General features: G+C 37.4%; 1 protein-coding gene, 2 non-coding genes and 2 pseudogenes across 4 annotated transcripts; 3 read left to right on the top strand and 2 right to left on the bottom strand.

The window, feature by feature from the left end:
* Nucleotides 1–10,572: 10,572 nt before the first annotated feature.
* Nucleotides 10,573–10,659, top strand: LOC148200977 (small nucleolar RNA R44/J54/Z268 family). The gene has a single exon (XR_015786423.1). It is a non-coding gene; the product is annotated as a small nucleolar RNA R44/J54/Z268 family (small nucleolar RNA).
* A 66-nt stretch (nucleotides 10,660–10,725) lies between these two features.
* Nucleotides 10,726–10,810, top strand: LOC148200976 (small nucleolar RNA R44/J54/Z268 family). Its single transcript, XR_015786426.1, has one exon. It is a non-coding gene; the product is annotated as a small nucleolar RNA R44/J54/Z268 family (small nucleolar RNA).
* A 7,889-nt stretch (nucleotides 10,811–18,699) lies between these two features.
* Nucleotides 18,700–23,674, bottom strand: LOC148200975 (uncharacterized; annotated as a pseudogene). The gene is made up of 4 exons (XR_015785938.1): nucleotides 23,285–23,674; nucleotides 21,202–21,619; nucleotides 19,452–21,038; nucleotides 18,700–19,274 (listed from the first exon to the last, which is right to left on the bottom strand). The product of XR_015785938.1 is annotated as an uncharacterized LOC148200975 (transcript).
* Nucleotides 23,675–29,195: 5,521 nt separating this feature from the next.
* Nucleotides 29,196–29,591, top strand: LOC148200974 (serine/threonine-protein kinase SAPK7 pseudogene; annotated as a pseudogene).
* Nucleotides 29,592–40,995: 11,404 nt separating this feature from the next.
* Nucleotides 40,996–47,869, bottom strand: LOC148200973 (uncharacterized). Its single transcript, XM_088113102.1, has 4 exons — nucleotides 44,363–47,869; nucleotides 42,694–44,115; nucleotides 42,215–42,591; nucleotides 40,996–41,410 (listed from the first exon to the last, which is right to left on the bottom strand). The coding sequence occupies exons 1-4, from the start codon at nucleotides 47,867–47,869 to the stop codon at nucleotides 40,996–40,998; spliced, it is 5,721 nt and encodes a 1,906-aa protein (XP_087969228.1).
* Between the last annotated feature and the right edge of the window lie 8,108 nt (nucleotides 47,870–55,977).

Below are 55,977 nucleotides of genomic sequence, written 5' to 3'. Positions count from 1 at the left end.
AGTTCTTCAATTTTTCATCACCCCAAGGCTTAAGATGAATCAAATTCTCTTCACGCACCAATTTAGTAGTCACTTCCTTTTGTCTGCTGGTGACAATGACAGCACCACCAGTTTCTTTGGGCAAGGCTTGGGAAAAGAGTTCTTTGCTCGTATCACCACCATCTTGATCAACACAGAACAAATTATTAAACCAATCGTTGCAATGCCACACAGCATCCAACACAATCAAGTACTTCTTCTGATCCAAGAGTTTATCATGAAGATTTTTCACCAGCCACTTATCTTCAGGTTCCTCCGCCAATAGATCAGGATCATCATCCAAAAGTGCCAACATCTCCTTAACAATCCTAATATCCATTTCTTCTTTTGATTGCAAGTCGTACAAACACACCCATATGGGCTTCTTGTACTTGTCTTTGACTCGTGGATCACTCAGAACCATTTTGGCAAGAGTGGTCTTTCCCGTGCCACACATTCCATGAACACCAATGGCCTTGAACCCATTATTGGATTCAAGCCATGTCACAATCTTTTCCATTTCTCCATCGAATACTGAAAGGTCTGGTGCATCATTTCCTGTGGGGTACCTGCATGAAGAGAACAAGGGGAAGGTTGAGTATTCATTAATATTATTTTTGGAGTGCCTCCCTTCATGGAGATTCTTCTTGATACTTTTCAACACGTTCTCGTTGGCACGTTCCACTGGATCAAAACGTGAGAACATGGAGAAGGTTTTCTTGTTTGCACGACACTCGGCAATTGCATGATCCAGTTGGTACAAAATACTTAGGGACTCAACAGGTGGAGGTGACCAGAATCCTTTGTACTCTGAGAATTCTGCTTCTATTTCTTTCAATAGGAAAGAGATAGTAGGTGATAGGTTAAAAGGCTCACTATCTTTGAAAAATTCCAAGAAGTTTTCTTTAAGGATTTCAGCAGTGTCTGAGGCCATGATTGAAGGAGGGAGCTAGGATGGTAATGATGATTGAGAGTAAGAAAATGATGAATGTTTTTTTCACTTTTGTTTTCCAACTTGTGGTGTTGAAATGAAGAAGGCAATAGTATTGTTTGTTTGTCTCATATCTATCACCAAAACTATAAGCTTGGAATTATATTCTTTTCTTGGAACGATGTAACAGATATTTCATCTTTTCTCTTCGAGGGAAATGAATGATTCCATTTCCACGGTTGAAAACCAAAAACCAAACTGAAACATGCAACAGAGAGATTCTGACTACAGGATTTATTAGTTTTAGGAGCATTTTCATAAATATATTTAATAAAAATGTTACTATAGCAATATTGTAATATTGTTAAACACATATATTACTTTAGATAAATTAATTTACCGTGTAATATTATTTTAGCAAACTGTTAGTAACTATATAAGAAATTAATTAAATATATATTACTTTAGAGATTAATATTATAGTAATTGAATTAAAAATTATTTTATAAACTAAAAATTACTCATATCTAAAATGATTTTTATTATTAATAAAAGTTTATAATATATTAGAAATTTATTTTTAATAATTAGTGATCATTAAAAAGTATTTTTTTATTTAAAAATAATTTTTTAATCCCTCATTGTGATATAAATGGAAATTAATTTTTAGTCATTTTAATCTATTTTAGTGACTAATTTTTAGTCAATTCAAATAATAATAAAATTAAAAACTAAATTTTTAGTTTTAAATTATCGTATTATTAAAGACTTAAATCTTTTTCTTTATAGTCTAGATTTAGATATTGATTTTGTATAACAAAATTTTATTATTGGGAGCCATCGCAATGGAAACCGTGCAAAAGAAGGAAACGGGGATTTCATGGTGGTTGAAGTTGCAATAAAATGTTTTTAGAAATTTTAAAATATTTATTTTAAGGTTTAATAGGCAATTTTGTCCCTAGTTTCGTTCACAAAAAATCCTCGTTTTAAAAGTATTTGAAATGGATCCTCACTTTTAAAATTGAGTTAAATTAGTCCCTTCCGTTATATAGAAACAAACGACGTTAAGAGTTTGATAATTTGGCAAAAGACATGTTATTTTATAGATATATTTATGCTAACGTGTTAGTGAATGAGTGCATAGATGAAATTTAGAGGAGCACTTGATATTTTCTAGGCGAGGCCCAAGCCTTCTAGGGTTTCATTTTTTTCTTTTTCAGAAACGAAGGTCTCTTCTCCACCGCAACTCTACCTCCGCATGACCAACGCCGCTGTGCCTTCCTCTGGACGACCAAAACTGTCATCGGCAGCACCGATCGTTGCTAGAGACACTGCCAGCCACTACAGCGTTCCTCCCTCCATGCGCACTTGATGACGTCGTTGCCGCTACCATTAGGTTCCGATTCTGAGTAAACGCCGTCTGCAACAACGCTGCGGTCTTGCGGAGTAAATCGCGTGTTTCTCCTCTTCGAATCGCAAACACAAATCGCAACTCGTCCTGAGTCCTAATTCCTCCGCTTCACTTCAGCCTCTGATAGCATCACCGTCGAAGTGAAAGGCATAAAGGTAAGGGATTTCGCCCCCTTTGTCCCTCATTTTCTGCGCCATCCACCACAGCTTGAACCGGAAGCACGCCATGAACCTCACATCCCTCAAGTTTCCTAACGAAACTACGTGTCTGTTATCTTCCTTCTCCATATCCACTCCCAGAAACATTCCTTCTATCGTGGATGTCTCCACCACGTTCTCCTGTATTCCTGTCAGAATCGTTTGCTCCTTCTCCACCAGCTTCCCCTCCAAAACGCAACAACAGATTTTATCGTCATCTCTGAAGCTCCCTCTACGCTCATCTACAACTAAATCAAACCAATTTTTCATCTGTCCAATGGAACTGAAATGAAATTTTGAATTTAGGGGTTTTATTAATCAATACCTTGAATGACACCACTGGAAACACTTAATTAAAAAAATGTTTGCGAATTTGAAAACATGGAGATGGAAAACATTGCCGTTAGCAACATAAAAAAACGACTGGATAAATAAAACGGAACAAAAAAGACAATATTAAGATGATGGTGAGGGGTCTTTACTCTTTCATTCACTAACACACGTCAGCATAAATATATTTATGAAATAACATGTTAGCATTGTTTTCTGCCAAATCATCAAACCCTTAACACCGTTTGTTTATATTTAACGGAATGGACTAATTTGACTCAAAACTTTAAAAGTGGGGATCTATTTCAAACACTTTTAAAATGATGGACTAAATTGAGATTTGGCAACGAAACTGGGGACAAAATTGGCTATTAAACCTTATTTTAAATATGAGAGTCACTTGATGTATTCTTTTATGAGTGATAAGAAATATATTAATAGAAAATATTTGAGTCAATCCTTTTACATAAATATAAAAAAAATATTGTTCAATCACAAAATAGTACTCCAAGATATAAATTACTAAGAGTAGGCCTACTCGTCTTAAAAATTCTAAGTTACCTTACTTCTACTTTATATACCTTATATAATATAGGGTCCCGATATTTTGACAACCAATTTTTAACACACTTTTGACAACGCCACGTGTCAGCATTTGATTGACCAGTTTCAATTATTTTTTTAATAAAAATCTGACGTCGAAATGGGTTGAGGGTTAACTTTTTCTCATGCTTCCAAAAATACCCTTATTTCTTTATCTCTTAGATTGTGTTTCTGCGTTTTGGTTCACCATTCTCTTTCTATTTTCTCACTCTCCTCTTTCTCGGCGTTAAGCAAAACCCTTGGCATTCTCCAACTTTGCCTCCTGTTCGTCGTTCTCTCGTTGCTTCTCATTTCCTTTGGCTCCTCATTTGCGTGGGACGAACCCAAAGTTCGTTATCCTCATTTTAGTCCTCCATTTCGTTCGCTCTCATATTCCTCATTGTGCACAATGGTATTCTCCGTTGACCATGGTGGTTCGAGCAAGGTAAATGGGTTTATCCATTTTCTTCATTGCGTTTTGGGTTTGGCATTGGGTTTAATTTTTTTTTTCGTTTTTGGGATTTGGCCTTTTCTTATTTTGGTCTCTTTGATGCAGTTGTGCGTTCATCATTCTTTTTCAACAAAGTGTGTTTGTGCTTTGAAGAGAAGAATAAAAGGAGAAATGTACAAAGTACGCCTCGTGCAAAATCCGACATGAACACGACCTTTGTAAGCTCGGGAGGCATGTACTACAACCAACCCAGTGTGTAGAGGTTTGTGAGGGTCAGATCGCGAAAGTGTTACAAGAACAAGGCGCTTAGAACCCCATACATAAGAAATATAGCGAAACACGAGTGATTTTTGTATTGAATTGTTATAGAAAGGAATACAAAATTGTACACAGATGAACAAATAAGTTTATTGTACCCAATTTTTTTAGTGAAATAAAAGATGAAACTTTACTTCAGTTGGTTATTATTAATGTTAATTGAAGTTTTAATGTCTTTGTTATTGTCATTGTCAGATGTGTTATTGTTTGGAATGTGAATAAACAACGTGGCCAATGCAATTGACTACCATCCATGAATAATGATATCACCAATTTTCATTGCACCTATGGCATGTGTTGCCTATTTTGCCTCTTGTAATCGATTACAATGAGCTTGTAAACGATTACACGAACAAAATTGTGGTTTTGTACAAAAACCTATGTTGCAGGAGCCAATTGTGGCCACACAGGTAGCTAGAGACATTTTACGTTATTTTTTCATAATTCTTCAGTGGATGAGAGTTGTTTTTAGTGTTTAAGTGTGACTAGAGGGAGAAAACTGAGGTTTGGGCTGTCCATGGTGAAGAAAAGACCCAATGTTGGTGTCAAGGCCAAGTTGGTTCAAGTCCTGAAACAAGTGTAGGCCATTTTGTGCCTTGTAATCAATTGCAAGGGCCTTATAAACGATTACATGAACAAAAATCCAGTTTTGTACAAAAACTTGTGCTACAAGAGCCAACTGTCGGCACATAAGTAACCAAAGACAATTTGAGTGAGATAACATGCTGTCAACTTTGACCTTTGCTGATTATTTTAATCATAATGTTTCTCAAAGACCTCCAAAAGATGTGATTTTTTTATTAGAAAATAGACTCAAAACTCTTTCCAATGACTACTAATTTGTGATTTTTGGACATTTGAGTAGGTGCAATTAATTCGTTAAAGTTAACATTTTACACATTCCTGCCACCTCTGACCTTTGCTGATTGTTTTGCTTATAACTTTCTTCACAAAACTTCAAATTCATTGATTCTTGTTTTGTTCGAATCTAGACTCAAAAAGCTTTCAAATGACTATCAACCCATAATTTTTTAGACCACTGTAATAGATGCAGTTAATTTCCCAAAAACAACGTTTTTCTAAGCTCCTTAAAGTTAACACTTTATATATTTCTGCCAACTTTGACCTTTGCTGGTTGTTTTTCTTATAACTTTCTCCACCGAACTCCAAATGAGTTGATTCTTGTTTTTTTGAAATCTAGAATCAAAGAACTTTCAAATTATGCCTTGGTAATCAAGTGTAGGCCTTTTTGGCCATTTTAATCGATTACAAGACCCTGTAAACGATTACACGAACAAAAATCTGGTTTTGTACAAAAACTTGTGCTGTAGGAGCCAACTGTGGGCAAATAAGTAGCCAAAAATATTTTACATTATTTTTTCATATTTCTTGAATGGATGAGAGTTCTTTTTAATGTTTAAGTGTGAGTAGAGCCTGAAAACTGGGTTTTGGGCAGTCTTTGGTGGAGGAAAGACCCAATGTTGGTGTCATGACCAAGTTAACATGTTGTGAACTTTGACCTTTGCTGGCTATTTTAATGATAAATTTTCTCACCGACCTCCAAATGATGTTATTATTTTTTAATTAGAAACTAGACTCAAAAAGATTTCCAATGACTACTAATTTGTAATTTTTGGGCATCTGAGTAGGTACAATTTATTCCTTAAAGTTAACTCTTTATATATTTCTGCCAACTTTGACCTTTGCTGGTTGTTTTGCTCATAACTTTCTCCACTGAACTCCAAATGAGTTGATTCTTGTTTTGTTGGAATCTAGACTAAAAAACCTTTCAAATTATGCTTTGGTAATCAAGTGTAAGCCTTTTTGGCTATTGTAATCGATTACAAGGACCCTGTAAACGATTACACGAACAAATATCTGGTTTTGTACAAAAACTTGTGTTGCAGGAGCCAGCTGTGGGCACATAAGTAGCCAAAGACATTTTACGTAATTGAATTTGATCTTGTTTTAGGCACCTGTGTGATGTGATTCTCTTTATAGGCACCAACACTCAATTGAATTGGATCTTTTTTTAGGCACCAACACTCAATTGAATTGGATCTTTTTTTTAGGCACCAACACTCAAGCCTATCAAGGTCGCTTACAGAATCGATTTTTGTACCAATCACCCATAACCAAATAAAAGTTTCAATATATATGGTCGAACAACACTAGTAGAGAACGTATGGTACTAGATCAAAATTGAAATTTTATTCATATAATATATTATCAGTACATATTACCCAACATTTATAATCATGATCTTTTGTATATAAAAGACATGTACAAGTTCCTCGAGTAAAAATTTCTTTCGATCGAGAGGAAGACCCGTGAGAGTGAAAGCAATGCTCCAGACAAAGTGAAAATGGTAGAGAGAGACGAAGAAGAGGGTTGCCATTGGGTTGTCGTTGGACCTGTAGTTATAACATCAACAAAATAACAAGGGTCGAGAAGATGGTTAGGGTTCGCGAAAGAAGAAAAAGTCAATGTTGGAGAAGATGGTTAAGCTTCGCGCGAAAGAAGAAAACGTCAATGCTGGAGAAGATGGTTAGGGTTCGCGTAGTTCTACTTACCAAAAAACACCACGACAACGATAAGACACAATACAAATGGTTGACAGCAACGTAGAACAGGGCTTCAATGCTGTAGAAGACAGATGTCCAAGACAGCGAGAAGGTGAGTCTTTAGGGTTTAGCGAGAAGGTTAGTCTTTGAACACCAGAAAGATAAGAGAATTGAGAGAGATGAGGGAACGCGACAGGTCAGGCGAAAGCGAAACTGCGAAATGCAAATGAAAGAAGAAGCGAAAGCGCGAAATGAAATTTCATATTTTTTTCTTCCCATAATACCCTTGCTTGATCAATTGCATATTAATTTATTTTTTTAAACATCAGCCAATGGACAACCGCCACGTGGTGTTGTCAAATCGTTGGCAAAAAACGTTGTTAAAGAACCGTTTTCGTATAATATATTTCAAAGGTTTGGTTTTTTTCATACCAGTTATACTATATTAGGTATAGAAAGTGGTACAATGGTAATTTTTTTAAATATGACAAGTTTTTCTATACTGATCAAACTTTAAACTAGTATAGAAAGTGATACGATAGCAAAATTATATTAAATTACAAAGTTTTTCTATACTGGTTGGATCTAGAATCAATATAAAAAATGGTATGGTGAATAATTGTAATAAATTACAAAATTTTTCTATACCGATTAGACCTAGAATAGCCAATATAGAGAGTGATGGAGTATATTGGTTGGTCATTATAACCGCTATAGAACGTTTAATCTTCTTCTCCAAGTTTTTGCACTTCACCTCATTGCCTCTATAGTGATTTCAATCCCCTACCTTCTCCCTTTTTCACTAAGTTTGACTTCACATTCTCATGAGCATTTCCCTCTCCTTCTTCCATTTCTTATCATTCTCATTTACTCTCCTTCATTCCTCGTGTTCGTTGTCGCTATAAGAACATATCAACATCGTAGCTCCTCCTTTGTTGGTCTCCTCCATTTTTTGCTATCCTCTCATATGTGTACTCATCCTCACATTTGCACATCGCCTTCTGCACTCACTATCGTATTAGCGAAGTTGATAGTGAATATAAGATAACTTATTTGGCCTCAAAAGAGGGTATGTGAACCTACTACCCTTACATGAGAAAATCAAGGAAGGTAAATAATGTAAAACATGGATTTTGACGTGTAGACAACCAAATGAATGAATTAATTATTTGTGTTATGCATGTTTGGTTGCTTCTTAGCTCCACTTAAAATTAGAGGGTTTAGTTTATAAGCACAACAATGGATAAAAGTTGGATAAATTTTTTACACATAATAAATGAGTATGAGAATAGAGTAAATCAATTTCTTGAATTTGCAATGATGAATATTTTGGATAATAATAAAAGGTTATATTGTCCTGTGTTAATTACTTGAATGAGCGAAAACTACCAACTAAAGTTATTCGAGAGCATGTGCTTTGTGATGGATTCCTAAAGAACTCCACAAAGTGGACATGACATGGTGAATTAATAGACATGCCAAGTGTAGATATGAGTATCAAGTAGAAGCATAAGAAGTTGATTTAGAGATATCTGATCGGTTAGTGGACATGATATGTGATGTTGGACATGACTCATTCCAACGTTGTCATGTGTATGAAAACTTGTGCAGTGACGCAGAATAACCTTTGTATCCAAAATGCACTAAGTATACTCAATTGTAAATGTTACTTAAATTATTCACTATGAAGGCAAGAAATGGGTGAACTGATAAAAGCTTCACAAAATTACTTGAGTTGTTAAGTGACATGTTTCCTAAAGGCAACACATTGCTAACATGCAATTATGATGCAAAGAAGATATTGGATATTATGTCCCACAAGCATAGAGTATCAAAATTAAAGTTTTAAAGGTAAAATTGTTAAATTTATAATAGGTTTTAATTTGTTTCCTTTCTTTTCTTCTTTTAGATTCAAAATAGTAACTTTAATTAAGTGTTTTTTTCATTATGTTCATGGGCCAAAGGTAGTTTTAGGCCTATTTAGAAGTTATAAAGACTAGATTGGAGAGGTTGAGGAAGGGAAGGACTCTAGCAGCCTTGAGTGTGGGTTTGAGAAAGAGTTCTTAAGTTGTGTCAAAGTCAATGTCTAGGAGCGGGATGTGTTTGGAAGTGGATTACAACAAGCACTAGTAAAAAAGAGCTTTTTTAACGCGTTATATACACTTCGGTTTTATTGAAACTGAAGCATATAAAAACGCGGTGATATTTTCGTAAATATTAAGTGATTATATGCTTCGGTTATAAATGAATCAATGCCTATAAATATTACTATCTCTGCTAGAACTCCAATCGAAGCATAAAAGTCGCGTCACTTCATCTTTTTACAACGAGATACTACCTCGATTTTGCTCAAAACCGAGGCATAATAACATACCCGAAGCATATAATATGAAATTTAAATGGTTTATACATCAGATAACCCGAGGCATATAATATGGACTTTAAATGGTTTAGGAACCGGTGAAATAGATAACCAAGTCAGTATCTTGATATTTTCTTATTCTTCTTCTCGCGCAAGCGTCTTCCTCTCCCATCTTCCACTTTCGTTTTCCTTTTCTTCTTTCTCTCTCTTCTCTACGCTTCAACCTTAACGCCCGCCGCAGCCACAACACAAGAATCACCATCAGGATGCTCGCTCGTGGAATCGACCGAGATCCCTTCGCCATCCTCCTTGTTCGCTGAAACCCTACTGGACTCCGTCACCGATGTCTTCACCACTTATCATGAGAACCCCGGGCCGCCACTGGGAGCCCCCGCTGCCTTCCCAAGCGGTGGCCTCGCTCTTTGCGCTGCTTGTTCCAAGCCCTGCCACGCCGCCACTAGGAGCCACCAACACCTCGTCGTGTTCGACGGCTGCGAGCGCGGCTTCCACCTCGCCTGCGAGTGCGTCGCCTCTGGAGCGAAGAGCAAGCGGTGACCTTTGGGAGTGAAGCAGCTTCTTGATAACAGCTCCTAGGGTTCTAATCCAGATCCCCATCCCCAATTTTAGTGTTGCATGGTGAACAATCTCAGATCTACATTGCTTCAGCTGTTATCCCCTTTCTCTCCTTTTTTTGTTTTGATTTTTCTTTTTATTTTGAGCGGTCCAGTTAGGATTACAGTTTGGTGGTTTGCGTTTTGGCAGATTAAGTCGCCGTCGTATCCCCCACCACCATCGAACAACTATGGGAAAACCAACCCCTTCTAAGTGGGATGAGGCACAAAAGTGGTTTTTGGGATTGTCAAAAGGAGGAGAGAAAAGTCACTCCAAAAACAGACCAAGAAACTCAAACGCAGATGATTTGAGACTGATAGTTCCTATGCCACAGAAGGAGCATGATTACTCAAGTAGTGAGAAGGAAGAAGAAGAGGATCAACAAGCCCCTGCAAGAGGATTGAATATCAAGCTAGAGGATTGAGTCCACTGGAAAGTCGAGCAATGGCTTGGGATGAGGCAGGTAATTACTTAACTATTGAGCTTGTTCTTTGATCAACTGAATGTATTGAAGGAAAGCTTGTTCTTGGGATGAGATTCATTTCTATGATATAAACTTCGATCTGAGGCATTAGCTTTATCTTCTTCGATGATTCGTAAAGTAAAGTGTTTTAAAACTTCTATTGTTTTGTTTTGTTTTTTTATTGTTTTTTTAATATTTCTTAGCATGATTGAATTGCAATTGTGATGTTATTGCTCTAAGTTACTGCGTGCGATTGCATGGCTTGTGATCTAGCTTCTGCTGTCTAGTGTGAATATTAAAAGATCACAATAGAGACTCTAAATGTTTTAGTCATACGCAGATGACGAAAAAATAGACAGGGACATCAGCACTCCAAAGGAGAATGTTGACTTCGTCTAATGGGAATCTCTCTGATGCGTTTGTGTTTATTTTGTAACTTTTTTTATAGGAAGTATTTGCACGGTTGTTTCAAGTTCCATTATACGATTTGCAAGTGACGATAACTTAGACAGGGACATCAGCACTTATGCTAAGGACGGTGGTTTGTCTTTGGGAATCTCTCTGATGCATAACCAATTCATGATATAGACTGAGATTATTAACAAGTTAACTTTTGACGGTCCAATGTGTCTAAGAGCAATATTTATCACTTTTATTAACTGATGAGGAATTTTATACAATTATTTAATTTGATATAACCCCATCTTGGAGTAGCCTGCTCTAAATGTTGTGTTGGTAAGTGCATGTATAATATTGATATTTGGCCAATGATGTATTGATTTGCTCGTAGTATTGAGATAACTATTCAATCAAAGATAATCGCACATTTCTTATACTACTGGATTTTGACAGTAGCCATGACTTTTTTTTTTCCTTTTTACGGATACATCACGGTTTCATTAAAGATGACATACATACATATATATATATATATATATATATATATATATATATATATATATATATATATATATATATATATTCAACACTTGTTACTTTTTTATCTTTCTTCTTTATCAAATGTATCATCTATAATATATAATTTTTTTCTCTTATGTAGCATGTTGAATATTTATGGTAGATTTTTCTTTTTTATATACCTAACAGATTTGGAAATCTCTAGGTGGGTCCAACGGAAAGGTAGAAAGAGTAACTTGCGGGTCTTACTAGATTTGATATGAAAATTTCATTATACTTAGCATATGAAATATCAAATACAAACCCAGTCTCTCTGTACATGGATCAAAATCAATGGTGGAGATGTTGAGGGTTTATTCCAATGTGAGGGTTTATCTTATTCCAATGTTGACTGTTAACAAAGTTTGTTTGTTAAACCTTTATTTAGGTTCAAGCGTGAAAAGGTGAAGTTTCAAGCCTGAGAAAATCACCAGATTAGAAAAGCTGAAATGGAGATGAAGAAAATGGAGGTACAATCCTTACTGGGTTTATGGTTGTTCTTATAATCTAGCATATTATTAGTTAGATATTCTGAAATTGGCACTTCCAAAAGTAGATCTTCCCACAACTCATAAGCGTTGAAGATGATATATAGCTCATCTTTGATGCCCTGTTAACAACTCCAAAGCACATCTCAGTAAAGTTGAAAGGTTTGTGAAATAGATTGACAAAGAGAATTATTCCTCAAAAGAAACATGGCATGGCAGGGACCTTGATCTTCCGTAATTTCTTCCTGGATTCATTCCACATGCAGGGAATAGAAAATGTATATATTATGAAACTCCCTCGAGTTGTCATTGATCCACTGAAATAGCCTTTCTAAAACCATTTTAGAAACATTTTTAGGAGAAGCAAATGTAATTGTTTTTTTATGCATACTAATTTATTGGAGCCTTTTCAATGCTGCATGATTTTCTAAGGCAGGAAAAAACACACACACTTTTATATATATATATATAGTATTATCCTCCTAGTACATTGTTAGGTAAATATTTGTCAGTTGTGTGAATAGTGCTTAGATTTTCATGATAATATCATTCATACCTTGTACTTGATGCATCTTTGGAATGAATGCATCTGCCCTTCCACGAAACAATTTCCGTTCTTGTTCTTGTTCCCACCATATCGCCTTTTCTGCATCACTTCCATCAATCCCACTATTGTTAATATCCTCAAGTAAAAACACCCAAACTTCCCAAGCTTTGTATTTTGTATTTGTTACTTTACAAATTTGTTCTCTTTCTCACACTTGGTAAATTTATGCTCAGGAGGAGACGTCAACAAAGCAAATTAAGTTGGGCTTTATCAGTGGAGTTCTTTCAAGGGAAAAATCAGTTCCTTTCGAAAGAATTTTATTTCGTGCTACTGGGGGAAACATGTTTCTCAAACAGGGCTGTGATTGATATTTTGCTCTTGATCTTTCGTCGGAGGAGGTTTAAATTGTGAAATCTAAGTCTTAATCCTCTTGCAATTAGATATGTAATATAGTAGTCATCTAAGTTCCTTCTTTTATTTAAAAATATATGAACCAACAGGGACGAACATGCTTTGACATAATTGTATATATAATTACTTTTTTTTATTATGGAAATGTACTCTTGTATTGCTACCACTTCTATCTTCTTAGTTTTTTTGGTCATAGCCTCCCTTTTTTACGGGTTCATTAAAATGTATTTGTCGTCTTTTATTCTCGAGAGAGTGTTAAAAGTAAAATTCTGAAATATGTGATGCTTTTGAATAAAATATTACTTTTAATATTTTTGCAGTTTCTATTGCCTCGGTTCAACTCCAAACCGAGATAAGATTCTCCTTTACTACCTCGGTTCATCAGCAACCGAGGTCAAAAGTTTGGCGAAAAAAAGAGTAGAAAAATGAACACTCTTTACTGCTTCAATTTCATTTGAACCGAGGCAAAAACATACACTTTTTTACCTCAGTTCAGAACCGAGACAACTTTTTGCCTCGTCTGTATATACCTCGGTTACAGAATCGGTGTGGATAGGCAAAAATAATTGTTGTCGTTTTCCTTTACTGTACCAGTGAAGGGGTTTTGCTTAGATTAGAGGTAAGAGGAGTTAACATTTTTCTTAGGCTTAATAGCCTATTTTGTCCCCAGTTTTGTTGGGTTGTGTCATTAGATCCCTTGTTTTAAAAATATTGTCCACTTGGTCCTTAGTAAATTTTGCGTCAACGGCGTTCCTTTCGTTAAAAAAAAAAAACAAGTTAATGGATTGATGATATGACAGAAGATAATGGTAACGTGTCATTTTTAAGTTGTATGCATGGTGACATGTTAAGTAATTAGAAGTCACTAAATGTTTAGCAATTCTTAATTAATTCCAAAATCTTAATCTGATACATAGGATTGAATCTAGATTAACTTTCAAATGGATGACTCACGCTTTTAGGAATTCATATTTTCTTTTGTCAGCTTTTGGTTTTTGAAAATCCTTGGCTTGTTTTTATTTTCTCTCGATCAAACCCATTTTGGGTTGGTTCTTCTTCGTGCAATAAGCATGGCAAGGAGGAGGCCTTCGTTTTCTCTGTTTCGATTTGAGTTCGTTTTCGGCATAAGAGGGAGACACCTTTCTTGTCCCTCATCTCCGTTGTTGTTTCGATCTTGCAAAGTATCCTTCTTCTTCTTCTTCTCATTCTGGTTCGTTTCGTAGGGAGAGAGGCTAGGTCCGGTGGCTCAGACACGACTCATCTCCAAGATGTGTGGGTTTGTTCGCTGGCATCTTTACAGCGGAAAGGGTCTTAGTTAGTGGAAGTTTTCGTGGTAGTGCATGGCGTTGGCTTGGGGTTTTGTTTGGGGGATCTTGGGGTTCCTTTTTGGATTTTCGTTTTCTCCTTCTCTGATTCAACTTTGTAGAGGACTTTTTTTCTTTCCCTATGCTCTGTTCCTGGCTAGAGTTTATGAAATATGGAATTTGGGGATTTTGGAATCTAGTTCTTACGATTGGGGTTTTCCTTGGGTATTTGAGTATGCGATTGTGTTTCTTGAATCTTTTGTGCAGGTTGCGCGATTTGGGGGCGAAAGGGTTGATTTGGGAATCTTTGGTTCTTCCCTGTTATAGCGAATTGGTGGGGATTTTGTTCTTCTCTACGGTTTAGGGTTCGATTGGGGTCTTGGTTATTCTTGGAATTCTTGATTCGTTTGATGCAGAGGGCTTTTGCACGGAGAGACTTAGTGGATGTTGTGAGTTTGGGTTTCTCTTGGTCGTGGAAGAGGGTTCGGGTTAGAATGGCAGTGTCCATTCCTTGGCGGTGACGAGGAGTCATGGTAGTCCGGCGATGTAACCAGTGATCTTGGTTGGGTAGTTGAACCTAATTGGGGGAAGCCCAGAGGTAAATTTAGGGTTGGACACTGAAACTGCAATGGCAGAAAACAAAATAATAATAAGAAATTTAATTGCGCTGTAGGCCCAGAGTCTATACTAGCCACCTCAACCTCTATTTACTAAACACGTCACCACACATACAACTTAAAAATGACATGTTACCACTATCTTCTGCCATATCATCAATCCATTAACTCTGTTTGTTTCTTTTTAACGGAAGGGACAACGTTGACACAAAATTTACTAAGTAAGAATCAAGTAGACACTTTTTTAAAACAAGAGACCTAATTGACAAAATCCAAAACTAGGGATAAAATAGGTTATCAAGCCTTTTTTTTATATGTATGATTTTTGTTTTATGTAGTCTCATGTTTATTCCATTCTGGTCATGTGCCACGGAGTCTTAGAGTGCTGCATGTATTACTGAGTTGGCTTATGACCCAATATCATGTGTTACATCTGTTTTAACATGTTGGATAAATTATGAATTGTGATTATGAAGTAATAATGTTATTATGGGGTTAGGATTTTGTATATGAGGTAATATACATATACATATATATGCATATACATGTACATGTGTACACGTGTACATGTATATATTGGTATGGACATTTTCCCTTCTAAAACGGGGCTATTATGAGTTCGTGGATGACACCAAGTATGATACGTGTTACTTTTTATGTGTTTTAGGGTATATCGATCATGCATCGAGTTATTATTATCATAATTTCCATGTGTCGGGTTGTTTTATGCATTGTTTTCATAGCCATGAAAACAATGCATCGAAAAGTAAAAGAAATGAAACCAAAATTCCATGGGCTTTCTCTCTCCAAAATAAAGTCATGCACCGAAAAGGTAAAGGGAAGAAAAAAATAAAAAGGAAGCCAAACTTTTCCTCTTATTCACTTGAAGAAAACAAAGCTTTTTCATGTTTTTATTTTTCTCTCTCCAAAGACAAGTCATGATAGCCTCCACACACACATTAACCCCTAGGCCAAGGTTCCATTCACTCATAATATATTGCAAACAACACTACTTAAGCCTTTTTTTCAAGCATTTTCGAAAATTAAAATAAAAACCAATATTAATTAATTTTTATTCACTTCTTAACACTTTCTTCACACAAATACACACTATAATTAATTATTTAATCACACAAAATATAATAATAAAATAAAAAGATTTTTTTATTTTCTATGGGTTTTACATATCACGAATTGTATACATGAGGTTATGTCCTTAATGGTTTATGTTGAGCTTGTTAGGGATTGTTACATAGAGTTTTTAATGTGAAGCCAAGGTGTGTGTGTGTGATATCACGTTGCGCAGGGTTGAAATGTAATATATATCATGTTTTAGGGGTTATTGTGTTGTGTTTAATGGGACGCTAGTTTGTTTTTATGTTAGGTTGAGTGCTCCTATCACTAGTGCAAAGAAGGATATTATCTTAGTTGTTTTGGGTTTATGACAGCAGTTTTACAACCGAGGTATATTTAGACGAGGTAAAAATTTAAGACTTACATTTTTGCCTCGGTTCAAAAAATTCGAAGGAGTAAAGCGATTAAAATAAATAAAAAATTGGGTCTATTACCTCGGTTCTAGTTTGAGTCGAGGTTGTAGACCCTTAAAATTAATTAATTAAAGGGTCTATTGCCTCAATTGGATCCAAAACCGAGGCAATAAACCATTTTTTGCCTCAATTTTTACCAAAATCGTAGTCTAACGTATATTTTTTTAAAAAAAAATATCGTTTCTGTATCACATAAACCATATGACAAAATCCCAAAAATTCAAACAAACACAGAAAACATTGTTTTCTATTTATCGGGAACTTTTTTTGTTTTCTTTTCAAACTTTGAAAAAATATTTAAAATATTTACATTTCGAATTTTGAGTTAAAAATTTTTGTGAGGACTTTCATGATTTTTTGGTTCTTCATACAAATTTTCATTTCATTTTAGTTCGTTTGAACATACTCTCAGTTTTACCTATACTTATGTTTTGATGTGTATGATGTATGAAGAACAATCGACCAAACGAAAACATGAAAAACCTAAAATGAAACTAACCTTGAAGGTGAGTTTGGGGCTGAAATGAACATCCCAAAAGCGTTTATTCGAAGAGCTGAAGAGCACCTCTACACAAAATCAATTAGTCAAAACAAAAGAAAATCATACCTAAGCACTTAATCAACGTAAACTGAAAGAAAAAATGCAAGAAAAGTTGACGATGATGGCTGCGAAAATGGAAGAACAGAGAGCAGCGACGCAACACCAAGTACAAAAAGCTTCTGCCTAAAAATGCCTCTGTGCGCGAAATTTAACCCAAAATACGTGTTATTACCTTGATTATTTTTTTAACCAAGGCAATAAGGGTCTATGACCTTGGTTCTATAAAGAACCGTTGCCTAAACCCTCTAAAATAATTCAGTTATTTTATGCCTCGGTTCTCTAAACAACCAAGGTAATAGACGTTTGTGATAATTACAAAAATGTCACTATGTCAGTTTTAAGCATCGGTTTTTTTTAACCGAGGCATATACATTTGCGATAATTACAAAAATGTCACCACACATTTTTTTCTTCGGTTACTACTAAACTGATGTCAAATGTGCGAGTTAAAATCCTTTGTTTTAGTAGTGTATGAAGTAAAATGGTGTTTTTTACATGTTCCAAGTCATTTAGTGTGCTTAATTTGATTGATATAATGTTTTTCATGCATTGTCGGGGTTGTCTAGGTGAATTTGGGTATGTTCTGGTATTGTCGAGTTATGTGTTTTGTTGTGGTGTTGCTCAAACTTATGGTTTGATGTTTGAGGTGTTGTGATTTACGTCCATGATGATTATGTGGAATGCCATGCTGTTGTGTTGATTGCAATATGACAATATGATTGGGGAGCCTATGTCTTCTTACGTACTATTGGTGAATGGCTCGAGAAAAGTCCTACTGTAGTGAGTGGGTCCTGTTTTAGTGAACAGGAAAGTCCTATTTTAGTGAACAGGAAAAACCTTGTTTTGGCGAACAAGTTGTGTGTGCTAGAGTATGAAAGATGACATAGGTTTATAATGATTAATGGTGTTAGCATGGGTTGCTTGAGTTGAAGTGTGGATTGGAAAGAATAGTTTGGATAGTTTTATTTAATCTTGTTTAGAATGGTACGAGCATAAAATTTACTTGATAAATTATGTTATTGTGATATGGAGTTGTTATAATGTTTATTCTGTTGTGTGATGATTGTATAACTCTTATTGTTATACGAGAGCAAATGATTCTTCATATGTCAAAATATAATGTTTTTTTCCGCAGTTTTACTTGGAAGGAGACTTTGATTTATTTTTATTCAATAAATATGATTTTATTTCTTTTATTGATATAACTACTTTGAAAAGGTTTAGTTAATTAATTCACATTTTCCACATGTTAGAAGGTTTACACTTTATTAATGGTATCTTAAATTGGGATGTTACATGAAACTCACTCACTCTAGCTATCATGTAATTAATTTCAAATCACTAATTAAATTTCTTGTTTAATAGGTATCATTGACAAATGATTATTATTTGTCCAATAAATAATATTGTCATTTAGTTATTGGTATCATTGACATTGTTTTATTTTGAATGTAACATTTTGAGTTTATTGTAATTGAAAACAAAACTTTTCAGCAAATAGTAAATTGGTTATGTCATTAACCAATCTAATGCATGACATATTAGATCGGTATAACCAATATAATATTTAGTTTTTTGTTAAAATAGATACAAATATTAGATCGGATATGGTATTAACCGATCTAATATAATCCTTTAAAAATATTATTTTGTCCTTTTCGATTAAAAATATAATATCAGATAAATGTATTAAATCAATTCTACAATTATCTAAGATGTAAGAGACTACATCCACATATATTAAATTGATTTCATAATTGATTTAATATGCGTTCTTAATATATATATTTTTTTGCGTCTAACATATAAAATTATACTTGTAAAAAACAATATTTATGAGAAAAAAATGTACAACAGAATAACTCAATATATTATGAAACCGGAACACTTTTATATTACAAATTTTACTTTAGAAATTGTAGTTCTACAATATCATTCCTTCTATTATTTATACCAAATATGACTACGTAATTCAAAGAAAAAAAACATATGATACGCCAACACAGAAAATAAACAAGCGCTCTACATCTTCTAGTCTTAACAAGAAAAAAGAAGCAACAAGTTATACTCAAGTTATTTTTAGCTACTTTTGCCCTCATTTGTTTTCTCCTCATATTCTTCACTTACGACCAATTTTGCCCTTGCATGGCCTTCCTTGATTTGAAACTGCTTGGCTAGGCCTAAATGAGTCATCAATAGCCAAACAATGGAAAGAAATTCTCCACCTTTACTAAGTTGTTGGACATGAGCGATTGGTATGCAATTTGCTGCTGCATATGATAATAATTCCACCCATACTTGTGCCATCAGTCTCCATTTGTTCGTCCCATCTAAACGTCTTATAACACTCGCCAATTTACACCCATCAAATAACAAAGATTTGCTCCTATCTCCCTTCACAGCAGAGGGTTGATATTCCACAGACACACTATGTAGTGCCTCGCATGCCTCTTTCATTTTACTTTCTGCATTTTTCATTTTACTTTCTGCATTTTTCATTTTACTTTCTGCATCTGCATCCTCTTGTTTTTGTTTGAAAATAATTTGACGACAGCGAGTGCCACTTAACCCCTAGGCAGAAAAAGTTATAAATATAATGAATGATTTAACATGATTGATATTTTAAAACATAATTAGTGCTTATAAAATTCTGAACTATATATGTGTGTGTGTTTATTATGAAATCTAGGAAGAGTGATAGCCTAGTTTTTAGTTTTAACAATGGTGTTAAATTTAGAGCATTTGAAGTAATTGGGGTGTGTATGTATAATTTGAGAGGGGATTATATATTACCCTTTTGATGAACTGAATGAATTCTCCACGCTTGTCCCACTTGTCCCTTGCCTGATAGAGAAGCCAATTCGATGTGTTCTTTTTTTTGTTTCTTTTATCTTCTCCCTCTCTCATTTTCTTTTCTCCAGCAGCAATACTTATTAACTTTTCTACAGCAGCAATATTTTTCCTCTTGTTAAAGAAGTTAGTGGCCTCTTCACACGTGTCTAGGAATCTTTTCTGCCCAATTCCCCTAACAGCAGACATCATGGTAGGTTGCATGATCAAGAGGTACAACATGTAATCCGACAAAAGCTTACTAAAATGCCGCAGTTCAATATCACTATATTCACAATCACCATGATTTTCTTGCTTGAGATCATGAGCATTATTTTCTTTCTTTTTCTTCTCATCCGTTTTGTTTTGCCCCTCTTTATCACCATCTTCACCATCATCATGATTTCCTTTCTCCAGATCAGGAGCATCAATTTTTTTCTTTATCTGCTCAACCGTTTCGTTTGGCTGACCTTCTACATAGAACAAGAGGTCAGTGGCAATGTGCCACAGAATTATGCACTCATCAAAAGTGACATCGTTGCGTTCCACATAAGGCATCAACTTGTTCAGATCATCTCGTGATAGATCACCTTCCTGGATAACCCACTCACCTCTAGAGGAACATATTCTTTGAATACTTTCAACATCTTCTGCATCCCCAGATTTTCTTTTCAACTCGTTAAATATAAAAATCCAAAGTTTCTGAAGCAATGGCCTCTTCTTCTCATATATCCATTTTTCCACAAACTCTTCGACTCCAATTTTTCTAATCACCCAATCCAACCATTTAATCTTCTTGTCTAAGCAACGTGATATCAAGTTGAATGCCGAGATGGTTTCAGACCATCTACGAAACAGTACGAATCTTTTCAAAACTTCGTATTCCTCATTTTTTAACCATTCTGGCTTGTTATCCTTGTGTTTTGACCATTTGGGTTTCTTAAGCTTCAGCACCCAACTGAGAGTGGTGGCTAGTTTGGTTGCCACCGTGCCAACTGTAGTGCCACTATCAGAATCACTGATTTTCTGACCGCGAGAGTACAATATTGCAAATGAGTAGTCAGAGAAAATGAACATGAAAATGGACACGACTTCCAAGGATACAGCACCATACAACAATATGTAGGTGACTGTAACATCAAAGGGTTCGCAACCCCTCTTTTCGTCAAAAATGAAACAACCAAAGCTGCTACGACTGAAGCAATGGACAGAAATCGAAAGAAAAGCCCTACCCAACTCTCTATGATGGTTGTCTTGGTGTAGAAAGCTTGGTAGATGAAGTTGAGTTCAACCTCTATCACTCTCAAAGCATCCACTGCTGTTCTTTTTAGGAAATAAGTGCGACTCTCATTGCGTTCCTGGAAGCTGAAGATCATGTCAACAACCAGCCCTTTGAATTTGTTGAAGTAGTAATAAGCACCCGTCATTACTTCCAAATCCTTTAGCTTTTCGTCAACATCCCTCTGAGTTGAAGAATCTCCCACTTCACGAGGGAGACCTAAATCAAAGTTTGAAAGTGGTTATTTTCAAAATAAATTTGGAAAAACGAAAAGCAACTCAGTCCAAATTTCGTGGAGTGAAAACATAATTAAGCTAAATAATATTATAACAATGAATACTATTCTGTTGATGTTGCTGAGCTTAAGCTTTAGATGGCTTACTCTTGGGAGTGTCTGGTTGTGAGTCGGCACTAATGGGTGTTTCTTTTTCTTGAGATTGTTTGGAAGGGTTATTGCCATCAGTTTGCTCATCAATTTCCTTTATAGAAGGTATCTTGGAATGTTGATCATGTGACTCATCAATGTCCAAAAATGGTTCTGAGATTTCTGGCATGGTTACTATTTGTGCTGGAAGTCCTGCTTCCTGTCTTGATTTCAGCTCATCCATGAGCTTTGCATAATTGGGACCTGGATCAGCATTTTGAATCATAGATTGTCGGAAATTGTCAGCACTTGCATGTTGAAGAGAAATAGTTCTTTCTGCAAATTTGATGACCCCCGCCATGAAAACTAGGACTGTAGGGATCAATAACGTGTTTTCTGGAAGTGTCAACAGGAACACGTAACCCGTTAGACAAACCTGTGAATATAAAAGGTCAGATATTAATATATACATGCTAACAATTTTTTAATAACTTTTTCACAGTGTGTTATTATTTTATTAGTATGTATTAAAGGATCCCGAGCTATCACATGCAAATAGGTTGTATTAAAAAAATTAAAAAAATATTTTTCTTATGAGTAATGATACCATCATATATTTTTACATTCATTTGATACAAAACACAAGAGTAAAATGGTTATAAAAATATAAACTTTTATATTTTAAAATAAAAAAAAATAATATGTGAATGTAAAAAATTTAGATCTGTCATAAAATCTGAGTTTTTTCTTTATATATATATATCGAATAAATTAACGTCTCTTTCCATGTTCTCATCTCAGTAGGACGGATTTCAAAACCTTTTTAATTTTAAAATTTTATCATATTCCAATAATAACGGAATAAGATTGAGAAATATGATATGGTAATGTATTGTGATTATTTAAAGGAATAATATATTAATATTGTAATAACAATATCTTTTTTTAAGCAAATTATTATACTAACTAAAAGTTAGAGAAATTCATATAACTTTTTAGTTAAAATCTGTGGAAAACCAAAGACAAAATTTTTTGTAATACTATGTACTGCAGGAGAAAATTATAATTAGGCCGAATATTATCGATAAAAATAAAATTTAAACCAATATGTAAAATGTCAAAATGAACTTGAATTATGTAATGATGTGAAATTTAAATTCATCTTTGAAGCACATTAAATACAAGCTTTTAAAGTCTAACTATCAAAACTAGCTTACTGTCACATGATAATATATAAAAAATTAATACGAGTTTTAAGAGATCAACTTTAAACTTAACAATAACAGAGAGTAAAAAAGGTAAAAATAAAAATATTATTTTTTGTCATACTAGATATACTTCCAACACACTACTCTTTTAATGACAAATTAAAGGAAGAGAGAGGCCACACTTTATTCTTCTAAAACCAGACCAAACCTTTTTTACTATTGTTTTCACATCTTCATATTTGGACTCATCTTTCTAAGTTAATTGCCAAAGCATCTCGTATTATGTTGTGTTTTTTTACTGAGTATCGATGATGCTTTTTTTAAGTAGTGTATATTTTACTTAATAGATATGTAAGAAAATGTAATAGCATGGATTCATGTTGACTTAATTTCCACTCCTTCCTTGTGCATTTTCTGTACCTGGACTTGTTTATTACAGTACCTCCAGTCCTCTCCAATAGAGTAAGTTTATAAAAGATGATGAAATTTGCACAATGTACGAAATTGGGATTGTCAAACATAATTGAATATATAAATTTGATTGAAACATTAGAAGAGTAAAAGAAAAATATAATTATACAAGGTGATGTAGAATATAATTTTCTTTTAAATTAAACCAACAATGTCAAAGTGCTTGGATTGGAATATCTAAAGCAGTATATTATATTTAAGTATTATGATTGGAAAATATATGTTTGTCAGATACTACACAGATTAATTTTTTATCTCAGAAAAATACATATATTATAGATATATACAAGAGACACTTAGGGTAATGACATGGGTATATTATTATATTATTGAATATTGCCTGGACAATAGTATGATAAGATTTTTTGATAGAATACATAGATTAATTATATTGTTAAGAAATACAAGTAAATTAGGTTTACCTGCACCGTGAAAGAAAGCATGTGCCTGAGCCAAAGTTCATTGTCCTCGAGAGAAAAAGCAGTAATGGTGTCAGGGCCACCCAAGTGCAGCAGCAGAAAGGGTGTCCAGAAGGCTCGCAAGTAGTCATCGATGGTGGAAACTGCCGTGTCTTTATCACCATATTTGTTGGAGATGAGGCCAACACAGAATTCCGCAGTGACATCTGCAACAAGGTACGTGCACCAAAGCACCGAAACCAACAATGTATTTCTCGAGCGTTTTCTGAAAGGAGCTATGAAGATGAGAACTATTTGCATGGTCAGACTCACAAGGACAACACCCTGAATGTTCCATTTGCCCCAAATGTTCCTCGCAAAGTTTGGGATAGGATTTACCATTTCCCTTTACTTCTTTCTTCTTCTCTCTCCGACCAGATCTCTTTCTTTTCCTATCGTCTTTCATCGTTTTAAATACAAAAGCATGCATGCATGGATCATATGCCTTTATTTTTTCTTCCCTCTCCTTAATACATAATTAAGAAATTCAAATAGCACTTGTTATTCTTAAAGAACGATTCATCAGAGGTAGACAAAAGAGCTATAGTTTCTCTTTAATTTGCTTTTTCTGACAGATTATTCTTTGCACCTTTTCTCTTTTGTTACAGTTCAGGTTTGGAGTGGTTGTGATGTAGATCTTCATCATCGATAAGGAAACAAAGGTTGAAGGTTTCAGACTCTTCCTTTTCAATCTCTATCTTTACGTAGTTGGCAATTAACTGGCGTATGAAAAAACTACATGTTCTCTTCTCTGGTTTCTTTCTTTTGCTTTGCTTTAGTCTTTATAGTCCTTTTGTTGGGAAAATGCTTCTCTTTTGCTTTCGCTCGAGACAAGTTACATATCCTGAAAGAGAAAGCACAATAGAGGAACATAACTTTGCGTCTCAATTAGAAACCATGTTATCTTTCAACACACGCCCTTGAATTACATTTATTTTTATTTTTGGAAAGCGTAATTGTTTGCTATGAAATGGAATATTAGCTATCTTATATGCTACAAATTTAACTTCAGAAACAAATAATATCTTTTCTCATGATATCTTGAATTATGGTAAATTTCGACAAAATTTTATTTTTTATATAAAGCTATGAAGTGCAAAATCGTTGAAATAGTAAACTTCCACAAAAAAGAGTCATTATTTGTTAGAATAAACTATAGATTTTGATAAATTAATATTTTTAAATTCAGTTTTAATTTGGATATTCAACTTTTAAATTGATTTAACGGATTCTTTTAATTTCACATTGGCCGACAAAAATTTTCACCAATCCCAAGATTCTTGAAGCGATTGTGCAGATTTGCAGACACCTTTCTGAACTTTCTGTTTTTGCTCTTAGCCTCTTTTAGTTTAAATTTAGATTGACGAGTCTCCCTTCCTATCAATTAATTGAGTGCGTACATGAAACTATTATGATATGAAATTTTATGTCAAAAGAAAACGATCGATATGAAAAATATAAAATATGTGGAATTGCACTACTCAGGTAAAATATATAAGGATAAAATATACAAGGATAATTTGACACCAATTTTTCACAATATTTTAATAGGGACATGTGTCATTTTTTTACTAGTCCATATGGAAAATGTTTTAAAAAAATTAAAAATGAGGTGAAAATTGAAGGATTGGAGGGTTTTGTTTTTGCGAGATTCATTTGGACGAGTTTGAAAAAAAGAGAAGGTAATTTTCGCTAGAGAATTCTAGAGAACCCTCCTCTCTTCCACTGTTGGGTTTATCGAGGAGGAGGTTCACCGGGAAGATACAAACACCAATGACATCTGAGTTCAACTATATAAGGGATTGACACCACTATTTACCCAAAACCTTAAGGCAATGGTTAATGGGTCTTTCATTTTTATATTAGTGTTCTACTTTCTCATTTCTATCTAATGTGGGACTTAGACTCACTTAGATTCTCAACAATCTCCCCCTCAAGGGTGAGTCCCTTCCACATAGGTACACTCTCCCTCCAACGGAAGCATTCCCAACCAACCACAACAACCATGAGTAGCACTTTCCAACCACCGTTCATCTTAACGGAACTTACTTACCTGAATACCCTTTGTCAGGAAGACTTTCGGTATATGGATCATTATACTCGTTTGAGCCGGTCACCAAGACAAACCATCAACTCTGATACCACTGTTGCGTCTATCGAGGAGGAGGTTCACTGGGGAGATACAAACATCAGTGACATCTGAGCTCAACCATAAAAGGGATTGACACCACTCTTTACCAAATATATTAAGGCAATGGGTTAATGGGTTTTTCATCTTTATATAGTGTTCTACTTTCTCATTTCTATCCAGTGTGAGACGTAGACTCACTTAGATTCCCAACACCACAGTCCACAAGCGTCCCTTTCCTCACAAGATTCCCCGTCGTTGTTGGAATTTGAAGTTCGTCGGAGTGTCCTCGTTCCGCGGTTTGGATCCAACGAACTCTAAAACCGTCATTGGATGTGGTTTTTTAATCTTGCCTCTGTTCCTTTCAATAATGCATTGTTTGTGTTCGGTGGGTTTAAGTTCTTTAAAAAAATTGTGGGCATTTAGGGGTTGTTGTGCTATTTGGGTGTTTATCGTGGTATCATTAAGTGTGGTTTGAAGTTTTATTGAACAGTTTTTCGTTGATGTTGTTTTTGGGTGGAATGTTTGAATTTTTTTGGTTTGTGGTTGTTGTTGGGTTATTTTGACTTACATTTTGTATTATGTTTGGCTTGACCGTGATAGATTGTATTAAAGAAGAAGCTCATAACAATGTAAGTAAATATCATGTATTGAAAATGTATTAGTTTCTTTGAAAATTGTTGGTTAATGGTTGTTTATTTTGAAAAAGTTTGTAGTTTCAATTACGATCGTGGTGCGAGACCAAAGTCATAGTTGAGATTAATGGTATACTAAGAGAAAATGATCGGACACGTATCAACGAGACTCCATTCAAAGTGATGTCTTCATATGAACAGGTCGATTGACTTATGCATTCACTATAAAAAAGAAGGGCATTACCGAAGGCCAGAAGCCCTCGAAAACAGTCCAAAACCGTCGGTAGAAGACATTTGTAGACGGCTTATCGACAGCCAAAAAGCCCTCGGTAATTTCCTTGTCGCTAACATTTACCGAGGGCTTCTGCCCTTTGGTAATTACCGAAGGGCAGAAGCCTTCGGTAATTACCGAAGGGCGAAAGCCCTCGGTAATCAGCGGACGTGGGTATTTATCGAAGGGTAAAAGCCTTCGGTAATCAGCGAACATGGGTGTTTACCGTAGGGCAAAAGCCTTCGGTAAGTTCGAGGGAGATGTCAAATACATTTGTATTTATTATGAAACCAACAACAAACCTGCATAGCAATTTCCACACACAAACAGACCTGCATAACAATTTTCAAGCATATACAGACCTGCATAATGTGCATCTCAAAGATGCAATCATTGATCAATAATATCCATAGAACATCCATTAATTAGTTGAACATGTATTTATAGTTAAAACATAAAACAATGTGGAATAATGATGTTTTAACATCCAAAGTCATGCAGTTGATCTAACATCGAAATGATCTAAACTCCAAATGTTCTAATATCGAAATGTTTGTATAACCAATGTGCTAACAAAATGAAACTAATAATGTACATAATTATCATCAGAATGATCTTCATCATCCTGCTCCTCTATTGATGGCTAGACTGGTGTGGGTTGGACTGATGAAGGTTGGACTGATGAGGGATGGACTGATGTCGGCTACTTCGAGGCAGCGGGTGACAAGGAGGGTCGTGGCTGGGTCGGAGGGATATTGAATTCATCCTGTGAAGTTTGAGGCAACACTCTCATGACCAGGGCTTTAAAGTTTGTAAACTATGCTCTCAAGTCAGTGATTTCCTGGTCACGTTGCTCTAGTGCCTGCGTGAGGCGGAGAACGACCTCGTCAGGAGCAGTGGTGGAAGAAGAAGGTTGGTGCTTCAAAGTACCTCCTCTCGACGTTGTATAGTTTGAAGCAAGTTGTCCTGCACCGTACACTCGTCCCTTTTTCTTCCCACCAACGATGTCGATCCAGCACTGTGTCCTACGGATGTCATCTTCTGCATTACTACCATCATCCGGTGTAGGAGCTGACTCATGTTCAGATCTAACCTGTGAAAGTCTCGTAGAACAGTGTCTTTGGTAGTGTCATTTTTTTACTAGCTAGGTTTTACTGTTCTAAACTTTTTAGAACAGTGTCTTTGTAGTTTCTTAGGCTACTTTAGTATTATTTGTTTTTTTGTCAAACATTAAGACTTACTTTAAATGTGTTTGGATGTTGGACAAAAAGGGAGAGAGTGAGATCAAGTTTGGAGCATAAAGATGAACCTAAGGCTTATATTATAGGTCTGGTATGTAGTTTTTGACCATACAAATCATAATTTAAATCAAATACAAGTCCATAGTTCAAAATATTCCAATAAGGTTATCTACAATACTAAAATCAGCACATACCCAACAAGGTTTACAATAAATGCACATTCAGGCAGTATTAGCAGGACTTTGAAAAATACAATTAAATATCATTGACTACGTACTTTTTTCAGATGCTTAACTTCTCCTAATTTGCAACACCTCAAAATTTGACACCAACTTCTAATAATTTAACACTGGGTCTTCCTCCAAAAACCTGCATTTGCAACATATAACAATCTTTAAATACCAACATATAATAATCTTACATATTATAATCAAACAGTAGCTTGAAATGAATAATGCACGAGAAAAAGTTCATCATTTGGTGGTTTGACACCCAAAAACGTATGGAAGTGTTTTAAACACTCAACTTAAGGTTCAAACAACTTTATTTGATTATTTTAATTGTGTTTAAACTCTCAAAGGAGTTATAAACAACTTGCAATTCGAAATCAGCACTCCACTTTCATTTTAACTCAAAAAGTGATGGTTTAAAGACTAAATCTGGATATAAGCTAAAATATCTCCAAATGAATAGTGTTATCAACTTTAGAACACCAATTTAAGCTTGTTCAAGCTTTTCAATAGCATAAAAACAAACAAAATTCAAAAATCACCCTTGTTATAGCCAATTTATGAAGCAAATTACATCATTATACCCCCAAAATCAGATTTACAGAGAAGCAAAGGTTGGACAGCAATTTAATTGACTGAAGAAAGTGTAACTCTACTAAACTAAGCTAGAATTAGAAGGTTAATTCCATTATAACATCAAAATAAGGTAGAGCATGGTGCAACTAATATACCACCACAAGAAAGATAAACCTACATTATACACTTCTTGTTCACAATTATGTTATTCTGTTGATTTGTAACCCTTGTGAATCATAATGTTGATGAGAAATAATCAAGCTGGTGAAATAAACCTTGTTGACTGAAAGCTATACCTATTGGGAAGTTCTACACCGAACCCCTATTCTTTAATAATGATCTCCTACCCTCTTGTTTAGTTGATTGGTAAAGATCAAAATTTTCCATTTTCCCTCTTTTTAAGCTAGAACTTGAATTGGGTATTCTTTTCTCTCCTCTGCACTGTTTTCCATACGTCACGCTTAGGTTTGTCAGAGATCCGGGATAATGCAAAATTTAGACTTGTACAATTTGAACAGAAATCTTATCACATTTTATGAAGAAGTAATGGTATTTTCTTTTCAAAATTTTGGTGGCATGTACTGACTCCGGAGAATGAATTTGCTGGCTAATGGTTGTAAAAGTTTAACATACACTCAGTCCTTATTAATTAAATTACTTGTGTGGCTTTAAATCTATATAGAGCTCCCTATTTCTGATTCACCTATGTTATCTTCACTTCATTCACCAGTTTTTATATGCTTTTAACAGAAGACAACATTTTAAACACAAACTTTGTGCTTTTGAAAGTACACATGACTGAATTTGATATCAAGAGTCAATATGTAGTTTACATCAAGCTAACTGCCACACATGATTCTCTCTATTGTCCGCAGAGAATCTCCCTAAAGGAAATTAAGAACCACCCATGGTTTTTGAAGAATCTTCCAAGAGAGCTAACTGAATCAGCTCAAGCTGTCTATTACCAGAGAGGCAACCTAAGTTTTTCTGTTCAAAGTATGGAGGAGATAATGAAAATTGTGGGAGAAGCGAGGGACCCTCCTTCAGTTTCTAGGCCTGTCAAAGGTTTTGGCTGGGACGGTGAAGAAGAGGAAGGGGAAGAACATGTGGAGGAAGAGGAGGATGAGGAAGATGAATATGACAAGAGGGTGAAGGAAGTTCATGCCAGTGGAGAATTTCAGATTAGTTAACCATATAATTCTTGTGTTCTTGGTTAAAGTTTCATTTTTTATGCTAGAAGTCACCTATTTTTATGTGTACTATAATTTATATTAACTACTATAAACCAGCAAGGAAGTCTAAGTCGCTGCACTGTCCATGTAATGTATTACTATTACCTGTATCACCATGGAAGTCGTGTATGAAAACAGTAGTTGTCTGATAACTTTTAAATTATTCATCCATTTATAATCCAGGTAGTTAACTTTAAAATTAAATAAACATGTGAGCACGGTTAATTGATGCTAAACAGTAGTATTTATTAAATTCACTTATTCAACCCTATTTATGTGCCAAATTAAACAACTACATCAACCTATTTTTGGTTACAAAGAGTCAAATGAATTTTGGACACTGAAATGGACTTAGAATCAGCAAATAAGACTTGAGAAAGATACTATAATCACACTTAAAGACGTTCAATCTTTTTGGGAGTTTTCTCAAGGTGCAATCAAGCTTTTGCTTTAGCAAATCATTGCTTATATGGTATGCACCTAGTACTTACTCAAGTTAATGTTTATCGCACAAATTTAATAGTGAAACTAACTAGTTTAAATGTAAACAGCTGACTATGATTTGATTAGACCAGCAAAAGTTATTCCACAAGATTCAAACATACACATTTATATTGTTCCAACTAAACTTGAATGAGAGATTAGGTAGCCAACATATATTCTATTTTTGTGTCAAAGCAAGTTCACTCGAATTTGTAGGAGAAAGAAATAGCAGTGTAAGACAAATCACAACACATGTGGAAAACACACCACAACAAAAATTGAAATTGAACGAAGCCTAAGACTATAAACCTCTAAAGCTAATCTGAAATGTCCTCCCCCATGCCTAATAGTGTATCAACCTTTTCAAGCCTTTGTTAAATTTGAACGAAGCATTCTTTCATTTTGTGTAGTTGTGTTTACATACCTATAGGTTCTGGTCTAGTGACAAGAAAAGTACGCTCTACATATCACTAATGTAGGATATTGATTGAAAGAGAAAAAAACAGAAAAAAAAAGAGGGAATAAGAGCAAAACACATGATAAAAAGAGGGAGATGAGAGAAACCAAGAGATTAAAGAACAGTGCCCTACACTTATATTCTCATCATTGTTGTTTTCCTAAAATAAAATAATAATAAATCATCCATCAACATCTCCAAAGAGAAATATAGCTATGATAGTTGATACAATGTGATAGGAAAAAAAGGTGGAGAGAAATGATTAGTGTTCAAGTCTTGTTCAATATAGAAATGTTTTTATCTGCGAAGCACAAATACCACGGACAATGCAACACTTCAATAAGGCTTGTTCCAATTCAATGCTTCTCTCCTATATTCTTAAGTCGTTCCTTATAATGTACATGTAGCTTGTGAGTTATTTTTGTGTATACAAATTCTTGTTATTCTGTAACAAGACTTGCACACTTCACATTGCATCAGTTTATGGAGGGTGCGTGTGAGTCAATACTTTCAAATCCTAATATCTTTTCAGATGTTCAACATTTGTTATGTACATGTTTTCTCTTTTTCTCACTAACCCTATTTCTCAAATGGGTGTCTATCTTTGTCTCCTACAGATAGATATTGTTTTTAATTTTTGAAGGACCTGACCACACTTTCCTTCCCCTCTCAATCACTCAAGAAAATAAAGTATGCAACCAAGTCAAGTAAAAGCAAATTGAATTAACACTGTTGTGAAACTCTTCCTCATGCGTTACCTCTTTAAATAAGGTTCTCTAAGACTTAAAATAATTCAAATAGCTATCTAATGACTACTACATCAAAACACACATTGCACTATTACAAGTGTAACACCCAAATATTTTAAAGGGTATTACTGATAGTAGAGACTAAATTAATTTGATATCTCATATAAACAATCAAACTTTATTTCAATTACTCCAAAGTACAATACCAAACTTACGAACTTTAAACAATATAGTCTTCACCACTGAAATTTCAACTTATAAGTTTTACACAACATAATCTTCCCAATACAAATTTATTCTTTTTACAAAAATCCCTGAAAGTTTTTCCCCGCATCTCTCTCATCTCTAAGCTTTTTCAACCGCATCTGCAACATTATCTAATCACATATAACATGAGTTATATGATCATAGTACAAACAAATAAGGGTAAGCCAACCATATCATAAAATCATTAAACTTGTAATAAAAATATTATAATCATGTATTTCTGCAATTGATAAAATATCATTATTCCGATGTCCTTAATTCATCATTATCAAAATCATCTTTCTCATTTCCATAAATCTTACAAGTGTACCATGCTTACTCATGAAGCCTTATGGTCAGACCGCTCTCTGCCTGCTTCCTTAAGCCTCACTTATATACCATGTCTTACTTTCTGAAGCCTTATGGTCAGACCCCTCTCTGCCTGCTTCTATAAAACTTACGAATCATATGTTTATGTCAAAGCCTTATGGTCAGACCACTTTCTGCCTGCTTTCATAAACTTCAGGTGTTACTTTGCTCATACCAAACTCTCATGGTATAACTCGAACATACTACTCCCGGTAGTAAACATCATTTCATAAGTAATGATTTCTCATATCCACTCCAACATTTCATAAAACCAACAATTCATACCCTCTTATCCACCTAACTCAATCATGTTCATTCTTTAATCATGAATTCATAATAACTCGTTTTGGTATCAATAAATTAAACATATTGCCAGATATCATGCTTCATATTATAAACTCATTTTGTCCACAACGAGTATAACTCAACATATTTTCACCAAACAAAGATCATGGATCAACCAAAATATATCAACATATCTTAAGAACTACATATTAAAGTCTGGGCTCAATGTAATGATAAATAAAATATATATGAAATTTTTACCATGATGATATTATGCATCTACAATCAACTTGTTTTATTTTATTTTCATCCTAGTAGAGATTTTTCTTTACCCCAATTGGTCACCGGAGAGGACCCAGATGTCTGAACGCATCAAACTCACCTTCGACGCCAGCACATATGACTAGTCACAACTGACTGGACCAGGCCAGGGCTGCTCTATGATCAGGGATGTGCCAACTCAGGTTTTTAAGGTTCCTCTATCCTACCAACAAAGAAAGGCCCTCAATAATTAACAATTGATTTATTTAATTTATCTACCATGTTCTCTTATGCTCTAAATTTGAAATGCCAAATTTTAATGTGTTCACTTCCTCTCATAGCAACCTCAAACAATATCTATACATCTATTTAATACCCATATATAAACTATTTCAGAACCCTTACTTCAGACCTTCCAACAAGATCAATTTCAGCCAACAAACTCATTCAAAACAGATTAAATTCATCACATCACAACATGTACAATTTCACAGTTTCAGTTATCATAAAAGTCATAAAATAGTTTCACAAGAGCACACCAGTTCAACATTCATATGCAAATATTTTATAAAATAAATTCATACAAAAATAATTAGCTCCCATTACCATCAAAATAATATTAATATAAAAATTTAGGGGAATCAAGAAGTTGAATCTGGCAGAGCCGGTTAGACAACTTCTCATCCTTCCAGAAAGATGCAATAACAAAAAAAATAGATAAAACAATAAAATTTCTGGGGAAACAAGAAGTTGAATTTGGTAGAACCGGTTAGACAACTTCTAATCCATCCAAAAATACAATATAATTAAATAACAAGAACAATAACAAGTCTGGGGAAACAAGAAGTTGAATCTGGCAGAGCCGGTTAGACAACTTCTAATCCTTCCAAAAATGCAATAAAATAAATAAGTAAAGCAATAAATAGTTTGGGGAAACAAGAAGTTGAATCTGGCAGAGCCGGTTAGACAACTTCTAATCCTTCCAAAATACAATAAAAATAAATAAGGAAAGCAATAAAATGTTTGGGGAAACAAGAAATTGAATCTGGCAGAGCCGGTTAGACAATTTCTAATCCTTCCAAAATACAATAAAAGTAAACAAGGAAAGCAATAAAATGTTAGGGGAAACAAGAAATTGAATCTGGCAGAGCCGGTTAGACAATTTCTGATCCTTCCAAAATAAAAAAATAAACAAGAAAAGCAATAAAATGTTTGGGGAAACAAGAAATTGAATCTGGCAGAGCCGGTTAGACAATTTCTAATCCTTCCAAAATACAAAAAAATAAACAACTAATAACATACAAATGGCATAACATAATCAACATCACATTTTACAACTATCACACTTGGATATTGTCGCAACCGGAATCGCGACGGGACGACGATCCAAAAAAGGAAACGGGTTTTGAAAAGAGATTTGGAGTCGCCACCATAGTTTATTCTGGAAAACTACAGAAAAACCATAAAATGATAAAACACGGTCAACGAAAACCAGATTATGGGTTCGGGAGTCGGTTACGCGTAGGGAAGGTATTAACACCCTACAGCGCCTGCCCGAAGGCAGTACCCTTAACTAAATACGCGAATGTGATGTGGTTTCCAAAATGTTTAACTATCCCCTAAAATAAAATTCTAAAGAAACAAAATATATTTTTTAGTTTTTTGGGCCCGACAAGGATTGACCTTGCTCCTACGTATTCTCATTCAGAATGAGAAATCAGGGTTACGTAGTTCTTTTGGAGATTGGAAAGCTTGTTTGAGAAATTGTTTAGAAAATTTGTTTGGAAAATGATTACGGATAAATTTGGATTTTTGGGAAAGTGAACCTGACAAGGTCTAGCCTTGCTCCTACGTATCTCCACTTTTGATGGAGAATCAAGGATCACGTAGTTCTGGCTGAGAGATATTGTTTGTTTGCTTGAAAGTGATGTTTTTAGTTTTTGAAGATTTTATATTTTTTGATATATTTTTATAAAATAAACGGAAAAGGTATTTAGCACAAGGACGATGCGTGCGATCACACGTGTGCTCAACCTTTAAAATATTTTGTAATTTTATTTAAGAAAGAAGAAAAGGTTTTAGCACAAGGACGACGCGAGCGGTCACACGTGTGCTTAAACCTTCAAACGTATTTTTTGTAATTTTTATAAGAAAGAAGAAAAGGTTTTTTAGCACAAGGACGACGCGAGCGGTCACACGTGTGCTTAAACCTTTAAACGTATTTTTTATAATTTTTATAAGAAAGAAGAAAATGTTTTTTAGCACAAGGACGACGCGAGCGGTCACACGTGTGCTTAAACCTTCAAACGTATTTTTTATAATTTTTATAAGAAAGAAGAAAAGGTTTTTAGCACAAGGACGACGCGAGCGGTCACACGTGTGCTTAACCTTTAAAACGTATTTTTTGTAATTTTATAAGGAAGAAGAAAAGGTTTTTAGCACAAGGACGACGCGAGCGGTCACACGTGTGCTTAAACCTTTAAAATATGTTTGTAAATTTTGTATATATATATATAAATATTTTATTTTTTTTTATGTATTATTAAATATGCATTTTAAAATAAATAGATATTTAGAATAAATAAATAAAATAAAATAAAAAAAAAAACAATAACAACAATAAAAATAATAAAATAAAAAAAATAAATAGAATAAGCTAAATAAGGGAACAAAATAGAATAAACAAAGAAAAGCAAATAAATAAATAAGTAATAAAAATAAAACAAAAAGTGGGAGTGCCTAAATGAGAAACTGGGGTGTCTAAACTACTTTTTTATTTTTTTGTAAATGAACTGGGCCAAAACCCAAGCTAAAAGGGGGTGTGGAAGTGAGAAACAGGGGTGTCTATACTAAAATGGTTTCTAACAACGGACTGGGCCTAAACCCAAGTCGAAAGGGGTGTGAGATACGAATAACAGGGGTGCAGAACCAAACTGTTTGATTTTTATTTTGGGCTCGGCCCAGCACTGCGGATGTACGGGGGTGCGCGGGTGAAGAATAGGGGTTGCGCAAAGAGGGCAGGGTCATTCTCAGATCATTTTTTGTTTGCAGAAACGAACAGGCTTAAGCCCAAACAGGATGGGAAGTGTGAATGGAGTTGCGTGTGTGGCAATAGAAGGAAAGGGGCAGCCCATACCAGCCCAAGGCCTCTCAACTCCAATCAGAAGGGTTCCTCCAACTTCTTCTCATTTTCGTAAGCAGAGACTCATATCTTCTCCTCACAGAGACACCCACCTTTGCTACCCACGGCCGTGCCACTGCTTCTCCGATCCGGCCACCGCGTCGCTGCTTCTCCGATCCGGCCACCGCGTCGCTGCTTCTCCGCCGTCAGCCTTGGAGGCCGCCACGACGCTACCCTCTTACCTTCCCTGCGCGCATACAGCTACTTCTGCCAAACCGGTTGCCGCGAAGAGGCTCCCCGCCTGGTCCGTGATGTCGCCGGTGACCCTCAAACGCCACCAAGCTCGCCGTTGGCCGCGGCGTCAGATCTCCCGTCTTGCACCCTTTCCGCGCGATAGAGGAGAACCCGCTCCGATCCGAGAACGACACCGACCGCCGCCACTGCTTGCTCGAACCAGCTGCCGTGCCGCCGCTTCTCTCCCGTCTCTCTGCAACAACGGCAACCCAGGGAGGGTTTCACTTCCGCCGCGCCTGCACACGGGCCACTGCCTCCTTCTCTGAGTCGAGATTTTCTTCTTCTTATTATATTTTTTTTTGTTGATTGATCAGAACTTAGAAGTTGATTTGTTCATTCTCTGCTTTCCACTTGGCTGGTTTTGTTTACTTGGATGTTTTCTGGGTGCAAGCAAAAGGATACGGAAATCTTTGTGTGTTTGATTAGATTATGAGGAAATGATGAGTAAAGTTGAGAAATGGATTCATGGGGAAGGCGGATAGGATATGCGAATTGGGAGTGGAAAGAAAAAATGATTGGAAGGGTGTTGGTAGTAACCATGAGTGTCAAAACATGACAATGGATGAATATGGATGGTGAAAGGGGTATCCGACAAGTGAATGAGGCATTGATTTTGAGCGTTGATAGGTGTAGTGGATGATGGGTTATGTTTGTTGAGGCGGTCACGGGTGAGCGCAATGTGGAGAGTCCAAACGGTTGATGGTGGCTGGCGAGGGAAGGGGACGAAGGTTAGAGTCTCTATTGTTACACAGAGATTAGGAAAATGAATAGAGTGAGGAGGTAAGTTGGCGAATGATAGGCTCGTGTGATGTGAGGAAATGTACGCCTATCTTTAATTGTTAGCTAAATGGATGAAATTTGCAGGCAATGAAACTGCATTTTGGGTGCAGTTTTGATTAACAGAGGAAGGCAAGCAAACAAGCAAACGCACAAACATATACATTGATCTCACATCAATCGTTCAACACTCAGCACGCATAAGGAAAGTATATCTACGGGCATGACCAAAGAGCTTAGGTATATGAAGACTTACCTTCGCAGCTTCAAGATGCCTTTCCTCTTGGATTTTAATTCCTTTTCTCTCCTCAGTTGAACTTCTCCTTTTCTAATAACCAAAATGATCTTGCCGGCGCCGGGAAGTGAAGTGGACTGGGTAGCTATACGTCAGTCGTCTCCTTTTTCTTTCTCTGGTTTCGGTTCTCTCTCGTTTCCGTTTTTTCTCCTTTCAGTGGTGGTGATGAGTGTCCCCCCTTAGTGTGATTGTCTCCCCCTTTTCAAAACCAAACCCCTTACTTTCTGCTGTACCCCTGAGATCCCCTCTGAGGCCAGATTTCCTTTCTCCCTTTTTTCTTTTTTTTCATGTTTTCGTGCTTCCATTTTGCAGGTGGCCAAAGTTCGTTCAAAATTTTTTTCTTCTTCCATCTATGTTTACACTGTCTGCTTATGAATTTTTAGCAAGAAAAACAAATGACTTTTCACGCTGCCACCCAATAGACACATTCTAAGCATTCACTGTGGTGCTTCAGGAAAGTAACAGAGTTGACCTGAGATTTTACCCCCTTTTTTATTTTTTTTTTTTATTTACCCCTCTTTTATATATATATAAAAAGGTAATCGTTTTCTTAAAAAAAAAATAAAAATTATATATATATATATAAAAATAAAACAAATAAAAAGGAACGACAAAATAATAAAATAAAATAAAAGTAAACTTAAAAGGAACAATAACGAAAAGGAGTAAAAATAGAATAAAATGAAATAAAGGTAAATCCAAGAAATAAGATAAAATAAACAACATAAAAATAAAACCAAATAAAATGAGATAAAAATAAAAACAAAATAAAATACAAACAGGGGAGGAAATAAATAAAACGAAAAAAAGTAAAAAAAACAAAGGATAAGGGAAAAGAGAAACGAAACAAAATCATCATTTTTCCGTATCAAATTTATCTTTGCACATTTATTTTATTTTATTATCTCTTCTCGACTCTAGATATTTTTTAACTATCCGGACGAAATTGGGTATTAACAGCTGCCCCTCTTTACTTAGATTTTACTGGATAATATGACAAACAAAGTTTTTTATATTATTAGAGTAAAAGATAAGTAAAGAAAGAAACACTAATTTCGTCCGGATTTCAAAATGAACGAGGAACAACAGAGAAGTTTAAACAAAAAAGAACAGGGCAAAGAGAATTGAGGTGTGCAAACCTCATGGAGAGTGTCATAAATTTATGGGTGAATAAGTGAGGTGTAACAACCTCGTGGAGGGTGTAACAACCCTATGAACAAGCGAATGAGGTGTAACAACCTCGTGGAGGGTGTAACAACCCTATGGATGAGTGGATGAGGTGTAACAACCTCGTGGAGGGTGTAACAACCCTATGGATGAATGAATGAGGTGTAACAACCTCGTGGAGGGTGTAACAACCCTATGGACAAGTGAATGAGGTGTAACAACCTCGTGGAGGGTGTAACAACCCTATGGATGAGTGGATGAGGTGTAGCAACCTCGTGGAGGGTGTAACAACCCTATGAACAAGTGAATGAATGAGGTGTAACAACCTCGTGGAGGGTGTAACAACCCTATGGACAAGTGAATGAGGTGTAACAACCTCGTGGAGGGTGTAACAACCCTATGGATGAGTGGATGAGGTGTAACAACCTCGTGGAGAGTGTAACAACCCTATGGATGAATGAATGAGGTGTAACAACCTCGTGGAGGGTGTAACAACCCTATGGATGAGTGAATGAGGTGTAACAACCTCGTGGAGGGTGTAACAACCCTATGGATGAGTGGATGAGAGTGATCATAGGTTCGACGATTGTCCTACAGAGGAGCGCCGTCGTAGAAGGAAAACTTGTATTCAAATTTTTGAAACATTAGTAGATACTGAGCCGAACATTGAAGAGACTTAGAAGCAAAGGTTGTGTTAAACTTTTCACAACTTCTCTTTCCCCTTAAGGATTATTCACACATTTTTCCTTGCTTCTCATGAAATGCATGATGTAATGTCACGAGGGTGCATGAATGCATAAACACATGAGACCTTTATTTCGTTCTCTTCTCTTGCTCTCCTCCTTCCTTTTTTCTTTCCGTTTTTTCATTATTTGTTATTATTTTTTTGAAAATTCCATGTTTGGAACCCATTGTCAATATTGTCATCAAATTCGATGTACATTCAAAATGCATTTATTGAAAATAATGTCGAGAAGTGGTGAGCCCTTTGATGAAAAGGAAAAGAGTGTAACATATTAGTTCAGATTCCCTTTATCGCTTTTTGCAATCCAAACTAGCCTGAACCCGAGAAAGTGTGAGAAATGGTTATGAAAAGTGTATGGCTGAGTGATGGTTTGTGAATGATGGTTTGGGGGAAACATTAACTTTCGTGCTCTCCTCATCGGCGGGGGTGTCGTTAATATTTCAACGATCAAGGCTTACAAGCCTGCCCCAACTTTGCTGTGCACAATAAGTGTGATTTGGAGAGGTGGACAGGTCTGGGTAGGAAGGAATGCCCTAGTTTGACGATTCTTTCTCGACGGGAAGACTTCACATTATACTTTTTCATTTTTCCTCTATGCTGCTTTTCTCTTCTTCTAGTGATTGTGTCATTCACCACATCATTTCGTTCCAGAGTTAAGTTCATGAGAAAAATCAGGACAAACATCCTTCAGTCGGCGTGGACTTTAATTGGCTTGTACCGTGGCTAAAGGTCAAAGGGTTTTGAAAGAAACGGATAATGAAGGCCCAAATAAGTGTTTGACGGTCGAATTGTCTTAACAAGAATCATCTGCAATGTGTCGAGTCAACTGTCCCTAGGAGTTTGGAACTTCGGACGTCCTTTTATTTTTCATCATTTTTGTTTTGTTTTTTGTTTTTGTTGTTTGTTTTTTTTTTTCTTCTTCTTTTTTCTTTGGCTTTCTTTTTTTTTTTTCATTCGTCTCGTTGCCTCTACTGTGACCCTTTTTAAAACTTTTCTTTTTTCATTTCTCTTTTCCACAAATCTTCTCCTTGACTTGGATGCCCCTGACGTTCCTTTGGATTGACATCGATATGCTAATGATTCTTGTTGAGGGTGATGAAGAAAAACAGTTATAACTTACGGCTCAAAGAGGGTGCAACTGGATAAATTTCTTTTATCACTTGAGTGAAGAAAAATGGCCACACGTCATTCTGAAGCTTGCTCGCCCTACTTCCCCCAACCTTAAACCTGAAGTGAAACTCTGCAGCGATTGACAAATCAACTTAATTTTCTTTTTCTTTTTTTTTTTCTTTTTTTTTTTATTTTTCTCCCCGATTGACGGATCATTGGGTACGCGTATCCTGATGAAAACTGCCCCAGTATTATTCATGACAATCCTCTATTTTAAAGGGAACGAGAAAGCTAGGGGTTCAAGTAGTATGAATGCAGATGCTTCAGTAGGAAAAGAACACTAGTTACTATGAATCAAGAAAAGACTCAACACTAGCATTTTTCAAAACTTGGTTTGCTTTTGCTTTTCGAAAGTACTATGCCCTCGGCAGACTTTATTGACAACGAATTCAACATGTGTCTTTTTTTTATTTATTATTTTTTTTTACGACATCCCTCAGGAACGAGTTCGTGCTCGATGGATATACCTGTGATGCTTTAATTATTATCACTTTCTTTTTCCTTACTTTACTTTAAAACCCAGTGCGACATGAATCGTGTCGAAAGAAAAATCGGAAAAGTTGAATAATGGATAAAACCGTACGGTATTTATTGAATGAAGTAACACAGAATACAACATAATTCAAAAACAGTGTTAATATCCCTCAGTGGCATCCCCTATCGCGGAATCATCATGCGTAAAACTTTTTTACCGCATCAGAATTAACCGGTAAAGGTAACTCCTCTCCATCCATCCTTGTGAGGATTAGTGCCCCTCCAGAGAATGCCTTTTTTACTACAAATGGTCCTTCATAGTTTGGGGTCCACTTGCCTCTGTGATCCTTTTGTATAGGCAAAATCTTCTTTATCACCAGTTCGCCTTCGTGGAACTCCCTTGGGCGCACCTTTTTGTCGAAAGCCTTTTTCATTCTTCTTTGGTACAATTGTCCGTGGCACACCGCTGTTAGTCTCTTTTCTTCAATGAGATTGAGCTGGTCAAACCGAGTTTGAACCCACTCAGCTTCCTCCAATTGGGTTCCATTAAAACTCGTAGAGATGGGATTTCCACCTCAAATGGAAGTACCGCTTCCATGCCATACACGAGCGAGAAAGGTGTTGCCCCAGTTGACGTTCGTACTGATGTACGATATCCATGCAAAGCAAAAGGAAGCATTTCGTGCCAATCTTTATAGGTGACTACCATCTTTTGCACAATTTTCTTGATATTCTTATTAGCAGCCTCTACTGCCCCATTCATCTTTGGACGGTAAGGGGAAGAATTGAGATGATGAATTTTGAACTCCTCACATAATTCCGCCATCATCTGGTTGTTTAGGTTGGTGGCATTATCAGTGATAATCTGGTTAGGTAACCCGTATCTGCAGATCAACTCCTTTTTTATGAATTTGGTCACCACTTTTCTAGTCACGTTGGCATAAGAAGCAGCCTCAACCCACTTGGTGAAGTAATCGATCGCGACTAGTATGAAACGGTGTCCATTTGACGCTTTTGGCTCTATAGCTCCGATAACATCTATTCCCCACATTGAAAATGGCCACGGTGCAGACAACACGTTCAAGGTCGCGGGCGGCACATTGATATTGTCTGCATACATTTGACATTTCTCGCACTTCCTCACGTGTGTACAACAATCATTTTCCATGGTCAACCAGAAGTAACCAGCTCTCAAGATCTTCCTGGCCATTGAATGCCCATTCATATGTGTGCCAAAGGTACCTTCGTGCACTTCTTTCAGTATCATCTCGGCTTCCTTTGCATCCATGCATCTGAGGAGAACCATGTCATGATTTCTCTTGTATAAAATATCCCCATTTAAAATAAAGCTGCCAGCCAACCTCCTTAACGACCTTTTATCGTTTTCAGATGCCTTCTCAGGATATTCCCGGGTCTTAAGATAGTGCTTGATATCAAAATACCAAGGTTTACCATCTACCTCCTCCTCGATGAAATGGCAATATGCTGGCTCTGCATGGCACTTCATTTCAATCATTGGTAATTCTGCATCTTGGTCAACTTCAAACATCGAAGACAAAGTAGCCAAAGCGTCTGCTAATTGATTATCTTCCCGCGGTATGTGGTTAAATGTGATGGCGTCAAAATACTCCATTAATCCCCTGATGTAAGCTTGGTAAGGAATTAATTTCGAATCCCTAGTTTCCCACTCTCCCTTTAACTGGTGGATGACTAAGGCTGAATCTCCATATACATCCAGAATTTTCACTTTGGACTCTATTGCCGCCCGAATACCCATAGCGCAGGCCTCATATTCTGCAATGTTATTTGTGCAATTAAAGCATAATCTTGCCGTCAGAGGTAGGTACTGACGCTCTGGAGAGATGAGAACTGCCCCTATGCCATGCCCCATCACATTCGAGGCTCCATCGAATAATAATGTCCACGTTTCTTCGTCTCGGTTTTTTCTACCTTCTTCGAATAGAGCCATGATATCTTCATCGGGAAATTCGGGCTGCATTGGCTGATAATCGCTGATGGGTTGATGAGCCAGGTATTCTGCTAACGCACTCCCCTTGACGGATTTCTGAGTAACATACACGATGTCATATTCTGACAATAGCATTTGCCACCGAGCTATCCTTCCAGTAAGAGCAGGCTTTTCAAAAATGAACTTGATAGGGTCCACCTTGGATATCAACCAGGTTGAGTGACTCAACATGTATTGCCTTAAGCGATGAGCAGCCCACGCCAATGCACAACAAGTTCGTTCTAACGACGAATACCTTTGTTCGCAGTCTGTGAACTTCTTGCTCAAGTAGTATATGGCGTGCTCTTTCTTCCCAGCTTCGTCGTGTTGACCCAACACACAACCCATCGACTTATCCAACACCGTCAAATACAAAATAAGTGGTCTTCCTGGCTCAGGTGGACGTAATATGGGAGGGTCTTGCAGGTATCGTTTGATTTTTTCAAAAGCGGCTTGACAGTCCTCGTTCCAAACCACAGCTTGATCCTTTCGTAACAACTTGAACATTGGTTCACACGTAGCGGTTAATTGGGAGATGAATCTAGCAATGTAGTTCAGTCTACCCAAAAAACCTCGAACCTCCTTTTCTGTTCTAGGCGCAGGCATTTCTATTATCGCTCGCGCCTTATCAGGATCCACTTCTATCCCCTTTTGGCTAACCACAAAACCCAACAATTTCCCAGATTTCACTCCAAACGTGCATTTTGCGGGGTTTAACCTGAGTTTATACTTTCTCAATCTCTCAAATAATTTTTTCAAGTTGAGAACGTGCTCTTCTTCCGATTCAGACTTTGCAATCATGTCATCCACGTAAACTTCGATTTCCTTGTGCATCATGTCATGAAAGAGTGCCACCATCGCCCTTTGATATGTTGCCCCGGCATTCTTGAGCCCAAAGGACATCACCTTATAACAAAAAGTTCCCCACAGCGTGATAAAGGTTGTCTTTTCCATATCTTCTGGCGCCATTTTGATCTGATTATATCCTGAGAAACCATCCATGAATGAAAATAGCGAAAACTTGGCTGTGTTATCGACTAGAGTGTCGATGTGCGGTAGTGGGAAATTGTCTTTTGGACTTGCACGATTCAAATCACGGTAGTCAACGCACATTCGAACTTTACCATCTTTCTTGGGTACTGGTACGATATTCGCCACCCATTGCGGGTATTTCGCCACAGCCAAAAATCCTGCATCAAATTGTTTCTGCACCTCTTCCTTGATTTTCAAAGACATCTCAGGCTTCATTCTCCTTAGTTTCTGTTTGACCGGGAGGCATTCCGGCTTAAGAGGGAGTTTATGCTGCACGATATCGGTATCCAAACCGGGCATATCATTGTACGACCAAGCAAACACGTCCTTAAATTCCTTCAATAGGACACGCAACCTTTCTCTTATTTCCTCTTTCATGGTTGTGCCGATCTTGACTTCTTTTATCTCGTCTTTCTCACCCAAGTTGAGTATTTCGACATCTTCCTGATAGGGTTTTATTTCTTTAGACTCTTGTTCCACTAACCTCATCAGTTCTGGAGAGGGTTCCGAACCATCTTCATAATCATCTTCCGTATCATCGACAGGGTGCTCCAGATTAGGGATATCGACATTGTTATTTTCAAAATATTCATTGTCATATCTGCATTATTTAAGTTTTTGAAAAAAGAATAAATAAACAAAAAACGATGGAGGAGGCTAAATGAGGATAAACACGATTCAAATATCACACTGAAAGCAGAATAAAAGCGTCAACCCGTAAGTCATGAATCCTAAAGCCCCGGGTAAAGCGATAGGATCAATTAATATATTACATTTCGTTCGAATTAAACATCACAGGTAAATCCACAGTCTTCCAATTGCTGAGCCGCGCATCTGGTGAGCAAGCCCACACGAAGTTCGAGCTTTCAGATCCATCTTCCTCTTCCAAGACCGCTATAAGGCTAGTGTTCACCCATCCAGCGCTGCGAAAGCTCTCCTTGATATCACAAATGTGAATCTTCCTCGTCCTCGGTTCCCGTCGTTCTATCCGAGCCAGACTACGCTCCCTCCTTTCCTCGATCAGCCTCTTCTTATCCCCCTTGCTGGGCTTGTACCCTAGGCCATACCTATTTTTGTTCTCGACCACCTCTAATGGGAATGTCTGCCCCTGTCCGTGCTTGCCTAAACCGCTCCCGTACTTATAGCCTTCTTTCAGCATGACCTTGGCCGCCATGATAGAGGCACATGACAGATATGGGTTTACTGGAAATGGTTCCACATAGGTATTTCCCACGATCTCCAATGATTGGAAAGCTGTCTCGAGAGCTTCCTCGGCTGCTTCTATATAACGGGCAGAGGATGGCCCACTCACAAGGAGATCCTCCTCTCCAGAAATTATCACTAGCTTATCTCCCATGACATATTTCAGTTTCTGGTGCAGTGTGGAAGGTACAACTCCCGCAGAATGGATCCACGGGCGACCCAATAAACAACTATAGGCTGGGAGGATATCCATGACCTGGAAGGTTATTTGAAACACACATGGGCCAATCTGGACCGGCAATTCTATTTCGCCCATGACTTCCCTCTTGCTGCCGTCAAACGCCCTCACAATCATTGAGCTTGGCCTCATATGCATTCCGTCACAGGGTAGCTTCTCCAATGTTGACTTTGGCATGACGTTCAAAGAGGAGCCATTGTCCACCAAGACACGCGCTATGACGTGATCCAGACATTTCACAGAGACATGAAGAGCCTTGTTATGCCCCCTGCCTTCAATAGGTATCTCCTCATCGGTAAAGGTGAGGTAATTGTTAGCAACGATATTGCCAACAATGCCCTCAAACTTGTTCAGAGAAATACCTTGCTCCACATGGGCCTCACTAAGTATCTTCATTAACAACTTCCTGTGAGATGCAGAATGCATGAGCAGTTCTAGCAAGGAGATCCGGGCAGGCATGCGGTTTAGCTGTTCCACCACCTTGTACTCGCTCTGTTGTATGAACTTTAAAAACTCGCAAGCCTCTTCTTCGGATATCTCTCTCTTCTCTCCTTCGTCAGGGGTCTCTTTTTCTTGTACACCCTTCCCTTTCAAGAACTCCTTAGCTTTTGCGGTCATTGTTGCTTCCTTATTGTTGGCTCCCTCTCTTGTCAGCTCTGGTGGTGTAAAGATTCGACCACTTCTCGTCATCCCCCCGATGCCTGATATGTTTTCAATGGCCGGGTCAGCACCCTTTCCTTCTCCTAACGCAAATGCCCCATATCTCCAAGGGACAGCTTTCTCATTTTTGTAAGGAAAGGGGGATGGGACACAGATAACCACCGACGGTTTTTCTTCAATCATCGGTGCAGGAGTGGTTCTACTGAAACGTATCACCAGCGGTTCCGGTAGAGTTACATCAGATTCCCCACCAGTTTGTGCAAACACTTCTTCCTCTTTATCCTCGCGGCATACTTGCATCAAACTTCTGTCAAGCAGGTCTTGCAGAATATCTTCTAATTCAACACACTCTTCAATAGAGTGCTCAGCATCTGGATGAAGTGCACACGATGTACCCATATCATAATCACCTTTCACTAGGCCCACTTTTAACAACGCCTCGAAAATAAACCTCCTAGAACTCCGGATTTCACTCACATCCCTTATCAACTCCTGTTTTCCGGCCTCGATGGCGTTCGTCGAGGTACTCCCATGCCCGGACAATGGGTTATCCTCGATGCTAGGCTTATCTTCTTGAAACTTTAGCCAACCAGAGTCGATTAGAGCCTGTATCTTATACTTGAAAGCCACACACCGCTCGGTTGAGTGACCAATGCCTCCTCCATGGTAACTACACTTGGCATCTGCATCATAACCCCTTGGGTATGGAGGTTGTACAGGCTTCATCGGGCAAATGGCAACCAAACCCTTTTTTACAAGTTGAGGCAACAACTCCGTGTAAGTCATAGGGATGGGGGTGAAATTAACAAATTGATTCTTTCTCGGGTTGGTGTTTTGACCCGCATTGATATTTGGACCCGCGTTTGCCCCGGCCCTCCACGCTTCAGTTGGGACTCGCGGTGGTTGATAATACCCTTGTTGTTGTTGTGGCCTAGTTTGATGATCGAACGAGGCGTTAGCTGCATAGGGGGGTTGGCCTAAGTATGGTCGATAACCATGAGTGGGAGCCTGACCTCTCCACGCAGGCATTATCGAGGCTGCATGCACCTCCCCTTCCTTCTTCTTTCCCGGATTGAAACCGGGTTTTTTGTAGTTTGTAGCTGCGGGCGGGCCATACACAATTTTCCCGTTTTTCAGCCCAATTTCTATCCTTTCGCCAATTATGATGACATCCGCGAAATTGACGGACACGTTTCCCACCATATGTTCATAAAACGGCGGCTGAAGAGTATTTACAAACATTGCCACCATCTCTCTGTCAAACAAAGGTGGCTCAACTTGCGCGGCCAATTCTCTCCACCGTTGGGCATATTCCTTGAAAGTTTCATTGTCTCTCTTCCCCATATTTTGCAACTGCAGACGGTCCGGTGCAACATGCGTGTTGTATACGTATTGTTTCACAAAAGCGTCAGCTAGATCCGCCCAACAACGAATTCTAGAGGGCTCTAAATGGGTATACCAGTTTAACGCCACTCCAGCCAAACTGTCTTGGAAAATGTGGATGAGTAGCGGGTCATCATAGGCGTACGCAGCCATCTTTCTACAATACATGGTCAGATGGCTTTTAGGGCATGTACTACCCTTGTACTTCTCAAACTCCGGCGCCTTGAACTTATGCGGTATTTTCACACCAGGGGCCAAGCTTAGTCTTGCAACATCTCCAAAGCCGTAGCTTTCCACCCCCTCAATGGCCCTCAATCTTTCCTCAAGAATCTCCAGCCTGCCTTTAGCTCCTTCAAGGTCACTGATTCTCCCATGCACTGCGGTTTGCGATGCGGCCCTAGCTGAAGATTCATGATTAGCGACCACGTACGGCATTGCAGTTACTCGTGTCCCTTCAACTGTGTTTGTTTCGTTCCCTTGTGCACTCACCATGGGAGCTGACACGGAGATGGGTCCCTGAGTGCCGATTGGCGGTACATTGACAGTTGTGGGAAAGGAGAAAGATGCATGCTCTGTTTCTAAGTATTCTCCTACGGGAGGAGTGTAACCTGGGGGTAACCCATATGGCGGGAAAGGTATCGATTGGCTGGCGGTGTTCAACAACGGCGGATAAAAATGGGCATTTCCTCCGATCTGTGCGGACGAAGACTCTGCAGTAGTCTTCAAGGATTCAAGGGCAGCCAAGATCTGGCCAACCTGGTCTTTCAACTGGCTAACTTCGGCTTTGATGGATTCTTGCGACTCCTCCCAGCTTTCCATTATCCTTGAATTGGCTCGAGTCCTGTAGGGATGTCGCGGAAAATTGGCCGTTGTTTTCCTCACTTGTACTGTTTTATTATTTGATTAACTTTAAATTAGATGAGAACGAAATAAAGAAAACATGATGCATGTTGGTAACAGGTGGAAATCACAAGATCGCGATGACATTACTGATGGAAATCAATACAAGTTGATACCAGACAAACCTTCCATATCTTTCATCAAAATACTCAGTTCAATACATCGCATAAAGAAAACGAGACACAAGGATCTCAAAATACATCACGCTCGAGCTCGAGCGATAAAGGATTTCATCTCGCCTACCAACCATTTACAATGATTAACAAAAAGTTTTATCTCTTCCGGCGGGCTATAAAAATGAATACTCGCTTCGGCGTCCAACACCATCTTGGGGATGTCTTCAATTGCTTCGTTTGCCAAGGCCGCCAATTGGGAGAAACTTTCCTTCCAATGTCTCACAACCACTTCTTGCTCGGCGATGTGATCCTCCATTCGCTTTACCAAAGCCTGATGCCTTTCTTCGAACTCCGTCGACCTCCACCTTTCCTCTTGCTCCTCAATGTACTCCTCCATTTGTTTTATCATGGTTCGATGCTCTTCTTCTGCTTCTGCTAGCTTCCAACGCTCCTGGCTCATATCTGACTCAAAAGACACGGCCATTTCTTTCATCTCGTGCCCCGCTTTTTCTACCTGAACCTGCGCTTCTCTTAGTCTTTTCAGGGCCTCTCGCTTATCTCTTTTGGCTTCTTCGTAGAGGTGCTTCCACTGTTTTCCCTCTTCTATCGCCGCATTCTTCTCCTTCACTCTCATGGCGAGCTCCTTGCTTGCAGCTGCAAGATCTTGTTTCAGTCGGAATGTATAATCTCTTTCGGCTTTCTGACTTCTGACAATTTCTTCATAGGCCTGTGCTTTTTCTTCTTTATCATTCCTCATATCAACGAAATCGTTGCGCGCAGCTTGTAATTCCTTTCTCAACCTAGCATTCTTCTCCCTCAGTTTTTCCATCTCTATTTTCAACCTCTTCACCTCTTCGCTCTCTAGGTCTTGGGAGGACCCTTCATCAACTGGCTGATCGCTGATTGGCTTGAAAGGCAGTTTGACTTCCTTTACCCTTTCCAGGATCCAGGTATGATAACTAACTTTGTCGTCCACCACTCCCAACCTTAAATCCTTTTCAGCTCGCATAACGTTTTCCCAAGCACTTCTAACTTTCCTCAACGTTTCGGTGAGGTGCCCATCCTCATAATAGACGAACAATGTCGTAAGGTAGTCCGGTGAAGGTGCCCCTTTCATGGGATTTCCGAATTGCCTTTGAACCAAGACAGGGTTATAATTGATGCAATATCGGGTACCTATGAGGGGTACATTGGGAAAGTTGCCACAATGATGGATGGAGGGCTTAATCCCAAGCCAAGGAAGACGCCATTTTACTTTTCCACCATTCAAGCCAGCAAAGAATTGGGCCCACTCGTTTCCTCCTTTGTCCTTGGGCCCTTGGTGTGAAGGATCTTCCGATAGACACCTGACACTAACCGCCCCCTTACATACGCGCGCAGTCATCCACTCATACAGTGCCGGCAAACAACAAAGAATTTTCTTCCCCTTTCTTTCATGGCAAAAACTCAAGGTCCCATAAACATCTGCGAGGACTGCTGTCACAGGGTTTTCTGATCTCGTCTTTCTTGCCACGAAGACATCTATCGCGGCATAATCCACAAAGTCCTCTACTTTGGGAAACAACATGACGCCATACACGGTAAGGGCTAACACGTCCATAAAAGTCTCCCACTCTTCCCCATCAGCTAGGTGGTGCAAGTACTGTTCCAAATATCCTTGCGTCAGTCCGCGCACTTGATTCCTAGTCACCAACCTGTCTTCAAGTTCCTCGGGATGTACCTTCATTATGGCGGCGATGGTAGGGATGGAGGCGTGATGCTCCAAGTGTTGATACGGAGTGGTACCCTCTAGCGGCAATCCCAGGATGTGCTCAAACTCCTCTATATTTGGCGCCAGCTGAAAATCCTGAAAGGTGAAGCATCTTAGCGGAGAGTCGTAATACTGTGCCAGGGCTGTGATAGCAGGCAACTGTACTTCTACCTCCATTAAATCCAACAGATTCCCATACTTCTTCTTGAAGTTTTCTCTCTTTATGGTCTTTAACCTTTTGCCTAAGTCTATCAACCCTGTCAAGTTCCCACTATGAGTCCTCAGGCGAGATTTTTTTCTTAACACGGCAGAGTCGGTCTGTTGTGTAGCACCAGATCTTGCATCAACTTCCATCTTGTACGAGATCAAGCGAATGCCTGTGATTTCCCCCTAAAACCAGCATGTTACCAAATGACGAATGAACATGATGCATGAAAATACAGTGAAGTAAAACAACATGGCTAACAAAAATGTATGCATGGTATGAGAATGCAAAGTCATTATTTTCAAAAAAAAAAAAAAAAAAAGAACAAACAGAGTGAGGGTTAGAGGAATGCACATTTCTCCCTTTGTGCCCTAATAAAGGTTCAACGCTTCAGATTGAAAGTCAAGTACATGCAACCTCACAAGGATGGCTCTCTGAACCTAAAGGTCGATGGTCACTAGAGCTATGGCCCTTTTCATTGCTTCTCCACAACAGTCAGAGTAATCAACTAGATGTGGAGACACAAATGAAGAGAACAGACTCTAGCTGGAGTTCTCACGATAGCCAGACAGGACGTACATCCCAGAATGACACCGCTACACAACTCCTCTAATTCTAAGTTACGCTCAGACCCGGGTATAGGGCCCCACTCATGATATGCACAAAGTGTGTGTGTGAAAGGAGAATGCAATGCATACCCAAACCCTCACCTGCAAAACAACCAGAAAAATTCCCAGGCAGATATAAACATATTGTCTACCCTAGGGTTCAATATTCCACAGTTATTGCAGTTATTCCAAACATCAAGCATAGATAGAGAAAAGGGAACGAAAAACACAAAGCAAAACCACACCAAATTCGCGCATCTAATTAAATGGCTCGACTCTCTAAAAGTCCCCAGTGGAGTCGCCATCTGTCGCAACCGGAATCGCGACGGGACGACGATCCAAAAAAGGAAACGGGTTTTGAAAAGAGATTTGGAGTCGCCACCATAGTTTATTCTGGAAAACTACAGAAAAACCATAAAATGATAAAACACGGTCAACGAAAACCAGATTATGGGTTCGGGAGTCGGTTACGCGTAGGGAAGGTATTAACACCCTACAGCGCCTGCCCGAAGGCAGTACCCTTAACTAAATACGCGAATGTGATGTGGTTTCCAAAATGTTTAACTATCCCCTAAAATAAAATTCTAAAGAAACAAAATATATTTTTTAGTTTTTTGGGCCCGACAAGGATTGACCTTGCTCCTACGTATTCTCATTCAGAATGAGAAATCAGGGTTACGTAGTTCTTTTGGAGATTGGAAAGCTTGTTTGAGAAATTGTTTAGAAAATTTGTTTGGAAAATGATTACGGATAAATTTGGATTTTTGGGAAAGTGAACCTGACAAGGTCTAGCCTTGCTCCTACGTATCTCCACTTTTGATGGAGAATCAAGGATCACGTAGTTCTGGCTGAGAGATATTGTTTGTTTGCTTGAAAGTGATGTTTTTAGTTTTTGAAGATTTTATATTTTTTGATATATTTTTATAAAATAAACGGAAAAGGTATTTAGCACAAGGACGATGCGTGCGATCACACGTGTGCTCAACCTTTAAAATATTTTGTAATTTTATTTAAGAAAGAAGAAAAGGTTTTAGCACAAGGACGACGCGAGCGGTCACACGTGTGCTTAAACCTTCAAACGTATTTTTTGTAATTTTTATAAGAAAGAAGAAAAGGTTTTTTAGCACAAGGACGACGCGAGCGGTCACACGTGTGCTTAAACCTTTAAACGTATTTTTTATAATTTTTATAAGAAAGAAGAAAATGTTTTTTAGCACAAGGACGACGCGAGCGGTCACACGTGTGCTTAAACCTTCAAACGTATTTTTTATAATTTTTATAAGAAAGAAGAAAAGGTTTTTAGCACAAGGACGACGCGAGCGGTCACACGTGTGCTTAACCTTTAAAACGTATTTTTTGTAATTTTATAAGGAAGAAGAAAAGGTTTTTAGCACAAGGACGACGCGAGCGGTCACACGTGTGCTTAAACCTTTAAAATATGTTTGTAAATTTTGTATATATATATATAAATATTTTATTTTTTTTTATGTATTATTAAATATGCATTTTAAAATAAATAGATATTTAGAATAAATAAATAAAATAAAATAAAAAAAAAAAACAATAACAACAATAAAAATAATAAAATAAAAAAAATAAATAGAATAAGCTAAATAAGGGAACAAAATAGAATAAACAAAGAAAAGCAAATAAATAAATAAGTAATAAAAATAAAACAAAAAGTGGGAGTGCCTAAATGAGAAACTGGGGTGTCTAAACTACTTTTTTATTTTTTTGTAAATGAACTGGGCCAAAACCCAAGCTAAAAGGGGGTGTGGAAGTGAGAAACAGGGGTGTCTATACTAAAATGGTTTCTAACAACGGACTGGGCCTAAACCCAAGTCGAAAGGGGTGTGAGATACGAATAACAGGGGTGCAGAACCAAACTGTTTGATTTTTATTTTGGGCTCGGCCCAGCACTGCGGATGTACGGGGGTGCGCGGGTGAAGAATAGGGGTTGCGCAAAGAGGGCAGGGTCATTCTCAGATCATTTTTTGTTTGCAGAAACGAACAGGCTTAAGCCCAAACAGGATGGGAAGTGTGAATGGAGTTGCGTGTGTGGCAATAGAAGGAAAGGGGCAGCCCATACCAGCCCAAGGCCTCTCAACTCCAATCAGAAGGGTTCCTCCAACTTCTTCTCATTTTCGTAAGCAGAGACTCATATCTTCTCCTCACAGAGACACCCACCTTTGCTACCCACGGCCGTGCCACTGCTTCTCCGATCCGGCCACCGCGTCGCTGCTTCTCCGATCCGGCCACCGCGTCGCTGCTTCTCCGCCGTCAGCCTTGGAGGCCGCCACGACGCTACCCTCTTACCTTCCCTGCGCGCATACAGCTACTTCTGCCAAACCGGTTGCCGCGAAGAGGCTCCCCGCCTGGTCCGTGATGTCGCCGGTGACCCTCAAACGCCACCAAGCTCGCCGTTGGCCGCGGCGTCAGATCTCCCGTCTTGCACCCTTTCCGCGCGATAGAGGAGAACCCGCTCCGATCCGAGAACGACACCGACCGCCGCCACTGCTTGCTCGAACCAGCTGCCGTGCCGCCGCTTCTCTCCCGTCTCTCTGCAACAACGGCAACCCAGGGAGGGTTTCACTTCCGCCGCGCCTGCACACGGGCCACTGCCTCCTTCTCTGAGTCGAGATTTTCTTCTTCTTATTATATTTTTTTTTGTTGATTGATCAGAACTTAGAAGTTGATTTGTTCATTCTCTGCTTTCCACTTGGCTGGTTTTGTTTACTTGGATGTTTTCTGGGTGCAAGCAAAAGGATACGGAAATCTTTGTGTGTTTGATTAGATTATGAGGAAATGATGAGTAAAGTTGAGAAATGGATTCATGGGGAAGGCGGATAGGATATGCGAATTGGGAGTGGAAAGAAAAAATGATTGGAAGGGTGTTGGTAGTAACCATGAGTGTCAAAACATGACAATGGATGAATATGGATGGTGAAAGGGGTATCCGACAAGTGAATGAGGCATTGATTTTGAGCGTTGATAGGTGTAGTGGATGATGGGTTATGTTTGTTGAGGCGGTCACGGGTGAGCGCAATGTGGAGAGTCCAAACGGTTGATGGTGGCTGGCGAGGGAAGGGGACGAAGGTTAGAGTCTCTATTGTTACACAGAGATTAGGAAAATGAATAGAGTGAGGAGGTAAGTTGGCGAATGATAGGCTCGTGTGATGTGAGGAAATGTACGCCTATCTTTAATTGTTAGCTAAATGGATGAAATTTGCAGGCAATGAAACTGCATTTTGGGTGCAGTTTTGATTAACAGAGGAAGGCAAGCAAACAAGCAAACGCACAAACATATACATTGATCTCACATCAATCGTTCAACACTCAGCACGCATAAGGAAAGTATATCTACGGGCATGACCAAAGAGCTTAGGTATATGAAGACTTACCTTCGCAGCTTCAAGATGCCTTTCCTCTTGGATTTTAATTCCTTTTCTCTCCTCAGTTGAACTTCTCCTTTTCTAATAACCAAAATGATCTTGCCGGCGCCGGGAAGTGAAGTGGACTGGGTAGCTATACGTCAGTCGTCTCCTTTTTCTTTCTCTGGTTTCGGTTCTCTCTCGTTTCCGTTTTTTCTCCTTTCAGTGGTGGTGATGAGTGTCCCCCCTTAGTGTGATTGTCTCCCCCTTTTCAAAACCAAACCCCTTACTTTCTGCTGTACCCCTGAGATCCCCTCTGAGGCCAGATTTCCTTTCTCCCTTTTTTCTTTTTTTTCATGTTTTCGTGCTTCCATTTTGCAGGTGGCCAAAGTTCGTTCAAAATTTTTTTCTTCTTCCATCTATGTTTACACTGTCTGCTTATGAATTTTTAGCAAGAAAAACAAATGACTTTTCACGCTGCCACCCAATAGACACATTCTAAGCATTCACTGTGGTGCTTCAGGAAAGTAACAGAGTTGACCTGAGATTTTACCCCCTTTTTTATTTTTTTTTTTTTATTTACCCCTCTTTTATATATATATAAAAAGGTAATCGTTTTCTTAAAAAAAAAATAAAAATTATATATATATATATATATAAAAATAAAACAAATAAAAAGGAACGACAAAATAATAAAATAAAATAAAAGTAAACTTAAAAGGAACAATAACGAAAAGGAGTAAAAATAGAATAAAATGAAATAAAGGTAAATCCAAGAAATAAGATAAAATAAACAACATAAAAATAAAACCAAATAAAATGAGATAAAAATAAAAACAAAATAAAATACAAACAGGGGAGGAAATAAATAAAACGAAAAAAAGTAAAAAAAACAAAGGATAAGGGAAAAGAGAAACGAAACAAAATCATCATTTTTCCGTATCAAATTTATCTTTGCACATTTATTTTATTTTATTATCTCTTCTCGACTCTAGATATTTTTTAACTATCCGGACGAAATTGGGTATTAACAGATATCATCACAGAAGCATACTCTTATTTAATTTTAAAGATCATACAGAAACAAAATACTCCATATTCAAGATTTAAGATCAGACAAAAGCAGAATATAGCATATTCCAGACTCAAGATAATACAAAAGGAAATACTCAAAGTTAGCTCCCCTTACCTCTATTCCAGACTTAGTTTTCTCTTCTCAAACCGTTCTCCGGAAACTTCTAGAATTTCCCCTCTTCAGTTAGAATTTCCTCCAACTCTCTTCTCTCACAATTTCTCTAGAATTTTGGTGCCAATTTTCAGCCTCCCCCCCCTTGGCTATTTATAGCCAAAAAAATTTACTATTCATTTTTACTATTCATTTTTACTATTCACTTTTACTATTCATTTTTACTATTCAAAAATTATTTTTTATTCACCATTCTTATCTCTGAATGATTAATTCTACGTGGAGTATTCTCTTCCACAATTTATTTTAATATATTTTTTTAACTATTTACTATTCACTATTCACTATTTACTATTTACTATTTACTATTCACTATTCACTTTTCTTAAAAAAAATCCTAAATAAGTTATCAAAAATTTGAAGCTTTCCCTCTAGAATTACTATAATTTTATATTCAAAAATTTACATTTTTCTATCCATTAAAATTATTATTACTAATAAAATGCTAAAATTTACTATTATAAATATTTTTTTTCATGAGTCTTACAACAAGCATTTACTCAAAACACGCATCAGATTCCACAACCCTTTGCTAGCTTCCAATCCATGCTTCAACAAACAAAACAATCAATATAATGGAAATATATTGAGCAAGTAAGGTTCACCACTGATCAGCCCAACTTTCTTTATAAAACAACAGTTATAACAATCACAAATTACACGCACTTTAAACGGTCAGCTATAAGTCTGAAACATAAATCAAATGCACATATTAGTGGTGCAAAATTTTC

Source organism: Vigna umbellata, chromosome 4 (assembly GCF_029865625.1).
Source record: "Vigna umbellata cultivar VRB3 chromosome 4, Vumbellata_1.0, whole genome shotgun sequence".
NCBI classification, from domain to species: domain Eukaryota; kingdom Viridiplantae; phylum Streptophyta; class Magnoliopsida; order Fabales; family Fabaceae; genus Vigna; species Vigna umbellata.
This window is presented reverse-complemented; position numbering and strand designations above follow the sequence as displayed.

What these genes read in the sequence shown, in the direction of transcription:
- LOC148200973 (XM_088113102.1), bottom strand. Translation starts at nt 47,869, where the DNA reads ATGGAAAGCTGGGAGGAGTCGCAAGAATCCATCAAAGCCGAAGTTAGC. An exon ending in GGAAGACTGTGGATTTACCT is followed by an intron (nt 44,116 to 44,362) that starts GTGATGTTTAAT and finishes CCTAATCTGGAG; the next exon opens with CACCCTGTCGATGATACGGA. An exon ending in ATCCACCAGTTAAAGGGAGA is followed by an intron (nt 41,411 to 42,214) that starts GTGGGAAACTAG and finishes GTTGATCTGCAG; the next exon opens with ATACGGGTTACCTAACCAGA.